At 46.2% G+C, this 60,948-nt stretch overlaps 1 protein-coding gene across 1 annotated transcript; it reads left to right on the forward strand.

Annotated features, from left to right (window-relative positions):
• Positions 1-18,733: 18,733 nt before the first annotated feature.
• On the forward strand, positions 18,734-56,926 carry LOC142292233 (C-X-C motif chemokine 10-like). Its single transcript, XM_075337442.1, has 4 exons — positions 18,734-18,840; positions 41,643-41,769; positions 50,914-51,000; positions 56,098-56,926. The coding sequence occupies exons 1-4, from the start codon at positions 18,780-18,782 to the stop codon at positions 56,120-56,122; spliced, it is 300 nt and encodes a 99-aa protein (XP_075193557.1). The 5' UTR covers positions 18,734-18,779; the 3' UTR covers positions 56,123-56,926.
• The last annotated feature ends 4,022 nt before the right edge of the window (positions 56,927-60,948 follow it).

Raw genomic sequence — 60,948 nt, forward strand, 5'->3', positions numbered from 1 at the left:
CATTTGCCACCAGTTTGTCCATATTTCATAGCTGCAACGTTACTGGAGTATCAAAAAGCACAAGGTGTGCCATACTCAGGGACATGGCCAAGGTAAGGAAGGCTGAAAAACGACCACCTTTGAACAAGAAACATAAGGTAAAACGTCAAGACTGTGCCAAGAAATATCTTAAGACTAATGTTTCAAAGGTTTTATGGACTGATGAAATGAGAGTGACTCTTGATGGGCCAGAGGCTGGATCAGTAATGGGCAGAGATCTCCACTCCGACTCATTTGCCAGCAAAGTGGAGGTGGGGTACTGGTATGGGCTGGTATCATCAAAGATGAACTTGTGGGACCTTTTCGGGTTAAGGATGGAGGGAAGCTCAACTCCCAGACCTACTGCCAGTTTAAGGAAGCAAACTTCTTCAAGCAGTGGTACAGGAAGAATTTGGTATCGTTCAAGAAAAACATGATTTTCATGCAGGACAATGCTCCATTACATGCATCCAACTACTCCACAGCGTGGCTGGCCAGTAAAGGTAATAAATAATGACATGGTCCCCTTGTTCACCTGATCTGAACCCCATAGAGAACCTATGGTCCCTCATATAATGTGAGATCTACAGGGAGGGAAAACAGTACACCTCTTGGAACAGTGTCTGGGAGGCTGTGGGGTGGCTGCTGCACTCAATGTTGATCGTAAAGAGATCCAGCAACTGACAGAATCTATGGATGGTAGGCTGTTGAGTGTCATCATAAAGAAAGGTGGCTATATTGGTCACTCATTTTTTTGGGTTTTGTTTTTGCATGTCAGAAATGTTAATTTCTAAATTTTGTGCAGTTATATTGGTTTACCTGGTGAAAAAAACCAAGTGAGATGGGAATATTTGGTTTTTATTAAGTTGCCTAATAATTCTGCACAGTAATAGTTACCTGCAAAAACAGATATCCTCCTAAGATAGCCAAATCTAAAAAAAAAAACACCCCAGCTTCCAAAGATATTAAGCTTTGATATTTATGAGTCTTTTGGGTTGATTGAGTACATAGTTGTTGACCAATAAAAAAAAAAAAATCCTCTAAAATACAACTTGCCTAATAATTCTTCACACGGCATTTTATATATATAATATATATATATATATATATATATATATATAATATCTCAAGTTAGTGAAAGGCAATGATCAGTGATGATCGAACTCTGAATGGTAAAGTTCTGGTTTAGTAGCGGTCACTGGGTTTCTGGTGCTTGAAGTTTGGATGCTGTTCATATGCTAATCAAGTTTGTTGAAAGGCTGCAGCAAATCAACAAGCTTTATTACATCGGTAAGAAGCCTGTTAGCTGCTGTGAACAAAGTGTAAAACAAAAAAAAAAAATTAAGTGGGGTCCTGCCTACTTTTGATAACCAGCGTAGGTAAAGCAGACAACTACGGGATGCAGCCCTCAGCTATGAAATTTGCCTTGACTGGTTATAAAAAATAAAAGGGATCCCAGTCTGTTTTTTAAAGTATTTATTTTAATAATTTAAAAAAACAACTATTTTTGATAACCAGCCACGGTAAAGCATATAGCTTGGGGCTTTTATTATCAGGCTGGGAAGACCCATGGTTATTTGGCCTTTCCAACCCTAAAAATAGCAGCCCCCACCACCCCAGAACTGGTGCATCCATTAGATGTTCCAATTCTGGAGCTTTGTCTGACTCTTCCCGAATACCCTGGTGCAGTGCCAATTGGAATATATTTTTTGGGGTAAATGTCAACCATGAATTGATAGCTGACACCAAGCCCAGGGGTTAGTAAGGAATAGGTATCTATCAGCGTACAGTTAAAAAAAACACACACATTGGAAAAAATAGTTCATTTGAACAAAGACTCCCCCACACTCCTTCATTCATCAATTTAGTAATTACATTTGACATCCTCAAAGTCCTGAAATAATCCAATAGTGTAATGTCCCACAACGCCCATCAATTCCTATAGAGCTTTGGTCTGAAAACGTTCTTAGAATGAGGCTCCATAGGTCAATCCCGGTCAGCGGCAGGTATGGAATTTCTCATGCTTGTAGGATTAAAGACTAGAGAGATGTAAAACGCGTAAGGTCTTTGTACGTTACATTTTAAACACGTTCCTGTTTTAATTTTTTCAAATAAATGGAGTTTTAAACTGTTTAGAAATTGGAGCCAGTGCTGGATCTTTTTCTTTTTCTTATCTTTGTTACGTGTATCCTGGGTGTGCCACCTTGGAAATTCCGTGCACCGATGTGGACTCAATAAAGGGTAGGCTGAATATACTTTTAATTTTTTTGCTTGGTAATCAGACACCTTTTTATGAGCCATCAGTTGAACCACCTGAAATTTTTCACAAAATGGCAGGATTGCTTTCTAATTACTGATAGAATTCAGCTAAGGTCATGACCTTACATGTATTTTACGCTTATTTCTTCTTATTTCTATCAAATTATTATAGTATTTTTTTCTATTACTTATACACAACATAAAATATTTTTATAGCAGTGGGATGAACATAAAGACCAGTTCTGGCACTGTGTTTTTATTATGGCTTTCCCATTGCCAGTTAAATAATAGAGAATATGTGCACAATAAAACATTTTTATTGTTTGGAAATTTTCTTTTCATTTCATTTTTTTTTTGTATCTTCTGCATTACCATAAATTATGCATGGAAACAGCCATCAGGTGCATAGTCCACTATTCTGTCTCTGTAGACGTACAGTATGTGGTTTGGGCTGTGCAGGCATCATACAGTGGGTGGGGTGGGCAGTGGCATCATATTGAATGGAGAGCTGTTGTGGTATCGTACTTAGTGAGGAAACTGGGGAGGTAGTGTGGCGCCCCTAAACCTTCAGTTGCCACAGAGGTACTGCACCTCAGCCAGAGGTGTGGTATCCCATCCCTGGGTAAGGAAGAGGACATCAATCTGTGCACACACAAACACACAACACCCTTAATTAGCAGCTCCCCACAGGGCTAGGGTTAGGGCTTAGTTCCATTAAAGCTATGTATAGCCACCACTGGTGATGGTTCCCCCCCTAATCTGACCTGACTTGGAGGAGGAGACTAATTAGTGAGAGGACACTGTAGTAAGTCAGAGAGAGTTGAGAAGGAGCAGTGGAGGACCTGTGGTCTGGAGCTGGAGCAGCGCGACCCAGGCGCAAGACAGAAAGGGTCCAAGAGCCCACGGGAAGTGTGTCAGACTCCCTAGGTCTCGTTTCACATACGACAAATCGGAGTGGAGGGATGTGGCCGCAGACAGGGATCTGGTCTCTAGACTAAAGGAAAAGAACCAATGAGCTCATCTAGTAAAACCGGAGGCCTAGGTCACTTCAAGGGCCGAAGCCAAACCCGCACACGAATCCGCTGGAAGGTGTCCACATAGGGCCAAGGGATAGTGCTTCAAGCCACCCGACAGGGTCCGCGGGCACCGACTCAGGGCACTATGTGCGTAGGCGCGGGACAGGAGAGTGAGAAGTCAGTGCAGGAAGACAACCAGGGAAAGGAATACACAAAGGGTGCACGAGTATTGACCTCCGAACTACCCGGGATCGTCTGGAAGCACATCACAGTGGAACCCAGCACTCCAAAGGCGGTTACTGACTAGTCGTGTTACCTTGGAACCTGCTACAGTGAGTAAAAAACCTTGAGACTGCATCCCTGTGTCGCTCCGTTATTTGCCTGCACCTCCACCATCATAGACTATTACTCCCATCATCCCTGGGGCCCAGCTCTACCTGTGGAGAGCTATACCAACCAAGCTGCTTCATCATCTGCCCCAAAGGTCCCATCCCACAGTGTCGGCTATCTCTGGCCAAGTACCACAGGTTGCATCACGACAAACTATAACTACTACCTCATCATCCCACATCTTTATTAACGACCACTATCGGGGTCACGGAGCGGGGCCCTGCCGCCGTGACAGCCCCAAGAAGCCATGGCCCGGAAAACAGTAACCACCACGGCCCCGTTGGGCGCGTCAGTAGCATACCACAAGGGTGGGTCTGTTGGGGGCATCATACTATGGGGGTTCTGTGGGGTCATCAGTAGAGATGAGCGGTGTTCGAATCGAACTGTTCGCCAATCTCAAATTCTACCTGTTTTAGACGATGTTCAAGTCGTTCGACGAACGCGAACAATTAGTTTCAAATTCGACAGTTCGAGGTTATGTTCCATAATGGTTCGATCACCAAAAGCGTAACTGGCTTTTCACATACAGGTTTTGCTGCATGTTTTCTTCAGCAAAAATAATTGCATGTCAATTCTTTTCCGCAGGTCCCTGCGGTATTACACTCCTTTGACTGTAATGTAATCCTGAAATACCGCAGGGAATCACGCAGGTAGCAAATTCTGTGCATTTCATTGCATTTTCCTGCATTATCCCCTGCGTTATTTCGCATGAGTTAAGTGATGTCATGAGACTGGGGCATGTGCGTAACAGTGTTCTTCACTTGGGTGAATGTTGTGAAGGAGTTTTCCTTCACCCTGGAAAGGATTCTGCGATCATCCACTCCTGTTGTCTTCTGTGGACATCCAGGCCTTTTTGAGTCCCCAAGCTTGAAAGTAAAACCTTCTATTTGCAGAAAGTTGGTTTAACAGCTCATAACATTTCTGCTATCTTTCTGATGGGTTTTCTTCTTTTTTTCAGCCTACTGATGGTCTGTTTCTCTTCCACTGAGAGCTCCTTTGATGTTGTGGGTAAGCAACACCTTCCAAATGCAAATGCCACACCTGAAATCAGCTCCAGACCTTTTACCTGTTTAATTGATGACGGAATAGCCCATGTAGCCCATTAAAGAGCATTTGAGATAATTGTCCTTTGTGCCCTTGAAAAAGAGGAAATTACATATTAAAAAGCTGTAATTGCTAAAACTAAACTTCAATTAGGATGTGAATACCCTGAAATGTCTAAATATTTCTGGACCTAACTGTAATGTGGGATGATAGGGGACCAGACTCGATGCACGCTAACAAGCGCAATGTGTCGGTTGCACTTGTCATTAGCCATTGCACTGCCGCACACTCTTAAGGGCCGGGGATATCCTTCAACTGCCTGCCGGTCCTGGAAAAGGGGGACTTTACCAGAGCCCTTCCCAGGCAGCAAACAGTGCGGCGGCTAGTGACAGGTGGGACAATCACACCAAGAAAATAACTAAATGGAAAAGGAAAGAAAACATAAGTCTGATACTACAGCAGAAACTAAAAGGGAGCTGAACCCAGCTAACAGAAACCTAAGGCTGATACACAGGAAAGAAGCTGAACCCAGCTATAATCAAAGGTTAATCAGGTCCTTACAACAGGAGAAGTATGTTGAAAACCTTAAAACACTTGCAAAGCAAACCAAGCAAACTACTCCACACAACTGAATTAATCAGCAACTAAGCGAGGCAGATTGCAGGTTTAAATCTGCCTCCAGAGCTCATGTGACTCTGAGGCAATGCTCATTCCCCATCCTCTATCCACAGAACATTAGGAGAGGAGGAGAGTGGAATGGAGGGAACCGCCCACCATCCGACTGTGTCAGAGGATACAGCGTCCCATATCCAGTGGCAACAGCTCACACCAGGGGACCCAGCATCTCAGGGCCCCTGAGTGACACCATTGCTGGGAGCAGCGGTGACTCCCAGGGTACAACGTGCTTGGTCAGAGCAGGCACTCGTGCAAATTCCGCTCCCGACAGCAACACCTCACACCTCGTGGCCAGCAAAGGGTGACGGATGACCCGTCAAAGAGCCAGAGCACACGATGGAGTGCAACGGACCCGCTCAGGTGCATAGCCACCACACCTGACAATACCCCTCCTCTTGAGGAGGGACCTCCGTCAGCACCCGGTTTGCCAGGAAACGTTTTATAGAGAAAAACAGGAGGGCGCTCCTGTGTGGAACCTTAATTGCACAATAGATAGATGTGTGTACTAAACACTCACCTGATGTTGTTGTACGGCAGATACAACGCTGTTAAAAATACTGAAGGGGAGTTATGGGGTTCACTGATCCTCACCAGCGGGGATCCCGTCCTGATGAACCCACAGGAGTCCTTGCTTAGGCGGCCGCTCACACGATCGGTATCCAAGAACACGTGTAGCACAAAGCCGTTAGACCAATGTCAGGCAGCAGCTCCTCCTCCGGGTCAGATGGTCCTGTGATCACGGTAACTGTGATTATCCAATCCCTTAGTATGGCATCAATTGAAACAGCAGAGCTCTATTCCTATTCCAAAGGGAGAGCCAAGTAATAGGATTAAAAGAAAACTCACTGTAAGGGCCACACTGCTTAGAATAAAGATGGTAGATTATAATGAAGGATTTATTGAATAAGATTAATATGTCACAACGCGTTTCGAGGACACATCCTCCCCCTTCCTCAGGTAGCAGTTATGCAGGATAATCAACCTTATATACATAAAACAAGTTTTACAACAATCGGATTAAATTCCCCATCAAAGAGGAATAATTAAATTAATCAATCAATTAAAAAGAATCAATTAAAAAACAATTAAAAAACACCCCCTACGTAGTTAATAATAGCCCAAGAGCATAAAGACAACTGCATCAAAAAATTCATGATAAAAAAAAGTTATTTGAGGTGTACAACGAGTCTAGTAAGATAAATGTACGATGATACAGCTATTAAGAAAAAATGGTATTGTCATGTAAAATAGCTGATAAAAAACCCCCCAGAAATTTATAAAAAAAAAAACCCTGTTATATTTATATTATTAACATATTTTTAACTAACTTCTGTTTGATAACAGAAGTTCTAAAGAAACTGTGGGACTTTGATGATTTTAATCTTTAGTGATCATCTTGATTTTTATTTCTATACATGTGTGCCGCCCCCGTGGAAGCAGCCGGGCTGCTCGGATTCGGATCCGGATCCGCGGTGGTTCGAGGGGTCTCTGGACCCGGGGGTCATGCGGTCACTTGAATTAAAGGGAGGTTATTTACAGGGGACAGTGTCTATAGTTCATGACGCAACCTGTGGTATGTGGTAAGGTGGAGTACCACCGCTGCGGTTGGGAAGTACCCGGTGGCGATGGAGTGGGCAACCAGGTGTTTAACCCCTCCACGGGTAGGGGGGATGCACCGGGACTTGGTGATGGTGATGGGGGTGTGCCGTTGGGGAGGCAAGGGTCACTTGCGTACTCACTCAGTCCAATAACGTTGACACCGACAACTTAGTAAACCAAAGTTCTAGATACCGCTGCCACTGAGGGGAGCACGTTTTCGGTCTCGTTTCTGCTGGTGTTGCCTGTTGATCTGTGACCTTTCCCTTGGCACTGTGTCTTTCTCTTGATAGACCCCTTTAGCTTGAAACTTATCAAGTCCCGCTCCCCAGTATGGCTAACTGAGGGAGCTTGCTCTCAGGGTTCACGCTTGGGATTTCCTGGACCGTTTTAGTGGAAAGTCCTATCCCCCTCGTTGCGCTCGTACCCCGATTTTGTATTTTGGAGCGGATGGAGAGCAGATCTTGAAGGATCCATCCTCTTCGGGTGAATTGAAAGATTGCTTGAAGCTACTCCCTGCCCTAGGGTCCACATACCCCGTCGTGCCCTGGCCCCTCCCCAGTGGTGGTATAAGGCAGCCGAATGTCCTCTTCGACAGTTCTGTGCCCCTTGTCACGATCCCCTGCGACCGGGGATCCTGCTCCTACCAGGCCCAGACCAACGTCTGCCACCTAGTAGTTCAAAGGAGCCCAACTGCTCCTGACCTCTCCTCTCGAGAGTCTCTCCACAACTGACTTGAACTTGACACTCCTAACCCTCCCAAACCAACCCCCAAATGGGCGGCCCTATTCCCTTCAGGCTACCCATTGGTGTGTCTGGTGGGTGTGGTGCAAAGTGTTCCTAGGGTTTTGCTCAGCCTGTGCAGAAGGGCAGATTGCACGATACCCTGTGACGACCTGATAGGCCAGACCTCCTCTCTCACTGGGAGCTACTTCTGATCTGCTCCTGACACTCCTGACCTCCCCTTATCCAACCCCCCAAGTGGGCGACCCTATTCCACTCAGACCATCCACTGGTGTGTCTGGTGGGTGTGGTGCAGAGTGTTTCTAGGACTTTGATTAGCTGGTTTTGGCAACACCATTTGTTAGGGACCCGTAACCAAGAGGAGATGGAAATTGCACAAAAGGGCAGATTGCACAATACCCTGTGATGTCCTGATAGGCCAGGGCGTCATATCCCCCCTTGGTTAAACGTAGCTCATCCCCGAGCTACAGGACATCAGGGGTTTATTTATTTTTTTTCACCCTGTGACGTAGGCCAGGGTAAGTGGTATGCCCTGGAGGTAACTAAGCACGTGATGTTTGAGGAAGGGTATGTGTCGGCGTCGGTAGCATGCAGTCGCAAGGAAGCGTGGCTGCAGGACCCGACAGTCTATTACTAAAAAAAAAATGTTACATGACCAGTAGTTGCGATGCCATACAATTGTTAGGTATCCGTGCTTTCGTTTGTTATTTTTCATAGTTTGTTATTTTCCATATAGAAAATGTTAGTAAATAAGTGCCTAATCCACCAGTTTTAATGAAACGAGTGAAAGTTACCAGATTTGCAAGTAAATTGTTGAAAAGTGTACAACCGGTACATGGACTTCGTTTAAGTTTCTATACATAAGTAAATATGACCACGGTCACAGGACTGGTGTTACCAACACAAACTTGTGTTTTTGTATAATAGTTGTGTCGTGGGCGGAGGAGGGGACGCCGCGCTCGCCCACTGCTGCGGCCTGCTGCTGCTCGGTGGCTCGAGCGATGAGCCGGATCCCGGGGACTCTAGCGGCGCTCCTCGCCCGTGAGTGAAAGGGGGGTTGTTGGGTGTGGGGATTGTTTATTGTCCGTGACGCCACCCATGGTTGTGGTGATTTGTAGCACCACCGCTGCTCAATATGGGGATCCCGGGAGTGGTGATGCGGAGCAGCCAGTTGTTGCGTTGCCCCTCCGTGGGTAGGGGTTGGTGATCCCGGGGTCCAGTGATGGGGTGGAAGGTGCAGGGCCTGGTGGGCGCAGGGACGCGGGGGCAGTGCTGTGCCTTGCGGCACTGTGGTACTCTCTCAGCCTGAGACCTTGACACAGTTTTACGGTAAACCACACGGCTGGAAAGACGGTTCCCACGGACGGCTGCACTTGCTCTCCCAGCAGGTAACGGTGATGTCCCTCTGACCTGCACCTAGTGTTTCTATGTTGGTAGCGATGGGTTCCCACCGGTAACCCGCTCCCCGGCTTGGATATGGGCCGGAGGAGCCCTGCTTTGCCCGCAGACGCTGGCCCCGAGGAACTGGTGCCCTGGCGGTGGCGGTGTTCCTCCTTAATGGTTGGACTTTTGCCTTCAGTCGGGACTTGGTTGTTGGGGGATCGACGTCCCCTTCACTGACGGATTCGGCAAATTATGGCGACTCCTAGCCTTGCCGGGGTCCGAGAGGCCCCTGCCCTGGTGCTGACTGTCCTTCGTATACTGCTCCAGACCACCGGGCCACTACCCGTCCGCGGTCCTTCCAGCAACCTCCGAGCAGTCCCCCTCCAGACAATCACCGCTGTTGCTGACCTTGCTGACACTGTCCTGCACTTAGCCGGACCAACTTCAGGTCTTTCTACGCTCACTTTTACTCCTTTCTTCTTTGCTCTACTACCACTTCACTTTCACTTAGCTCCTCTACCACTTCCTTCTACTTCACTCCCCTAACTGAACTGAACTCAACTCTTGGTTCTTCCCGCCTCCAGGGCTGTGTACTCCTCGGTGGGCGGAGCCAACCGCCTGGCCCACCCCCTGGTGTGAACATCAGCCCCTGGAGGAAGGCAACAAGGATTTTAGTAGCTTGGTGTTCCTAACTGGGATGTAGGGTGTGGTGGTGTGATGACCTGTGACCCCTGGCTTGCCCAGGGCGTCACAGTTGCACCTCCTGTGCAAACCAGAGTCATATAAAAAAACAACACCCGGGACCTTAACCCGGTCACGGACCCACTATAGGTTTCCAGGGGGAACAGGTTGTTTGGGTGGTGGGTTGTTGGGAACCGGGACGTTGGGACTGGACTGTCGCAGGAAGGGGCTGCAACGGAGTAGGTTTAGCCTCCGTTACAATAGAAACCAGTAGCGTCCCACGGTTGGTCGCCAAACTCTTAATAATTTTAGTAACGTTTAAGTAAAGTGCCTCTCCTGTGAGGGATGGAACCCGTTAATAAAAATGCATAATGTTAAAATGTTCCTTTTACAGTTAAAAGCAAAAATAAACCTCTGGCGTCCTGTAGCTTGGGGATGAGCTACGTTTAACCAAGGGGGAATGAGACAACCTGGCCTATTAGGTCGTCATAGGGTATTGTGCAATCTGCCCTTCTGCGCAGTATCCACTCCTCCTTGGTTACGGTTCCCGGTCCTTTGGTGTTGCTAACAGCTTAGCCAGTCAAAATCCTAGGAACACTTTACACCGAACCCACCAGACACACCATTGGGGGGCCTGAAGGGAATTGGGCCGCCCATAATGGGGGTTGGTTGGGAAAAGTAAGAAAGTGACAGAGAAGTGAAACAGGAGTGAAAGGAGTAGGAGGTGGAAAGTGACTCTCTGAGAGGGAGAGGTCACTGGTCTGGAGCAGGGCTCCTGGAGTTTACTAGGTGGCAGACGTTGGTCTGGGCCTGGTAGGAGCTGGAACCCCGATCACAGGGGATCGTCTCAAGGGGCACGGTCTGCCGAGGAGGGCAGCCGGCGGCCTTGAGCTATCACTGGGCAGGGGACGACGGGGTACGTGGACCCTAGGCCGGGAAGTAGCTTCACGCGTCCCGGTAATTTACCCGACAGAGGTGAAGACTTCAAGATTCATCCCCAACCCACTCCAAAATCGAGGTACTAGCGCACCGATGGGATAGGACTTTCCCAAATACAGTCCAAAGAAATCCTACACGTGAACCCTAAGAGCAAGCTCACTCCAGGTGAGCAGGACCCGAAAAGTTTCAAGCTTGAGGGTCCAACTAGTGAGAAGGTGCCACAGAAAAGACCACAGGCTAACAGCAACACCAAAGGCACGGATCCTAGCATGCTCCCTCTAGGCTGCAGTGGTGCTCAGAATTCTGGTTTACAAGCTGTCGGTGTCATTATTCCTGGACTGAGTGAGTACGCTGAAGAGCCCCTTTTCCTCTACCCAACGGCACCCCAAACACCAACACCCAACGGGCCCCGGGGGACACAAACCCCCTACCCACAGAGGGGTTAAACATCCTGCTGCTACACCATCACCACCAGGCTCCCCCAACAGCAGTGGTGGTCTCCTACATTACCACGCACCGTGGGTAGCATCACGAACTTCCTAATCCCCTTGTACATAAACCCCTCTTCTTTAAATTCGAGTGTCCGCGCGAACCTCCGGGTCCGGAGACCCCTCGAGCCACCGCGGCTCAGGATCCGAGCGGCTCGGCCACTGGCAAGGGGGCAGTACAGATACATATTTTTTAAAATATATGTAATCAAATATGATTATTTGCCACAATAATACAGAGGTGCAGGTTTTACTTTCAGAGTACGTCAGCTTAAAATTTGGTCAAATTCTCTCTGTAAGGTGCCGACTGTGGGGAAAAGGAAGAGGGGGAGGTTCGATACATCACCTGAAATTCAAAGTGGAGCTACAGCTCAAATCTGGTAGGAACTTAGATAACTGGACCAAAAAACATGTTTTTTAGAAGCTGTTTTCAGACAGAAAAATCAATGTTATAGAACTTTATGTGAATATACCCTAGGTCTCTCCCTACATTTCCTTGCTGCCTAATCATTGTAGTCCCAGAATCATCATTCATCACAATGTTCCTTTCCTGCTTTGGTAGCCGGTGTGGAGGCAGTAGAGTCATTTTAAAGCGGTTGTCCATTACTTGGACAGCCTCTTCTCCATTCCTGTTTCACCCCAACAATATAACAAACCCTATACTTACCTCCGTTGTCGGCGCCACTCCAGTTGTGGAGACAATGCTTCTCCTGGGAATCATGAGAATCGTGTGACGTTGTCATGTCACTCGATCCCTGAGGCGAATACGGGATGGCTTTGCTCTTCCAAATGAAGACATCTGCAGAAAGTGAGAAAGCAGCTCTCAATTCACTTCTTCTGTATGTCTTGATTTGTCCAAAAGAAGGGAGTGAGAAGCCCATGCTCAGGAATTGAGTGACATAACATCGTCACATGATTCTGGGAAGAGGCAGAGGCTGGAACAGATCTGACATTGGGAGTGAGTATATGGCCTCCCTCCCACTTGCGTTTAATATGGACTAGTGCAATTTGATAAAATATTCGATTGCACTCACACCATTGTTAAACAATTAGGCAGTGTATAGCTGCAATTTTGTTTTTCTATTGCCAAATCAGCATCAGATAAAAATTGCAGCATGCTGCGTTTGGCAGCATATGCTGGATCACACGAACCCATACAAGTCTATGGATGAGTGGGAAACATCGGACTGCCCTTGCATGAGAATGATAGGTCTAAGGCAGGGGTCTCAAACACGCGGCCCGCGGGCCGCATGCGGCCCTTCAGGTGGCTTCTTGCGGCCCGCAGGCCCGTGGACCTGGTAAAGATGGCGACCGGTGCAGGGGCCGCAGCTGTCAGTTATTTATTTCAGCCTGAGCCTACAGTTTTGTGTTTGCCGCGCACAGTGAAGTTCTCGCTGCAGAACGCAATAACAGCCGCCTGCCAATCAGAGGCAAGCACCTGCTGCATATGACCTCAGATGCTTGCCTGTGATTGGCCAGTGGCTGTTGTGCAGTGAGAACTGCTCTGCACGCGCCGGCCGAACGTTCAGCGATGACAGCAGCTGTGATCATTACCGGGTCCACGTGCCTGCGTGCCGCTGACAGCAGGTGAGAAGAATGTTTTCGTGTTGCTGGCTGAGGCTGCAGTGTGTGTGTGTGTGTGTGTGTGTGTGTGTGTGTGTGTGTGTGTGTCTCATGCCGTGTGTGTGGTTCTGTGCCGCTGACAGCAGGTGAGAAGAATGTTTTCGTGTGTGTTAGCTGAGGCTGCACAGGGTGGGGGGATGTGTATTTGCTGAGGCTGCACAGGGTGAGGGGGATGTGTATTAGCTGAGGCTGCACAGGGTGGGGGGATGTGTATTAGCTGAGGCTGCACAGGGTGGGGGGGATGTGTATTAGCTGAGGCTGCACAGGGTGGGGGGGATGTGTATTAGCTGAGGCTGCACAGGGTGGGGGGGATGTGTATTAGCTGAGGCTGCACAGGGTGGGGGGGGTGTGTATTAGCTGAGGCTGCACAGGGTGGGGGGGATGTGTATTAGCTGAGGCTGCACAGGGTGGGGGGGATGTGTATTAGCTGAGGCTGCACAGGGTGGGGGGGGTGTGTATTAGCTGAGGCTGCACAGGGTGGGGGGGATGTGTATTAGCTGAGGCTGCACAGGGTGGGGGGGATGTGTATTAGCTGAGGCTGCACAGGGTGGGGGGGATGTGTATTAGCTGAGGCTGCACAGGGTGGGGGGGATGTGTGTTTGTGTGTTAGCTGAGGCACATTGCTACAAGGGGACAAGGATGCACACATTTTTACAGAATGGGAAACAAGATGGGGCACATTACTACAAGATGTTGGCCAAAATTACTATGCGGTGGTTATTGTAAAACTGTATTACTTACAAAAAGGGGAAAAAATGTAAAAAAAAGTGTGTATGTATTTTTGTATATATATACATACATATACACACACTACACATTTGTTATAATGGACAAATGAAAAATGTTCAAAAACAGTGATTCAAGGGTGTATAGAAAGAAAAAATGGTACCACTACCAATGTCACTTTGTCCTGAAAGGAATGCGGCCCCTCAAATTATTTTTTTCCTGTGTGCGGCCCATACACCCAGCCGAGTTTGAGACCCCTGGTCTAAGGCCTGTTTCACACGTCAGTGAAAAACACAAACGTTTTTTTCACTGAAGTGATAAAAACGCCTGTCCCTACATGTACCGTGATTCATGGCACACGTGGGTTGCCCATGTGCAATCTGTGATACGTGATCCGTACTCTGTGATTGCGCATGGTGATAAACTCACGTGTCCTTTTCCTGCTGTCTGTGGTGCTGAAGTCTCTGGCTCTGCAGCCTATGGCCGCTGCTGTCTCTCACCTCTGCAGCTACTTCCAGGTCGGCTCTGGCTGCATACATAAATATGCATACCATTATGAGCCGGCCAGGAAGAATCTGAGAGCAGCTGCCGAACACAGCATCACTGCAGAAGGTGAGTTGAAAATGCTTTTTATTTTCAATTCAAGTTTTTTTCTGGTACGTGTTTCACGGATCACACCATAGTGTTGTCTGCGGGACATCAGTGATGCCAGAAAAAAACGGACATGTCTCCGTGTGGCATTCACGGATACGCATGTATGCCGCATGGAGACACGGTCAGTTTAAAATCACTGTTGTGTGCGCAGACCCACTGATTATAATGGGTCTGCATATGTCAGTGATTCTGGTAAATATAAAAACAAGCACATACGTACCAGAATCACTGATGTCTGAAACAGGCCTTAGAGAGCTGAAATCCAGTCAAAAGCCATCTGAAGTGTCGTATTGAACGATATGCAAATTAAAGGCAGATTGGTCAAATCATTTGGCTGTAAATTAACATTTGCTTTCATGTTCTATTTTTTGGTGAATATGTCAAGAACGCTTTTGTATTATGTTTTTGGCCGATTATGTCCTAGAGAGCTGAAATTTGGTGTAAAATCTTCAAAAGTTCTTAATTTACCTATGTGACAAAATTGGAGCAGATTACTGCAGTCTTTTGACTGCTAATTAATATTTGTTAATTATTTATGTTCCATTTTTTGGGGTGAATATCTCAATAAGATAAGAAAAGCGATACATGATTAATATTTCACTGCAAAACAAACATGTTCTATTTAGGCCTTGTACGCACGCTGTAGTTTTTGATGCATTTTGCCCTGTTTTTTTATGGAGTTTGTTGCCCAAATGCATGTGTGACGCCCTGGCAAAACCAGGTAGTCACACAAGAGGCCCCCGCATAACACCATCCCTCACAGGGTTACATTTAGCCGACCTGAAACCCTAGCCACCTCCCTCAGGGCAAGACAGGCACACCAGTGGGCGGGACTAGGCGGTTAGGAAACGCCCACCTAGGGGTCTAGAAAGCCCGGGGCGAGAAAGCAGCGGAGAATTGAGTCAGATTAAGTCTAGAGTTCAAGTTGAGAGGAGTGGAGGCTGGGGCTAGGTGCAGCTCCATTGAAGGTGAAGCTCTAGTGGACTGGCGTCAGGGTCGGAGCCCTGGTACCTTGGCTAGGTGGCAGATGGTGGTCTCCGTCAGCAGGCGACGGGAAGACGGCAGCCGGAGATCCGAGGTGGATTGGGACAGGGTTGGAGCCCGCCGGTACCGACACCGGAGAACCGACCCAGAAACCGTGCACAGAGTGGGTACTTGGACCCTGAAGCCAGGACCGGAACCAACGGCCTAGCTAATTAACCAATTGAGGGCAGGATTTTAGGTCCTGTCCCAACCAAAGTCCCAAAAGCAGACAACCACCCACAGAGAGGGATAGGGCAACCGCCAGGGCTCATAGATCCCACGGGTCAGCGTCAGCGGGCACGGCTCCTCAGGTACACAACAAGCCGGGAGCGGACTCCCGTGTTCCATACCGGGAAGTCCAACACAAGCAAAAACAGTGCAGAGGGAAAAGACGGCGACCACCAGCCCGGGTGGGGAACCAGAGTACAACCTTCCACGGCGGCCGGCCACCAGAACCTTGGTTTACCAAAAGACTCGTGTCATTTATTCAACTGTGAGTAACCAAACATCCCCTGGTACGTCCGGGCACGCAGGCCCCTGCCATCGCCATCCCCTGTACAGAGCCACTGGGCCCCAGGGCAACCATCCCTACCCACGGAGGGGTTAACATCCAGCTGCCATTACATCTCCCCCGGGGTGTCCCACAACAGCAGCGGTGGTGCGACCTTTCACCACACACCGTGGGTAGCGTCACGAAGTGAATACGGCCAAGCCCGTACAACTATGTCCCTCTTTTCATTTGGCATGTCCGCGTGACCCCCGGGTCCGGAGGATCTCTCGAGCCACACAGCGGGTCTGGATCCGAGCAGCTCGGCTGCTACAGGGGTGGGGGCGGCACACATGTCTATCCTTATGCCAGCAAAGTCAATGAGAATTCTGAAGTGCTGTGCGCACATTGCTTATTTTTTCCTTGCAGTTTTGGGAGCAGAAAAAAGAAGCAGCATGTCAATTGTTGGTGCATTTTTTCCAGGCTTTTGTATCCTTTCCAGCCATTGATTTCACTGATAAATCGCATGGCTCAAAAACGCACCAAAACGTACCTAAAATAGCATGCGTTTTTTGGTGCGTTTTTCTGCCACAAGGTGCAGATTATGGTGCAGAAAATGTCCGCAATCAAAAACTCAGAGTGCTCACATACCCTTATTCAGAAGTACAGTCTACAATGTATCTAGAGGGCATTTCTAAAACGAAACTAGCAGTAAATATGAGAATGTGAGTTGCCTCTCCTTTCTGTTTCTTAGTAGTCTTTGTATGTTGGGAAACATGAGTGACTCATATATGGTCAGTTTAGCTTTCCTGGAGTTCATTTTTTAAGTTTATTTAGGATCCTCATAAGTCGTCTGAACTCCTTGAAATGCTAATGTTGGCATCTGAATCAGAGACTGTGGACAAAATGGATTTATTTTTATGTGCTTCTTCACTTTATCTCATTATGGACAATTGCATAAAAAATATTTATAAAAATGTTCATATTCTTTAACTCTAGAACGCATACCTGGGGCCTCGCAGGCCTGCTAGGTTACTTGTTTTCTATGGTAGATTTCTATGGTTGCGTGTTCTAGGGTTAAATAGGATCAGTTGTGGAAATGAAAGGGTTAACACTGCTGCCATGCGGGAACAAAAGCTTCAATGGTTCATTGAAGATCAAAAGTGATTCTTTATTCCACGCGTTACGGACCAGGAAAGCTCCTTCTTCAGGAGTAGATCACAGATTCTCCAAGCTTCCTGAAGCAGGAGCTTTCCTGCTCAGAAACGCGTAGAATAAAAAATCACTTTTGATCTTCAGTGAACCTTTTGCACAGCAGCACACTGTTAATCCTTCCATTTCCACAACTGATCCCAATTATCTTCTATGGGGACTGCGACAGCCGGATACTCTATATTCATGCGTCTATAGTAGTTGTGACTTTCACAACTACCTCAGGTGAGCAACACTCACCCCAACTACATATTACCCCTACCTGCGCCTTTTTGTCTTTTTAGCTCCTACAATCCATATTCTTTAACCCCTTTACAACCAAGGACGCACTGGTACGTCTTTGATTCCCTCCCTCTGGTAACCGCGGGCTCTGGCACGAGTCCGCAGTAATTCCCGCACATCTCTGCTGATTTGATTAGCAGAGATGTCTGACTTACAGGCGCACTCGCACCTGTTAACTCTTTAGATCATGCTGTTACGTACTGATAGCGCAATTTAAATGGCAACGGCAGAGATCGCGCCGTTCCCCGCGACCCAGTGACGCGATCATGGGAAGCCAATGGTTGCCATGGTAGGGACGGGTCATGTGACGACCCCTGTCGCTATCACAATGTATTTCTTGTCCATACCGACAGGAAAGAAGCATTTCTGTTGATCAGAGCTGTGCAGCTCCGATCAACAGAAATGCACAGGCAATCAGACATTGCAGTGATAAAGTCCCCTAGGGGGACCAGTAAAATAAATAAAAAAAAACAAACGTTTTTAAAAATATGACAAAAATAAAAAAACCTAACAGTCCTAATCATCCCCCATTCGCCCTACTGAAAATAAAAGTTAAAAAAATAAAAAATATTCACATATTTGGTATCACTGCATTCAGAAATGTCCGATCTATCAAAATATGAAATCAATTAATCTGATTGGTACACGTTGTAGCGAAAAAAAATTCCAAACGCCAAAATTACGTTATTTGGTCGATGCAAAAAATGTTTAAAATGCAATAACAGGTGATCAAAAAGTAGCATCTGCATAAAAATGTATCATTAAAAATGACAGATCAAGACACAAAAAATAAGCTGTCACTGAGCCACGGATCCCGAAAAATGAGAATGCTACGGGTCTCAGAAAAAGGAACAAAAAGTGCTATTTTTTTTTGGACAAACTTCTCAATTTTTTTAACCCCTTAGATAAAAGTAAAAGTAGACATGTTGGGTATCTACGAACTCATACCGATGTGAGGCATCATGTGAATGCATCAGCTTTACCATATAGTGAACACGGAGAATAAAATATCCCCAAAACAATCGTGCAATTGCACATTTTTTGCAATTTCACCGCACTTGGAATTTTTTTTCCCATTTTCCAGTACACTATATGGTAAAATTAATGATTTATTTCAAAAGTAAAACTCGTCTCGCAAAAAAAAAGCCCTCATATGGCAAAACTGACGGAAAACTAAAATAAAGTTAGAGGAGTCAAAAGCGAAAATGAAAAATGGAAAATCGCCCAGGAGTGAAGGGGTTAAATGGCAAATATTGTTTGCTTTGTATCAGATGGTACGTAATACTGTACTATAGGGCGTATTATCTGTAGGATTCTCCTTTCCTGATCACAATAGTCTTTTCTAGAAAATGAGAACTTAGCAATATCAGAAAGCCCCAATCAGTCAGATCAGTCTTTGGGATTTTCCCATGGTGAGTTCTGAATTCAGTGGGAGGGGATGTAGGATATTTATATAGGATCCATTCACTGGACTGTTAGTTAGTTACACATCCCTTTCTGCTTCAGGGGAATCCTCTTCCCCTACATTCATCCATTGCAATGTACAGACCAGTCATTGCTGTCCTCTGTTGGCTGTTCCTGCTTCAGTCATGTGTGCAAGGTGAGTAATTCTGACTACAATAGGCTAAATGTATTTTTTATAAATGTAACTAAAATATCACTCAAATAAAAAATGATGTATCTTTTATTAATAATAATAATAATAATAATGCATTATACTATTTAATTTGCGGTCTTTGCACAATGGAATTCAGTACTGATTATTCCACAGCTGTTTTGTAATATATAAATCAATAAGTTGCCATTTTTAGGGGGCATGTTTTGAATTTGTTGGAACCATCTATATTCATGTGGGTTCATAGTAACAGAAAAATAAATTCATTATTACTAGAGGATCATTCAATATTGTTATATGTATGTGACACTGAAATATCCTAGGTTCAAGGCAAAATAAGAAAAGCCATACCTGGAACCATGCAACAATGTGCTCACCTTAAATTTTCTATATTATCTATTCTTTTTACCTTTAGATATTGTCTAATGGTAAAAACTTCAACACAACTTCAACAGTAAAAGCCCTACCATGTCATGAAAGCTGACACAGTCATTCCTGGCTCAAAGTTTCATTGCTGCTTTTGAAAATAATAGGTGGATCCCAATTGTGAAACCAGTGACCTGAATACCTGCGTTGTGCAGATGGGCGAGTCATTCTCTCTCCGAGTGCCCAAGGCAATGGCTTCAAAATGCGCCCACTACACAAATCTTATGATATTCAACATGATAACCTTTACTTATGCCATAATTTTGCCAGGATGTTCCTGGGTGTGTAATAGCGTTGTATAATCTACACACTCCTATTGTCATGTAAAACAAAATCATACATATATGAATCATTTCAGAACTTTTTCCACCTTTTATGTCAGCCATTATCTGTACAGTTCAATTAAAAAAATAAATGAAATCCTTTCAGGTGGAAACTGAAAGAAAAAAAAATAGTGCAGTTGCGTAAATATACATAACCATAAACTAATACTTTCTTAAATTACACTTTGAATCAATGACACAGTTCCATTAGTGTTGAGCGAGTAGTTGACTATTCATACTCGCTATGCTGTTAGCGAGTACTGTCCACTACTCGCATATTCGTTACGAGTAGCGGGTACAATGTAAGTCAATGGGAAGTACTCGCTAAGTAGCGAGTAACCCAAAAGTCGTACTATTTGCTACTCGCACAAAAAGTATGGCTTTCAGGTTACTCACTACTTAGCGAGTATTTCCTATTGACTTACACTGTGCCCGCTGCTCATAACGAATATGCGAGTAGCGGACAGTACTCGCTAACAGCATAGCGAGTACAAATAGGCAACTACTCGCTCAACACTAAGTTTTATCTTTTTGAATACGTGTTTATTAGCATAGTTCATTTAAAATTGGCAATGTTTGCCCACCCCTTCTTGTGAGGGCATCTCCTGGGTTCAAACCCTCTTAAAGTCAATGCATAGATTTTCAATTGGATTTAGGCCTGGACTCTTTCTGGACCATTCCAAAACCTTAATTTTCTGGCGAATCCATTCTTTTGTTCATTTTGGAGTTTGATTAGGGTGTTTCTCGGGCTGAAAGGTGAAATCCCTCTTCATCTATAGCTTTTTTTGCAAAGTCCTAAAGTTTTTGGATAAAAATGTGAATGATATTTTGATCTGTTTATCATTATCTCCATCTTGACTAAAACCTCAGTTCTAGCTGCTGAAAAACAACCCAAAACCAATAGGCTGCTTCCACTATGCATCACTATTGGTATGGTGCTCTATTGGTGATTCTCAGTGTTGCATTTGTGCCAAACATATTTAAAGTGAACCTGTCAGGTCCGATATGCCCCCAGAACCATGAGCAGTTCTGGGTGCATATTGCTAATCCCTGCCTAACCGTCCAAGTATACACTAGCATAAATTTAGAGATCTTTAGAAAAGTTTTTCTAAAGATCTTTTATCATATGCTAATGACCGAGGAGACTAGTCCACTGGGCGTTAGTTCCCCTGGCTAGTCAGCTCCATTAGCATGTTAGTACACCTCTGTGGGTGTGCTAACATGCTAATGAATGCGCAGCGTCAGAGGATGATCTCACTCACCTCTCCACTGTCATCGCAGCCCAACACTGGATTTCGGCTCAGTGCGCAGTGAGTTTGGGTCATGCGCACTATGAAGCCGGGTGTACGCGTCCTTGCTTCAAACTGAAGTAGTGTGCATGACCAAAACTCTGTGGTCATGCGCACTGAGCCGAAATCCAGCATCAGACGCGATGGCAGTGGAGAGGTGAGTGAGATCATCGTGTGACACTGCGTATTCATTAGCATGTTAGCACGCCCAGAGGGACTTGGTAACATGATAATGGGGCCGATTAGTCAGGGGAACTAACGCCCAGGGGGCTAATTTCCTTGCTCATTAGCATACTTTTCTAAAGATCTCTTTATCTATGCTAGTGTATACAGGGATGGTTAGGCAGGGATTACCAATATTGGACCTGGCAGGTTCCCTTTAAGGATAAAACGTTCAACCTTGCTCTTATGAGACCATAACACCAATTGTCACATGATTTTGGTAGACTTCATGTAGATTTTGGCAAAACAGAACTGGGTTTGAAAGTTGTTCTTTGAGGAAAAAAAGGTTTCTGTCTTGCCACCCTACCCCAGGGTAGATATATGAAGAAAAAGGGAGATTGTAGCCACATGCAGTACACAACCTGTACTTGGAAGACATTTCTTCAAATTCTTTAATGTTGCCGGAGGCATCTTGACATACTCCCTGACCAATTTCTTCTTGTCTTGTCATCTATTTTTGAGGGATGTCCACTTCTAGGTAATGTCACAGTTTTGCCAATTTTAAGTCACTTCTTGATGCCTATCATCATAGTGTTTGATAGTATATCTAATGACATTCTTGAACCTCTCTCCTGAATGATACCTTAGTGGGTTGGAAGCTGTTTACAGAACATTGCTTTAAATGTAAAATGCAACTAAGAAAATGTCAGGGAAATGTCAACTAAACTTTATATGGGGTTGATCAGAATCACCGTAAATGAAGCCAGCTATGTACTGACTACTGTTAACATGAGAATAAACGTGATGGGCTATTTCTGAACACATTCACATCCACAATTATAAGGCCCTTTTCACCAAAACGTTTTTTCATGCATTTCGGCAGCTTTTTGAACTGCAGCGTTTTAATGCCAAAATGCATGCGTTTTGATTTTCAAGCCAAGTCTATGGGAAATTGGGATTTCTTGTGCGCACAATGCTGTTAAAAACGCAGCGTTTCAGTTGCAGAAATTTTGGCAAAAACTCAGCGTTTAAAGAAGCAGCATGTCAATTGTTTTTGCCATTTTGGCAGTGTTTTGCTAATGTGGCGCCCCTGACCTGGTCAGGCACCACAGAGTATTGCACCCATGCGGGAGCAATGCTTCCAGGTAATCTCCAAAGGCCAGGATGAGGTGCACACACAAACATATAGTGACCAGGCCTCCCACATTACCAGAGGGGACCCTTGGGTAGCCGGAAGGGGTTAACTTTCAATTCCCAGCTGGGGGGTGTGTTCAGGGGCTGGTTGCTAGGAAGCAGGGCAGAGAGAGAGAGGAAGAAGGAGTCTGGAGTTTGAAGTGTGTGGAAGGGAGCAGAGGAGCTCTCGTGTCAGACAGGTCCTGAGGAGTGCAGTAGCTGAAAGCGGGGGAGAAAGGAGTACCGTGGGTCGGCCTGAAAATCATCCAGAGAGAAGGGTGGCTGAGTACGGAGATCCCGGTATCCGAGCACACAAGGGGAACTAGGTCCCCAGTACAGGCAGCAGATCATCCAGAGCTGCTTAACCTACAGGTGGGGGGGGGTACTTCATGCCCTCACCACGACTACACAGAGCTTGAGCCAAGCAGCAATCACCAGGCCCATAAGGGGACAGGGCCAGAAGCCATCCCACCAAGGCCACGCTGCCGGCAGACGAGCCAGAGAGAGGGGAGCAGGGTGGTAACAGCTTCCCTGGAGGGGTCCTACCACGCTTCAAGCAAAGGATCCTCCTAAAACAGAAAGAGTGCAAGGACGGCGAGTGGACAGCTACCCTCAGAACGGCCTCCTGGAATTCCTGGTTCAACCTGGTTATCACAGTGTCGCCCGGGCATCTCACCGTGACCTCCAAACAGTGAGTAAACACGTTGAAAGACTTCTTGGACTGTGTTTGAGTCATTCTGCGACCTGTGGTCCCACACACATACACAGGGCCCTGGGGCTTGCCTCACTCTCAGGGGGCTAATATACTGACTGCACCCACCATCAGCCCCAGGCATCCCTTAATCTGCAGTGGCGGTCCCCGCTGACCGCAATACTGAGAGTGGCGTCACGACAATCCTAAAAGAAGGTCCCCTACCTGTGACCAGACTGTTCCATCCACGTGGAGTCCCTGAAGGTACTGCACCGACACATACTAGCGGGGCTTCACAACTTCTGGCGTCACGAACAGGATAAGGACTAGACCTGTTCAGACAGGTGACCGTGTGCCTCAGAGGTCCGACCGCAAAAATTGAACCGCCGCCATATTGCCATCTTCAAAAGCGCGCGCTGCAGCCCGCGCGAGGGAGAAGAGCACCGCCCACGAAGAGGTGTGGCCGCCCCAGAATCCCCACAATTCGGAGAGCGTACTGACCCCGGAAGTGGAAAGGGAGCGCGCAGATTTTTGAAGAAAAATGGACGCTGCAGGAGGTAATGCCCCTGGTCAGGGCGACGCAGCCCAAGCGATGCCAGCCCCCGTCGCGCTGGACGCAGCAGCGCCTGGTGCCGGTGCCGCGGTCGCAGCCGCGCCGGCTGAAATCTCCCCCATAATGCCAGTTTCCTTGCTGTATGTCCCAGGAGCGCAATGGCTGCCCCAATACGCCGGTAAAATAGACACGCTGACCGGGTTTAAGAAGAAGATCAGCACCCTGCTAGACATGCACGCGATGACTGGTAAGCAGAGGGCCGCTGTGGTGCTGGGACAATTGACTGAAGCAGCAGAATTGGAGGCTGAGTCCTGGACCAGTGATGACCGGGGCTCTGTTGAGACCATCTTTGCCAAACTAGCAGCTGCTTTTGAACACCGCACAGAGGGAGAGCTGAGGACGGACTTCTATAACTGCCGTCAGAAGCCCCAAGATAGTATAAGAGACTATGCCCTCAGGCTGCAGGCTGCACTACGGGCTCTCAAGCTGGTGGACCCTGTCAGTGATCAGGAAGGAAACCGGATGATGAAGGAACAATTCTTGCGGGGCCTGCGCTCTCCTGAGGATGGGAAGCAGATGAAGCTGTGGTCCCTGGAACACCCTGACGTGGACTTTGCCATTCTGAAAGACAGGGCAGTGAAAGCACTCCAACCTCCTGTGGACACAGACCCCGTCGCACCAGCATGGCCTGCCAGTTCCACGGCTGCAGGAGCGGAATCCTCCTCGCAGGCCCTGGTAACTGCAAAAGGACTCAACACGCCAGCAGAGACCATAAATACACTATCCTCCCAGGTGCAACAGCTCACTAAGGACGTCGCACAAATCCTGAAAGCAATGCAGTTGCCCTCAGAGACCAAAGTCCCTCATCGGATCCTGCTAGCTGACAACCCAGAGGACGTCCCTTGGATGCGGAGGAGAAGAGGTCCCCCAACCCGAGGCAGGAGCAGTGATCGCTATGACTCATCTGGACAACCCATCTGTCGTCGTTGCCAGGAGGCAGGACACTATGCAAGGGCCTGTCCTTTAAACGAGCCAAACCTGGGGCCGGGGGCCAGTCCTCAGGATTAAGAAGATCAGGCCCAAGTCGCTGCTGTGATCAGTACGTGGGTGGACGTCCTGTCCTGTCCATCGTCCTGGACGGGATCCCTACCCCGGCGTTATTGGACACCGGCTCTCAGGTCACCACGATCCCGTATGTCCTTTATCGGAGGTTTTGGTCGGACGACGATCTCCGACCACCGGACCCCTCCCTCACCATCTATGCTGCCAACGGACAACCTATAGACCAGATCGGGGTCAAAGAGGTAACCATAAAGGTGGGAAGGCAGGAAATGAAGGGACAAGGACTGATTGTTGTGGACACTGATATTAGAGAAAGGAACCCGCAAATGATTTTAGGCACTAATGTCATAGAAAATTGCCTAGGGGAAGTGTTGTTGTTGCTTCACCAGATTGTTGAAGGTGCTGAGGGCAGGTCGCAAAGAGCCTTGCAAAAGGAGATCCGAATCATTCTGAGGAAGCAACAGGTAAAACAGGCTGGCGGTGAGATTGGTAGTGTACGGGTGATGGATGCTAACCCCATTGTGATACCCCCACGGAGTGAAATGATGATGTGGTGTAGAGCAGCGGTAGGTCTCAGAGGACAAGATTACCAGGCTGTACTAGAGCCCACTCATTCAGACCACTGGCCCACGATTCTGACAGCCAGGGGGGTAGTTGATGTACACAAGGGACGAGTGCCTGTACGAGTGTTGAACTGTGGGGAGGAGGAAGCCAGACTACCAAGGTACGCTACCATAGCCAAACTGTTTACATGCTCAGATGACGCCATAACACCTGTAGGTCCCCTGACACAAGCTGACTCAAAAGAGGGCGAGACCTCCCAAAAGCAGTTAGAGGATTGGTGCCAGAAACTACACGTGGGGACTGACTCTACACCCGACTACCAGAAACATGGGGTTTACAGGGTCGTGCAGGAATACGAGCAGGTCTTTAGTAAGAACCCACTAGACTTTGGTAGGATCAAAGGGGTGCAACATCACATACCCACAGGCAGTCATCCTCCCATTAAGGAAAGACATAGGCCTATTCCACCAGCCCATTACCAGCGCACAAAGGACATGCTGAAGGACATGAAGGAGGCAGGCGTCATAAGGGACAGTTGTAGCCCCTGGGCGGCTCCCCTGGTCCTGGTAAGAAAGAAGGATGGCACGATGAGGATGTGTGTGGATTACAGACGGATAAATCAGATAACACACAAGGATGCCTACCCTTTGCCAAGGATAGAGGAATCCCTCGCTGCCTTGAAAGCCTCTAACTACTTTTCTACCCTAGATCTTACTAGTGGCTACTGGCAAGTATCTGTAGCAGAAGAAGATCGGGAGAAGACGGCCTTCACCACCCCAATGGGCCTCTGTGAGTTCAACAGCATGCCATTTGGACTCTGCAATGCCCCCGGGACCTTCCAGAGGCTTATGGAATGCTGCCTAGGGCACCTCAACTTTGAAACCGTCCTGCTCTACCTGGATGATGTCATCGTGTACTCCAAGACCTACGAGGACCACCTGAAACACCTGGCTGAAGTCTTTGAAGCACTATCCCGATATGGAATGAAGCTGAAACCATCCAAGTGCCATTTACTGAAGCCAAAGGTCCAGTACCTAGGTCACGTGGTCAGTGCAGAAGGAGTAGCACCGGACCCAGAGAAGGTCACAGTCATCCAGGAATGGCCCACACCTACTACCGTCCGGGAGGTACGTCAGTTCCTTGGCTTGGTAGGCTACTACAGGAGGTTCATCAAGGGCTACACGAATATGGCAGCGCCTTTGCAAGAGCTCCTGGTAGGCCACCCAAAGAAGAAAGGAAAGATCTCCGGCCCGCCATTTCACTGGGGAGAAGCAGAAGAACACTCCTTCAGACAAATGAAAGGGGCCTTGACGGGTGAAGAGATCCTAGCCTACCCTGACTACGGTCTGCCATTCGTACTGTACACAGATGCCAGTAATGTGGGACTGGGAGCAGTGCTTTCACAGGTGCAGGGAGGCAAAGAGCGTGTGATTGCTTACGCCAGCAGGAAGCTCAGGCCTACTGAAAGAAACCCGGAGAATTATAGCTCATTCAAGCTAGAGTTCCTGGCCATGGTATGGGCTATCACAGAGCGGTTCAAGCACTACCTGGCAGCCACCAAATTCACTGTCTTCACGGACAACAACCCCCTGACCCACTTGGATACTGCTAAATTGGGTGCCATGGAGCAGCGTTGGGTAGCCCGACTGGCGAATTATGACTTTACTGTCAAGTATCGAGCTGGCCGCAAGAACGGCAACGCAGATGCTCTGTCCAGGATGCCTCACCTAGCAGACGAGGGTGGAGATGTAGATGATCTTGAAGAGATTGAGCTGCCAGCGTTCCATCGCCATGGAGCAAAACAGTGTCGGCAGTCGCGTGCCAACCGCCAAGAGGTGACCCTGAACCCACTACCTCACTACAACTGGAAGGAGACCCAGGAAAATGATCCAGCGGTAGGCTTGGTAAAGAAACTGATCAGCCAGCCGGGCGCCAGCCTTGACAAAGGAGCCCCACCTGAGGCACAGTACCTATGGAAGGAGAGGGGTCGATTATTCATCTATCAAGACAAACTTTACAGGAGCATCATTGACCCGAGGACGCATGAGAAGGTGTGGCAAGTGATTGTACCACAGAAGGATACGAGGATGGTGCTAGAAGCCTATCACAATGGTGCAGGCCACTTTGGTTGGAAGAAACTGGAGGCCCTACTTAAAGTAAGATTCTACTGGGTGGGCATGAGATCTGCCCTAGAGAAGTGGTGTCGAAACTGCGGGCCCTGCAATCTTAGAAGAAAAGACCAGCACAGCCAGAGAGCACCACTCCAGCCAATCCAAACTAAACGGCCCCTGGAGATCGTGGCCCTGGACCATGTAAAGTTGGCACCCAGCAGACAAGGCTACAACTACGCTCTCACTATGGTTGACCACTACTCCAGATTCCTGGTGGTAGTACCAGTCAAGGACTTGACAGGTCAAACTGCAGCCAAAGCTTTCCAGACACACTTCTGTCGACCACATGGCTATCCAGATCAAGTGCTCACTGACCAAGGACCAGCCTTTGAAGCTGAAGTGTTTAAGGAGTTTTGTAACCTATACGGCTGCCAGAAGATCCGTACTACGCCTTACCATCCTCAGACCAATGGCATGTGTGAGAAGATGAACCACATCATTCTCGACCTTCTGAAGACTCTCCCACTAGAAGAACGAAGTCAGTGGCCGGAAAAACTGCCCGATCTAGTGGACATGTATAACAACATCCCTGTGAGTTCCACGAACTGCACACCGGCATACCTGATGAGGGCCAGACCAGGGAGATTGCCAGTAGATCTGGAAATGGGAGTTGAGACCCCTGAAGACCATCTACAAGGTGCTGATTGGGATTCCAACCGCCAAGCCCAATACAAGAAAGTACAAGAGTGTGTGGAGCGAAGCCTGACTCAGCAGCGTGAGAAACAAGAAAAGGCCTACAATCGAAAAGCACCTGCTGTTCCTTTGATGCCAGGAGATATAGTTCTCAAAAGAAAGAGAAGACGTCATAAACTTGACAATCACTGGGAAGAAGAACCCTATACTGTGTTACCATCGACGCTTAGCAATGAAAAGACATGCCTTATCAGCAAAGATGGAGGAAAAACAACAGCTGTCGTTTCTAGAGATCGCCTAAAGAAATGTCCTGAACAACTAAGAATCCCTGAAGAAAGTCCCAACCCTTTGCCAGTTCAAGAACCAAAAGAAAAGATGATCCATACTGTACTTGGAGATTTTCCAGCAAGTTGGCCTCAATACAATGGAGCAGTAGTTATTCCAGTCATTACATTCCCTCAATCTAGAGAAGTAAGAGAACCAGAAGAACCTGTTCAGAACCTGGAAGAGCCAAATGTAGCTGAAGCAGAAGACCATGCACTGGTATCAATACCCAGTACACCCATTATTCACATTGAGACACATACATCGGGTGGGAGGACACAACCTCAGACAGATGACAGTATAGTACTGCGTAGATCAACCCGCAGCAACTTTGGTCAGCTCCCATTACGCTATAGAGAAAGTACAGTTTAGTTCAAAGTGACTGTATGAAATGTAATGTTTAACCTGTTTACAGTTAAGTAACGTTTAAGCGAAATGTGCCCACAAGGACTATTGTGAGACCTCCTTAAAATGTTAGACCACTGGTTATGAACTGGATTTAACCACAAACTTTTGCATTGTAAAAAGTTACCTCCTTGGTATCAACCACAGAGTCTGCCTGTTGAGGGGCATGGCTCTGCACCAACAAGGGGGCACGCCTGTTTATGGGGCCTGCCCTCCAACACTCGGAAGCGGGTACGCCTGTTTATGGGGCCTACCTTACACCACTCTCCTCAGGAGAGGAAGATTGGAGGAAAGGTCTGGGGAATGTGATGGCCCAGACCTGGTCACCAAAAGGACCGGCGACCTACCTCCTGGAGGTTTTTGGGTGGGGTTCGGACATGTGGGTGGTTGGTGGTGGAATGGTACCTGGTATGTTTAAATGTAAATAATTGCCCCTGTGTGGGAAAAGTTTGTATTTACCTTTTCTATTGTCTTTGCAGCCCGAGGACGTGCTGATGATAACTAAGGGGGAATGTGGCGCCCCTGACCTGGTCAGGCACCACAGAGTATTGCACCCATGCGGGAGCAATGCTTCCAGGTAATCTCCAAAGGCCAGGATGAGGTGCACACACAAACATATAGTGACCAGGCCTCCCACATTACCAGAGGGGACCCTTGGGTAGCCGGAAGGGGTTAACTTTCAATTCCCAGCTGGGGGGTGTGTTCAGGGGCTGGTTGCTAGGAAGCAGGGCAGAGAGAGAGAGGAAGAAGGAGTCTGGAGTTTGAAGTGTGTGGAAGGGAGCAGAGGAGCTCTCGTGTCAGACAGGTCCTGAGGAGTGCAGTAGCTGAAAGCGGGGGAGAAAGGAGTACCGTGGGTCGGCCTGAAAATCATCCAGAGAGAAGGGTGGCTGAGTACGGAGATCCCGGTATCCGAGCACACAAGGGGAACTAGGTCCCCAGTACAGGCAGCAGATCATCCAGAGCTGCTTAACCTACAGGTGGGGGGGGGTACTTCATGCCCTCACCACGACTACACAGAGCTTGAGCCAAGCAGCAATCACCAGGCCCATAAGGGGACAGGGCCAGAAGCCATCCCACCAAGGCCACGCTGCCGGCAGACGAGCCAGAGAGAGGGGAGCAGGGTGGTAACAGCTTCCCTGGAGGGGTCCTACCACGCTTCAAGCAAAGGATCCTCCTAAAACAGAAAGAGTGCAAGGACGGCGAGTGGACAGCTACCCTCAGAACGGCCTCCTGGAATTCCTGGTTCAACCTGGTTATCACAGTGTCGCCCGGGCATCTCACCGTGACCTCCAAACAGTGAGTAAACACGTTGAAAGACTTCTTGGACTGTGTTTGAGTCATTCTGCGACCTGTGGTCCCACACACATACACAGGGCCCTGGGGCTTGCCTCACTCTCAGGGGGCTAATATACTGACTGCACCCACCATCAGCCCCAGGCATCCCTTAATCTGCAGTGGCGGTCCCCGCTGACCGCAATACTGAGAGTGGCGTCACGACAATCCTAAAAGAAGGTCCCCTACCTGTGACCAGACTGTTCCATCCACGTGGAGTCCCTGAAGGTACTGCACCGACACATACTAGCGGGGCTTCACACTAACATTAGAGTCAATGAGATCTTTCAAAACGAATCCTAAATCAAACTACAAGCGTTTAACATGCTTTGTTGATGCAGAAAACTTGCTTTTTGGACTAAATAAACGCATGCGTTTTTTACTTTATAATAAGGGCATAATATGTCCCTTTACACACACACATAGTCCGACAATCAAATACAGTGGTACCTCGCTTAACGAGTAACTCTCTTAACGAGAATTTCACTTAACAACAAAGCTTTCTGTAAATTTGTAACCCGCTTTACGAGAAAGCTTTGCTGTACGAGCGAAATTCTCACCGCACACACTTCCGGTTTCATCCATCCACTGCGCTCTGACCCGCACTTGCACTGTCCACACAAACACACATGTACGCACAAACACACACACGCACACACACACACACACACACAGTACTGTATTATGCTCACCTTACCTTCCGTTCCACCGCCGGCCTCATGGTTCTTGTAGTTCCCGGGTACATTGCGGCGAACTACAAGTACCATGAGGCCGGCAGTGGAACGGAAGGTAAGGTGAGCATATAATATCTGTACCTTCCGTTTCATCGCCGGCCTCATCGCGGCGATGAAACGGAAGGTACAGATATTATATGCTCACCTTACCTTCCGTTCCACTGCCGGCCTCATGGTACTTGTAGTTCGCCGCGATGTACCCGGGAACTACAAGAACCATGAGGCCGGCGGTGGAACGGAAGGTAAGGTGAGCATATAATATGTGCGTGTGCATGTGTGTTTGTGTGTGTTTGTGTGAGTTTGTACATGTTTGTGTGCGTTTGTACATGTGTGGAATGATAGAATAGGGGACCAGGATGGGACATTTAACACATTGTGGAACGGATCGACAGCATTGCAATGATTTCCTAAGGGAAACCTTGCTCTGCTGAACGAGTACCTTGATTAACAAGCACAGTCCCAGAACGGATTGTTCTCGTTAAGCAAGGTTCCACTGTATATAAAGCTGAATGTGTGTGTGTATGTATGTTTGTATGTCCGGGATTGTCATCTGCATCGTCGCAGCTACAGCCACAAACTTTTGCACACTCACACGTCTGGACCCCGAGAGCCTCATAGGCTATGTTGTGAGGCGAAATTTTAACCCCACACATTCCAATTTACCAATCAATTTTGCCCCTATCTACATAATGGGGAAAAAGTGAAACGAAAAGTGTATCCGCACCGTCGCATTTACAATCACGAAATATTGCACAGACACCTCATGTGACCCAGGAAACATCGTAGACTATGTTTTGACAGGAAAATGTAACCCCGCGCTTTACAGTTACTCTCCAAAAAACATGCCTGCATTAAAGTAAATGGAGCCTTGAACTACAGGTTATTAGTAAGAGCTGTGATTGGTTGCTATAGGAATAAAAGACATTCATAGTATAAGAAGCTTATATGTGAAGTAATAAGATGTCGGTGGGGAGACGGATAGAGAGAGACAGACAGAGACAGACAGAGAGACAGAGAGACAGACAGAGACAGACAGACAGGGAAAGAGACAGAGAAATAGAGACAGACAGTGAAAGAGACAGACAGGGAAAGAGACAGACAGAGACAAATGGTGAAAGAGACAGACAGAGACAAACGGTGAAAGAGACAGACAGAGACAAATGGTGAAAGAGACAGACAGAGACATATAGTGAAAGAGACAGATGGGGAAAGAGACAGACAGAGAACGACCTGGAAAGAGACAGACCTGGAAAGAGACAGACAGAGACAGACCTGGAAAGAGACAGACCTGGAAAGAGACAGATGGGGAAAGAGACAGATGGGGAAAGAGACAGATGAGGAAAGAGACAGGCAGACATGCAGACAGGGACAGAGACAGGCAGACAGGGAAGGAGGAGACAGCCAGAGAGACAGACAAAGATAGATGGGGAAAGACACATACCTTGATAGAGACTGACGGGGAAAGAGACAGAGAAATAGAGAGAGACAAGGAAAGAGACAGACAGAGACAGGCAGACAGGGAAAGAGACAGACAGGAAAAGACACAGACAAAGAGACGGGGAGACAGATGGGGAAAGAGACAGACCTCGGAAAGAGACAGACCTAGAAAGAGACAGATGGGGAAAGAAACAGAGAGATAGAGACAGATATATATAGATATATATATATATACATGCACACAAACAAACTATACATATATGATACTGTTAAGCTATGTGGCACGTTGCGTCCAGTTACTTGCAGTTGTAAACGCATCTTCTGGCAGAAATTGTCTTTGTCAAATTTGGTTTGGACCACAAAAACGCTAAAAATACGCATGTGTTTTATCCGCATTTTTACCGCGTTTTACATGCTTTTTCATTGCTTAAAGTTAGATGCGTTTTCATTACAAATACACAACTAAATAAAGTTTTAACATTCAAACACTATGAAAAAAATGTAAAGTAATGGAAAAAAATATCATGATTAAAATCTTAACCCAATGAGCTAATTTTATTAAAATAATAACTGTGATATAATATTTATGGCTAAAATAACGTCAAAATATTGTTTTTTATTAATTTAAATGTCGGACTATATGTGTGTGTAAAGGGACACATCATTACTTCAATTTAATGCCAAAAACGCATGCGTTTATTTGGTCAAAAAAGCATGCATTCTGCACCAAAAAAGCATGTAAAACGCTAGGATTTTTATTGTGTGTGCGTTTTGAAAGATCTCATTGACTCCAATGTTAGCAAAACGCTGCCAAAATGGCAAAAACAATTGACAAGGTGCTTCTTTAAACGCAGAGATTTTGACAAATTTTCTGCAAATGAAATGCTGCGTTTTTAACAGCATTGTGCGCACAAGAAAGCCCGATTTCACAAAGACTTTGCTTGAAAATCAAAACGCATGCATTTTTGCATTAAAACGCTGCAGTCCAAAGGGCTGCGGCAACGCATGAAAAAACGCAAAGTGCGCACACAGCCTGTTCCCTTAACAAAAAAATGCCTTTATTCACCCTCCTTGGGTCCAAGAACCTACCTATGTCTGTTATTAAACCCACAGAGCTCACAAATTGGCTGCAGCACTGATGATGTAATGTCAGTTCTGCAGACAATGAAAGATACTAGAAAGAGAAATGGAGACTCCGCACGGGACCTGGAGTGGGTGAGTAAAACAAACTATGCCTTGAGACAGGGGTTTTCAGAAAAACCCTTTAATATATTATATTAATATATAACATTATTGGCACAATATAGTTATGATATTGTTATTACATTGTTACTAGTGGATGACGTCAATGTATGCGGAGCTTGTTACTGTTTTTATATCTTACTAATTATTTGCCTATCTACACACATCCACAAACACATCAACACATGGGTGTAAAGGCCCTGTCACACACAAAGATAAATCTGCGGCAGATCTGTGGTTGCAGTGAAATTGTGGACAATCAGTGCCAGGTTTGTGGCTGTGTGCAAATGGAACAATATGTCCATGATTTCACTGCAACCACAGATCTGCCAAAGATTTATCTCTGTGTGTGACGGGGCCTTAACAATTGTGACCGCAGCTGGTACTGTGGTGCCCCTGAGGCTTCCGTCGCCACAGGAACATTGCACCCCAGCCAGCGGTGTGATGTCCCATCTTGGGTAAGGAAAGGAGTAAACGCCGGTCCACAAGTAAATCTGCACTACACCCATTGTTAGGCACACACAGCGACCAGGGACAGTGGCAGAAACTCCCCCAGGCTGCATGCTGGGGGGCCGTAAGACCCATACCTGCTCCCATAGGGTGGGAGCTTAGCAACTGGGTGGGTGGGAGGAGCAAACAGAGTGTAGAGTAGAAGCAGGGATCAGTTAGTTTCAGTTTACCTCAGGGAGTGAGAGAAAAGGAGAAGGAGGTAGCTACCTCAGGAAATGTCTGAAGAGAGCTGAGTTCCTGGTGAAGACCCTGGGGCCCGGCTAGGCCCAGGTGACACCACAGCAGAACAACAGAAGGGATTCCAGGGCCACTGCAAAGCTTCCAAGCTGGTGGCCTGTTCCACAAAGTCATTCGGTGGAGGGATCAAGCTGCATACGGGGACGGTCCCTAGAAACTGGAGGAAGAGAAGTCATTTCCAACAGTAAAAAACCGAGGTCCAGGGTGGCTTCAAGTGCCCAGGGCCACAGCCCACTGCAGAACCTCTGGAAAGGGGGTAGAATACCCACTAAGCAAGCCCCGGGCCGGAGGCTGTAGTGGAGGCCAAGCCAGGTTCATCCAGCAAAGGCAAGGCTTAGAAGTCAGCTGAAGAAAGGAACACAATAGAGGCGTGCACCGGCTTTTATTCCCAGATCTACCCGGGATCGGCGGAGGTCCCTGACAGTGGGTTCCAGCAGTCTAAAGGCACCAGTGTGCTACTACCCAGGAACTGTGAGTAAACAACTTGAAACTGCACCCCCTGGTGTTGCCTCTGTTATTTCGCCTGCACTATATCACCACTGCATAGACTTCCATCATTGCATAGACTTCCATCACCACATCGACACTTACAAGCACCAACCGTTGCCCCGGGGCACCGCTCCAGGACCATCCAAGCTGCCATTCCACCAGCCCCGGAGGCCTCATACAGCAGCGGCGGCTTAATAACCGCAAAACACAGGTGGCGTCACGAATATAAATTTTAATCACCGCCAACACTGAAGGCATATTAATTGACCCCACCAGGGCCACGGAGTCGGGCCTGCCACCACTGACTACCCCCGGACTAGTCCGGCCCGGCACCGGGTGTCCCATAGCCCTGGGGTGGGCGAGTCAGTACGACCACAACTAGTTTAGTGGAGGAAGGGGACCCACTGGTGCCAGCACGTATTTCAGCTGGATTTATGTCCTCGAACACATATTCAGTTGAAATGTATTGCGGAGCAGAAAATCACCGGCTCCCTGCACTGCAATAACTAGTCAAGCCACCAGCCTATCCGAGGTCAGGAGTTTTGAGATAAAACCTATATATATATATATATGCCCCTTAATGCTTAGAGGAATTATTAGTCCTGAAGGAGGTACCCAGGACCTAATTTATTGTAAATTGGGGCACTATATGTTTTGACTGAACCACTGAGGGGACATTAATAGTGTATTATTGGTATTACTTTTTAAGGGTCCTGTGGCAATATAATTTTTAGGGTCATTCCTACTTTAAGAACACAATCAGGTGTCATAATTGTTTGAAGAGGGCACTTAGGGCATTATAAACTTCAAAGGAGTACACGAGGTATTATTGGTGTCCGAGGGGCAGAAAGTGGGTCTTATTACATTCTAGGTATCATAGTGGAAGCATTAATACTTCCTATGACACACTATTATATTTGGAGCCACTCTCTATCTGAAACACTGCCATTGTAGAATTTTTGGGGGAGAGGGGGTAAAAGTAATAATGACACAATTTCTGGATTATTGTGGCCATTGTTCCATTGCACAGGCCCAGGCAGGATGGGGAGTTTTTATAGATTGGGAAAAGGTGGGAAAGGTGCCTAAAATGTGAGAAGTCAAATGTGTCTTCTTATAAACTCTGCAGACTAGCTCTGGTTGGAAGAAGTCATCATGGAGGTCTGTGCCAGATGAAAAAAGTGAACCATAAAAATCAGAAAGAACATAAACTGTAAGTCACTTTACTGTATATAACTCATTGTAATCATTGATATGGTTAACATGACTCATATCTAGCACTATATGGCCACAGTATGGGTGTAATATCAGTCTTTTTAATAGTATGGTGTTTTTTTGTTTGTCCCTTATTTATTCAGTAATAGTTTGGTGTAATTTAGTCATTATGTATGGGTAAGTGTACAGTTGTATTATTTCTAATATTAGTATTTGTACAATGTGTGTTGTTCTGTTGGGGTATAACGGTATAACAATATTATTTATGACTATGTAGTGTTCATTGTGTAGCAGTATTTTTTGAGCCTTGCATAGTGGTAATTTTGGTAATATTGGTCTTTGTATGTGTTTAAGGCGGGCTTTGCACGTTGCGACATCGCAAGCCGATGCTGCGATGTCGCACGCGATAGTCCCCGCCCCCGGCGCAGCTGCGATATGTGGTGATAGCTGGCGTAGCGAAAATTATCGCTACGCCAGCTTCACATGCACTCACCTTGCCCTGCGACGTCGCTCTGGCCGGTGACCTGCCTCCTTATTAAGGGGGCGGGCCATGCGGCGTCATAGCGACGTCACACGGCAGGCAGCCAATAGAAGCTGAGGGGCGGAGATGAGCGGGACGTAAACATCCCGCCCACCTCCTTCCTTCCGCATAGCCAACAGGAGCCGCGGTGAAGAAGGTAGGAGATGTTCCTCGCTCCTGCGACTTCACACACAGCAATGTGTGCTGCCGCAGGAGCGAGGAACAACATCGTACCGTCGCGTCAGCGTAATTATGGATTACGCCGACGCTGCACCGATGATACGATTACGACGATTTTGCGCTCGTTAATCGTATCATCTAGGCTTTACACACTACGATGTCGCATGTGATGCCAGATGTGCGTCACTTTCAATTTGACCCCACCGACATCGCACCTCAAAATGACGGCTGAACAGGCTAGTGAAAATCAGTAAACCTACAAAAAATCATATACAACCATGGTGGGTAATAGACAAAAATATAATTTATTAATGCAAGTACGAAAATATTAAAATATATTAAAAGTGTATTAATAAGAGGGAGACGCAAGAGAGTGACAAAATCCAGCAGGAAACTGAGTGGTATAAATAAATACAGATAGTAAAATGGGCTCAGAGAATAGTACAAAAATGATAGCAATAGTAATCCACTGTAGCAGAAGAAATTAGAGTGAAATTGCAAATGCAAACCAGTAACAGTGGTTACAAACCGTAGTATATATTCTTACTCATGTAAGAGCTCCTGGTGGATTGGCACCAAGCTCTGACATGCATTTCGGCATGAGCCTTCATCAGGGGGTGACGTCAATCCAGTGGGAGATGCATAAAAGTCACCCTGAGCCAATGACAGTAAGGGTGCAATAAACATCCAGCACTGAGAGCAGCGCAGACAGTGGGAGCCATCCAGAGCTGACCATGCCCACCGACGCATCACTGGGAGGGGGCAGGTCAAATAAGGGGAAACCCGGCCCAAAGGAGGATATGGGCAGGGAACCAGAAAGAGACGTTTCCACCCTGAGTAGAGATGCTTCACTGAGAGTGACACCCAGACAGGGACCAACCCATGAGCACAAGCGCGGACCACATATGTTTGTTAAAATGGGCTCAAAGGAAAATACAATGAATAAAGGAGGAGCCAAGACGTGGATGGAAGAGGTAAAAAGAGCGCAAGGAAAAAGGGAATAAGGGGAAGACTAGATAAATAAATAAATAAATAGGCTAGCAAGGATATCAAATTATGTGAATGCACATGTTGAACAGTGTAAGAGACCGCTATTGAAGAGCTGGATGATGCTGTTTCTCTTCTTAGGAAATCTTCTTCATAGTTGAATCAATGACTTTTTGCTTGGGAATCAACCTAATAACACACTGAGCTATTAGGAATTGTGAGAACAGGTTATAATTTGTAGTATACAGGAAGAAAAAGATTTTTCAAACCACCAGGAGCAAAACAGTAACAATGCAGAAACATGACAAGAATCTGTATAACTAATCGTATGCTAAATAGTTGCAAGTCAAATTTATGTATGAGATAGACAAGATGATTGTCTACAAAATTAAGGTAGTCTCATTCTCAAAGATGTAGTGGATGGTGAGATATGGAGCCTGAAAGTCAATTGTTCTGAACATTGTTACTTTTTTGCTTGTCACTGTATCCACTGTTACTTGTTCGCATTTGCAATTTCACTCCAACTTCTTTTGCCACAGCGGATTACTATTGGTGTCATGTTTGTGTGACGCCCTGGACTAGCGAGGAGTCACAGATAGACCCCCGCACTACACCTGTCCCCCAAAATGGTGTCATCAGCCAACCATTAAAACCTAGTCACCTCCCTCAGTGCTTGATGAACACACCAGGGGGCGGAGCCAGGCAGTTGGCCACGCCCACCGAGGAGTTCAGAGGGCCTGAGGCAAGCAGTTGTAGTCAGATGAGTTGAGAGTGAAGTGGAGTGAAGGAGTCTGACAGGTGTCGGGGTTGGAGCCCGGGCACCTTTGGCTAGGAGGCAAACGGTGGCCTTAGCCTGTAGGAGCCAGGAAGACGGGTCGGTGGAACCGTGGTGGACCGGGACATTGTAGTGACCTGCCGGTACCGACCCGGGGAACCGACTCGGAAACCGGAGCACACAGTGGGGTACTCAGACCAAAAAACGAGGTCCAGAATCCACTGGACTGAGTTAATTAACTGATTGCGGTCTGTACTATAGGTCCTTTCCCACCCAAGTCCCGACTGAAGACAACAGCCCACCAAGGGGGATAAAAAGCCACCGCACAGGCAGAGAGATCCCACGGGCCAGCGTCTGCGGGCAAGAGGGCTCTCCCGACATCCACAAAGCCGGGAGCGGACTCCCGTCGCTGAAGCGCAGGCAGCCCAAATACACAACGCAGTGCAGGACAAAGGCCAAGACCACCGAACCGGGTGGGGGACCAGACGTAGCCAGCTGCGGGCACCGACCACCATCAACTTGGTTTACCAGAGACTTGTGTGTGTCAATAATCGTGAATACAACAGTGCCACCCGGCCGCGCACCGCCCAGCTACCCCCGACGGGCCCCGGGGCCACCATCCCTGCCCACAGAGGGGTTAACATCTTGCTGCACTACCATCTCCCCCGGGTGCCCCGTAACTGCAGCGGTGGTGTCTACCTTCACCACATCCCGTGGGTTGCATCACGAACTCAAGCGTGGCTCCGGCCGTGCACCTACCTAACCCCCACCAAAAGCGCCAGCATCACCTTTCAGAGTGAAGGGACCCCGGGTCTGGAGGCGCTCGAGCCACCCACTAACGAGCTCGGATCCGAGCGGCTCGGCTGTAGCTGAGCGCGGGGCGGTACATTTGTACTATTCTCTTAGGCTAGTTTCACATATCCGGCATTTCGCCAGATTGCCGGATCCGGCACACTCCAGTACAGTGTAATACAGTACAATGGCATCACGGCACCTCCGGTCACATGCTCCGGTCACATGACAGCATGTGACCGGAGCTTGCTGCGATGCCATTGTACAGTATTAACACTGGATGTGTGAAACTAGCCCATTTTACCATCTGTATTTATTTATACCACTCAGTCTCCTGCTGGATTTTGTCGCCCTCGTGTCTCCCTCTTGTTAATACAATTTTTAACACATTTTAATATTTTGCTACTTGCATTAATAAATTATATTTTTGTCTATTACCCACCTTGGTTGTATATGATTTTTTTGTAGGTTTATTAATTTTCTCTACCCTGTTCAGCCCTCGTTTTGATCACATGTGCTCTACCATGGTACTTGTTATTTAAACCACTTTGTTCTGCTACTTAATTTGCACTTAATTGTATATGATTTTTATATAGGTTTAATATTTAGTCTTGGTATAGTAGGAATAGCAGTATACAATAAATATATATGTATAGATTTTGTTTTAAGTGGTGGGATGTGTAGTGTGGGAAGATATATAGTTTGCGGCTTGGGCCCCAGATCCATAATACTTTAAGGCCCATTTCACACGTCAGTGAAAAATACAGACATTCTTTACTGACGTGTAAAACACGCACATGTCCCTCCGTGTTCCGTGATTCACGGCACACGTGGGTTGTCCATGTGCAATCCGTGATCCGTGATTGCATATGGACATTACTCACCTGCCTTCGTTCCTGCTGTCCATGGTGCTGAAGTCTCCAGCTCTGCAGCGTCCACCCACCGCTCTCAGCACCTGCTTCCTTGTCGGGTTTTCCTGCTCTCATGAATATTCATGAGCCAGGCAGAAACTGCAAAAATCTGCAGCGATTTGGCAGTGCATGTGCGCTTGAAATCGCTGCAGAAACACTGCGCAATGGATGCAGTGTGTCTGCAGAATAGATGTCGATTTCATGCGCTCTGGATGCTGGCTCTCCCATAGACAGAGTGGGAGCTGCATCCAAAGCGCACAAAATAAGTAACATGTTGCTTTTTTGAGCGCAGCGATTTGGATCACAATTTCAGCATTGAAATCGCTGTGCTCTCAAACGCAACGTGTACATGGATTATTCACAATCTTCATAGATTTTGCTGGGGACGCAGGATGCACAAGTTTACGTTGCAGTACAATATGCAGCGTAAATGCATGAAATTACGCAATGTGCGCACATAGCCTAAGGGGTACTTTACACGTTGCGACATCGCTACCGAAATATCGTCGGGGTCACAGTTGTTGTGACGCACATCCGGCGCCGGTAGCGACATCGCAATGTGTAAATCATAGGAGCGACGATGAACGAGCGCAAAACAGTCAAAAATCGCTGATCTGTGTCACGTCGTTCATTTTCATAATGTCGCTCCAGCTTCAGATACGATGTTGTTTGTCGCTCCAGCGGCGTCACACATCGCTGCCGCAGCCGCAGGAACGACAAACATCTCCTTACCTGCGTCCACCGTCAATGTGGTAGGAAGAAGGTGGGCAGGATATTACGTCCTGCTCATCTCCGCCCCTCCGCTTCCATTGGCCGGCCACTTAGTGACGTCGCGGTGACGTCGCGGTGACGCTGAACGCACCTCCCCCTTGAAGGAGGGATTTTTCAGCGGTCACAGCGACGTCGCTGACCAGGTATGTGCGTGTGACGCTGCCGTAGCGATAATGTTCGCTTCGGCAGCAATCCCAAAATATCGCATGTGCGACAGGGGCGGCTGCTATCGCGCTGGACATCGCTAGCCGATGCTAGCAATGTCGCAACATGTAAAGTACCCCTTAGAGTGTTCCCATTAAGCTGCAAACTGTGTGCCCCATAAACATTAGTGCCAATTAAGTATTCCACATAAATACTGCCAGCAAAGAGCTATCCATGAACTACATACTTCAGGTAACATTGTTTGTTGAGAGAACACTGCTCTCACTGCCCGACAAACACACTTGTTTAATCCTAGATTGTCCAGTATTCTAACATTACGAACAGAACCTAAAGATTCTTTTAATGCAGTATTATAATAAATTTCAAAGTTTTGCCTGTGAGTAAACAAAATTGTTTCAAAGGTTTGTGTTTAAAAATTCATTCAGTGTTGATAACAAGTGGATAATTTTCTCCTTCACTGTAAAAAAGGATAACAGTGAGAGCAGTGTTTTTACTACAGATTGGTCTTTGAGCCCCTCAAGGTATTGGTAGACCCCGTGGTAATACCGTAGTTGCACTGACGCTGAGGATCACACACAAACACATTTAATTACATACTGGATTTCCTTTTTATTTGAAAGTGTTTGAGGGAGGTTTTTCATATAAAGTTATGTACAATGAATAAATGGTTGTCTTCCAGGTCTTTCTAAAGAGTCATATAATTTCTTTCATTAATAGGCATGTCACTATTGGGAAAGAGACGTTGTTTGTGCAAGGGAATTGGTGCCAATCACGTGGACCTTAAACAAGTGAAGAAATTGGAATTTTTTCCACCAAGTTCCAAGTGTGAGAAAATGGAAGTCATGTACGTTAGATTGTATTATATTAACTCTAACTGCTTGTCATGAGATAAAAGAGTAAGAATTTGTTCAGACAAGTCAACCAAATTCTAATGAATTACATGCAGGGATGCCATCAGGGTATTACAACCATGACTGGTGTAGGGGACCCAGTGAAGAAGGGGGGGGGGGCAGCCGAGCCTGGGGTAATTACTTAGTTTTATCAAGCCCTGGGCAGGCCAGACCCCCGTCTTCACTGGGCCCAAGTAACAACCGCAGCAGAGGGGCCTGGCAGTGTTGCTTTGGATACTATTGATGGATAATTTGCATCTGAAGGGGAGAAGCATGCAAATTATGCATGTGCTGGACTAGAGACCAGGTCAATTGAGAAGAAGGGGGCGGGGGGGCTTGAGGAGGGATGATGCGCATCAGAGGGCGGTGAGCAGAAGCACACCGGGGGGCCTGGACACGCTGGCAGTCCAGGCCCCTCCTCTTTCATTCTTCTACTCACCGGGCCCTAGGGTCTGAGACCAGAGCTGTATGTAGTGGAGGCAGGCAGGCGCAGCTGGCAGGGGGGCGCCTGTGTCATGAACAGCCGGGGGAGTGACTCAGAAATCCCACTGCCTGCCACCAGTATGTCACGATCGGGGGGTAACAAGCGGGAGTCACACCCCTCCTTTATACCTCCCGACAGACAGAGCACGTGACGCGCTCTCTAGCACCCCTCTTATAGTCAGGCCAATTATAGAATTCCCGACAATAAGCAAGGAGGCCGCTATTCTACTGTGGCGATGCTTGAAGGGCTCCCGGTGAGAGTAGGGTATATATTCCCCCGACCTCCGCGGACGGAATATATAAAAACCTCCCCGAATCTCACTGGCCACCAGACAATGATCCTTGGCACAAACACGCTGCCACCAACCGATTTACGGTAACTATTAACCAAACACACCAACGTGGGATTCAAGATCGAGATAACAGAACAGCCCAAGATTAATTATATCATTTAATCAGCCTAAGCCACACTAGAAACTACAATATATACAATAGGGAATCTACAGAATATACAGTTAGGTCAGAGTACATTTACAGGCAAGGTATGGGTTACAAACAGGCATACAATTCAAGCAATTACCTTGTGCGTCTGATCACAGGGGGTGCTGTTTGACCAGGTTTCCAGGAACTTCCTCACATGTATTCTCAGACACAAGACCCCCGAGCAAGAACAAGCTAAAATGTCCGAACTGTGGTTATCAACCTGGCCGAATCCCTGTCCCCTCCTACCTTCGTGACCGCAGAGGGAAGCACTGCCACTCCCCCTGTCTTAAGTCAGAGTAATATCCCAGAAGGGACTATTACCCGCAACTCCAGACTGGGAGGTCCGATCGGGACAGTTCTGGTGTTATCAGATCCGCCCGGGTCCCCTCTGCATTTTGAGTCCAAGCATGACTCATTTACCGGACTCCTACTAGCAATTCTCTACATCTCGCCGTCTCAGGGCGCCACATAGACTTCGAGGATATGCAGAGATTCGGCTCGAAGTCCCGATTGTAAAGATGTAGGGGGTGTATGGCTGAGACGCACGGTAATATAAGAACTGTGTATGATATTACGGAGCCAGCAGTATGCTCTCCTGCTGTGACTAGCTTCCTTTTGGTTTTGCCCTGTCCACTCTCTTTGAAGAATGGACACAACCCCCCAGGGAGTCTTCCGCTCCCTTTGTTGTAAAGGCCTGCCAAGACACCTAATCTACATATCATAGGAGATTGCCTTTGGATGTGTACTGGGTTTGACACCTTTCCAGATGTTGGCATCTGAGAAGGATCTCTGTGAGAGAAGGGAGAGGGGGGTGACATCAGGAGGGCTGACTGACATGACTGAATATCATAATTTATCGTCATATCTACGGATTCCCCTCACAGCCTGATCACGGGGTCCAGGGTGTCTACCCAGTATGACTACAAAGATGCAGCATGTCAATTCTTTCTGTGTTTTTGCCAGCATTTTTGAGCCTTTCTAGTCAAGATTTGACTTTAAAAAAAACGCTCTGGGCCAAAATGCTGTAATAAAAACGCAGTAAAACGCGGCAAAAAATGCATGCTGAGGTAGCGTTTTTTTGGAACAAAAATGTGCATCTTTGTGGTCACCACAAAGATATAGCGTGCGCACATAGCTATAAGGTACCTGGATGTAAATTATTATTTGTGATACTGACTAATTCTTATCAGTACTGTGGTTCCTGTATGGTCTGATAATGACTGATAACTACAACTGCCAGTATATTCTTACCATTGTTAAGGACATACTGAAAGTACTAGATTCATGCGATAAATATATATACAGGGCTGACATGACATTACAATTGATGAACCTTGTACCGATTCTTGTGATGTATTCCTGTACTGATGAGGGTTTTGATGCTGTTTTTGTATTGATAGTGGTTATATGGATGTATTTCTGTAGTGTTGGTGGTTCTGATGATGAAGTTCTCTACTGATGAGCATTTTGATGCTTTGTTTCTGCACCTATGGTGGTTCTGGTGATGTATTTCTGTACTGATGAGGGTTTTGATGCTGTGTTTCTGTACAGATGGGGGCTCTAGGGATGTATTTCTGTACCTCTGCTGGCTCTCAGTTGATGTATTCCTGTGCTGTTTTAAGTCCTGATCCTGTACAAATGTAACAGTTCAGAACTTGTAAGATTACATTATACAGGACTAAAGGCCACTTTACACACAGCGACATCACTAGCGATGTTGCTGGTGAAAGCACCCGCCCCCGTCGGTTGTACGTCACGGGCAAATCGCTGCCCGTGGCGCACAACATCGTTAGTTCCCATCACACATATTTACCTGCCTAGCGACGTCGCTGTGGCCGGCGAACCGCCTCCTTTCTAAGGGAGCGGTTCGTTCGGCATCACAGCTGCGTCACTAAGCGGCCACCCAATAGAAGTGGAGGGGCGGAGATGAGCAGCCGGAACATCCCGCCCACCTCCTTCTTTCCTCATTGCCGGCGGCCGCAGGTACGATGTTGTTCCTCGTTCCTGGGGTGTCACACATAGCGATGTGTGCTGCCGCAGGAACAATGAACAACCTGCATCCGGCAACAGCAACGATATTTGAGATTATAACGACGTGTCAACGATCAACGATATGGTAAGTAATTTTGATCGTTAGCGGTTATTCGTGTGTTTCACACACAACGACGTTGCTAACGAGGCCGGAGGTGCGTCACGAAGTTCGTGACTCCAACGACATCTCGTTAGCGATGTCGTTGCATGTAAAGCCCCCTTATGTTAATAAAGTTTTGTGCCATTTGCCAATTTAATTAATACCTATAAATAGAAAAATCAGAAAAACTGAAAATTTGGAAGTGGTCTCTTTATTTTTGACAGAGCTGTATATATATATATATATATATATATATATACACACGTGTAGATATATATATATATATATTATTTTTAGCTTGGAAATTCAGAGACATGTCAGTAATGTATAGAATAAAAGAACAATTTACATTTTAATTAATTAATTTCAGTGTGTGTGTGTGTGTGTGTGTATACATGCATGTGCGCTATGTGTGTATGCGCTCGGCGTATCCATGTGTGTGCGCTATGTGTGTGTGTGTCTGTCTGTCTGCTATGTGTGTGTGCTCATTGTGTGTGTGTGTGCTCAGTGTGTATATGTGCTCAGTGTCTGTGTGTGTGTGTACATGCATGTGCGCTATGTGTGTATGTGCTCGGTGTATCCATGTGTGTCTGCTATGTGTGTATATGTGCTCAGTGTGTGTGCGTGTGTGTGTGTATACATGCATGTGCGCTATGTGTGTATGCACTCGGTGTATCCATGTGTGTCTGCTATGTGTGTGTGTCTGCTATGTGTGTGTGCTCAGTGTGTGTGTGTGTGTGTATGTGTGCTCAGTGTGTGTGTGTGTGTACATGCATGTGCGCTATGTGTGTATGTGCTCGGTGTATCCATGTGTGTCTGCTATGTGTGTATATGTGCTCAGTGTGTGTGTGCGTGTGTGTGTGTATACATGCATGTGCGCTATGTGTTTATGCACTCGGTGTATCCATGTGTGTCTGCTATGTGTGTATGTCTGCTATGTGTGTGTGCTCAGTGTGTGTGTGTGTGTATGTGTGCTCAGTGTGTGTGTGTGTGTGTGTGCGTGCATGCATGTGCGCTATGTGTGTATGCGCTCGGTGTATCCATGTGTGTCTGCTATGTGTGTATAAGTGCTCAGTGTGTGGGTGTGTGTGTGTGTGTATACATCCATGTGCGCTATGTGTGTATGCGCTCGGTGTATCCATGTGTGTCTGCTATGTGTGTGTGTGTGTGTGTGTCTGTCTGTCTGCTATGTGTGTGTGCTCAGTGTGTGTGTGCTCAGTGTGTGTCTGTGTGTACATGCATGTGCGCTATGTGTATATACATGCATGTGCGCTATGTGTGTATGTGCTCGGTGTATCCATGTGTATCTGCTATGTGTGTAAATGTGCTCAGTGTGTGTGTGTGTGTGTGTGTGTGTTGATAGGCGGTCAGGAGCGGGAGGCAGCAGAGCCAGATAAAGCAGGTAAATATGAAAATTATTTTTATTTCATAGACCCATGTTTTCTCGTCTTTTTGTATCACGCATGCAAATACGGATGTCACACGTATGACCATAACCATGCGTGTGACTGGTACCTGATTAAACACGGACGTCGGAAAGCAGCCATACACTGTGTACAGTACAGTGGCCGCGCCGCAACTTCCTGGTCACATGCTCCAGTCACATGACAACACGTGATCGGAGCTTGTCGCGCGGCTACTGTAGTGTACACAGTGCACGGGAGCACGCCGGATCCGACAAAGTGGAGAAAAGGTAAGTAACTATTCAAAGCGACAGTGCTGACGTGTGCCAGAAGCCGGGGTAAGCTAGTAACCATGTTACACATCGGGTAACTAAGGAAAGCGGTTTCTATAGTTACCCGATGTGTACCATGATTACCAGCCTACTCCGGCTCCGGCACACGTGTGTCTGGAGCCGGGGTAAGCTAGTGGTTTCACACATACGGCTTTTCTCCACTTTGTCTTGCCGGTGTGGGCTTCCGGGGGTGCAGCAGTCACCTGGGAGTCGGGGCTCCGTGTGGGTTTGGGGAATGCGTGAGGGGGCGGGGCCTAGCCGAGCCAATGTGTGCAGGGGCCGGGGCGAGCGGCCAATCCGTGTGGGGGGGCGGAGCCTGGCCGAGCGGCCAATCCGTGCCGGGGGCAGAGCCGAGGCGAGGCGAGCGGCCAATGCGACGGTTATCACTGTAACGACATCATTTTGGAGCAAGACAGACAGAATAAGTCAATTATATATATATATATATATATATTAAAAAAAACAAAAAACACTTTTGATAGTAAAAAAAAGTTCCTGCTTTATTTTTATACTTTTTTTTCACATTTTATCCCTTACTTGTAAGTAATATAGTTTTACAATTAGCACCATATAGAAATTTTAGCCAACATCTTTTAGTATTGTTCCTTATCCTTGGCCCCATTTCTTTTATTAATGTGCCCATGCAGATCCTCTTCTTGTAGCAGTGTCCCATCTTGGTCCACTATTGTGCCATTCTACACACACACCAAAACATTCTTCTCACCTGTCCTCTGTTCCCTCGGCATCCTCTTCTCTGCTTCTTGCGGCAAGCAGGCACGAGCCTCCCTTGATGATTGCGGCCACTAGCAGTGCTTCATGTAAAATTCAGATGAACATTTTGCCGCCGCCACGCAGAGTCAAGCTATCTCTGCACTATTCCATTGGCAGCTGCTGGCCAATCAGATGCAAGGAGGTAATGTCATACATATCAGCTGCTTGCCTCTGATTGGCCAGCAGCTGCCATTGGAATTGTGCAGAGAGAGCTTGATTCTGCATAGCACTGGTAAAACGTTCATCTAAAATAAAGCAGTGAGCAGTGACGGCTGTGGCCCCTGCACTGGCTGCGATCGTAAAAGTGGATATGTGCCTGCGGGCCACAAGAAGCAGCCAAAGGGGTCACATGTGGTCCGCGGACCACATATTTGAGACCTCTACCTATCCTCCCCCACAATTCATTCCTGCTAGTGTGACGCCCTGGACTAGCCAGGTAGTCACAGTTAGTGCCCCGCATAACACCGGTCCCCTAAAAAGGAGTCATCAGCCAACCACAAAAACCCTAGTCACCTCCCTCAGTGCTTGATGAACACACCAGGAGGGCGGAGCCAGGCGGTTGGCATGCCCACCAAGGAGTTCAGAGGGTCTGAGGCAGGAAACACAGTCAGATGAGTTTTAGAGTTGAGGAGTGGAGGAGGTGAGGCCTGTGAGACAGGCCGGTGACAGTCTGACAGGTGTGAGGGTCGTAGCCCGAACACCTTGGCTAGGAGGCAAGCGGTGGCCTCAGCCTGCAGGAGCTGGGAAGACGGCTCAGTGGAACCGTGGTGGACCGGGACAGGGTAGTGGCCCGCCGGTACCGACCCGGGGAACCGACTCGGAAACCGGAGCACACGGGGGGTACTCAGACCCTGAAACGAGGTCCAGAATCCACTGGACTGAGTTAATTAACTGATTGCGGTCTGGACTATAGGTCCTTTCCCACCCAAGTCCCGACTGAAGAAAACAGCCCACCGAGGGGGATAGAAAGCCACCGCACAGGCAGAGAGATCCCACGGGCCAGTGTCTGCGGACAAACGGGCTCTCCCGACATACACACAGCCGGGCAGCAGACTCCCGTCGCTGAAGCGCAGGCAGTCTACATCTACACAACACGGTGCAGGAGAAAGGCAGAGACCACCATCCGGGTGGGGGACCCGACCACAGCCTGCTGTGGCCACCGACCACCATCAACTTGGTTCACCAGAGACGTACGGTGTCAATAACAGTGACTACAACAGTGCCCTCCTGCCGCGCACATCGCCCTGCACCGCCCAGCTACCCCCAACGGGTCCCGGGGGCCATCATCCCTGCCCACAAAGGCGTTAACATCTGGCTGCACTACCATCTCCCCCGGGTGCCCCGTAACTGCAGCGGTGGTGTCTACCTTCACCACATCCCATGTGTGGCGTCACGAACTCAAGTGCGGCTCTGGCCGTGCACCTACCTAACCCCCCCCACCGAAAGTGCCAGCATCCCCTTTCAGAGCAAAGTGACCCCGGGTCTGGAGGCACTCGAGCCACCCACCAACAAGCCCGTATCCGAGCAACTCGGCTGCGGCCGAGCGCGGGGCGGTACACTAGCTTCATAATGAATTTGGGGGCAGGCAGGAGAAGATGCTATAAAAGAGTCTAATAATGAATTGTGGGGTGGGGAGGACATTGAGGACCATTTTCCAGTGACATATTCACAGGAGCAACTCCATTCAAGCTACCAAGAATCGATTACTGAGGCTCCGCTACCTGCACTGCGCAGCGCAGCAGCAGGATTGCTCCCTGCCAGTGCACAGCTTGTGATGAGGGCAATGTGGTCAATGGCCATGGGCCCTGGGAGCCTTGGGCTCAGAACAGCAGGCAGATTACCCTCATTGACCACCCTGCATGGGCCCCACTTAACCTCTTGTCTGGGCTGCACCAGCGGTATGTCCACCAGTGTTTGTTTTTACTTAAGTGATGAAAAAAAAAATCTTCCTTGTGACACGAATTTCTGACAGCCGTAACATTTTAAATTTTTGGGATATGGAGCTTTGTGAGGGCTTGTTTTTTGCATGTTTGCATGTTTTTTTATGTTTTTATTCATATCTTATTAGGGAACAGTATGTCACAAAAGTGAGTACACCCCTCACATTTTTGTAAATATTTTATTATATCTTTTCATGGGACAACACTGAAGATATGATACTTTGACACAATGTAAAGTTGTCAGTGTACAGCTGGTATAACAGTGTAAATTTGTTGTGCCCTATAAATAACTCAACACATAGCCATTAATATCTAAACCATTGGCAACAAACAGGAGTACACCTCTAAATGAAAATGGCCAAATTGTGCCCAATTACCATTTTGCCTCCCTGATGGCATGTGACTCAGTGTTACAAGGTCTCAGGTGTGAATGGGGAGCAGGTGTGTTACATTTGGTGTTATCACTCACATACTCTCAACTGATCACTGGAAGTTAGATAGATAGGACTTTTATTAATACAGCGATACCATATATGTGTATTTTTTAATTTTTAATTTTTTTTTAATTTTAACTTTTTTATTTTTAAAACTTTTTTTTCTACTTTTTACTGTATTTAATAGTTCCATTAGGGGACTTCAACCTGTCTGATCACCTGTTCTACATACAGCAGTGCCACAGCATTGCTATGTGTAGAAGAAATTACAGTCTCCTATGAACGCCAGTCATGGGTTGGTTTTCACAGTGCTGGGCTGACAAGCAAAGGGGTCTTCAGCAGACCCTTGCCTGTCATGACAACACATTGGTGTCCAGCAAACGTGTCATGGGCACACCGATGAGGGGTTAGAAGAGTGCACCACCCTGTCGGAGCGTATTAAGTGTTGCTGTCAGAGATTGACAGCAACATTTAACAGGCTGCAACCACAGCTGTTTAAGGCAGATGAAGGCTGAATAATTCAGCCTTCATCTGTAGGGTAAGATGTGGGCTTGGTGTGCGAGCCCACATCAAAGGCAAGGAGATGACTTACGACGTGTTTAGCACATCATAAGTAGTTAAGGGGTTAACTATACAAAACACATATTTTGCTTAGGATACACTTCAATCAGGTGAAAAAAATCTGACTTCCAAACCCAGCCCTCCCAAACATTGCATGAACGACCCTTTATTTGAATGGACACCTGTACAATTCCCATTCCCATGACATACGGTATATTTATAATGCTTGGCAGTAATATAACACTAGGTAGTATAAATGTGTAATATATTTATCATTACGTGTGCCGTTCTGATGTGCCAAATTCCTTTTATTATTTACTATACACAGCTCAGAAATGTTACCATGGCTTCTGCGTATTTTTGGTAATTTCCAGTATGGAGACATATAAATTTTATCTTTTTATATGTATGAATAGTAATCAAATTTCATAAAAGATCAGCTGCAGGAAAAATCGTTTGTACAAATATATTTCCATAACAGTTTTATTATGTTTTTAAAGGATAACAATGATCACCACATTTATGTTTTCATTTTTTGCTTTATAAATAAATCTTTCTAGTGCTAAATTCAAGCATGACAAAGGAGGACTATGTCTCAATCCTGATTCCAAATTGGTGAAGTCATTTGTTCAATTGGCAAAGAAAAAGTAAGGCATACCGCAGCATATTTTTCCTTGTTATGATTATATAGAACATACAGAAAAACATGCAATAAACTATAATGCCTGGTCCATTTACTTCCAGACCTCTAGCCGGTTATCGAATCTAGTCTCCGTGCTTGGGTGCTTGGTACTCATAACGAGTAGTTGGATGCTCGGATGGACACAACTCAAGTACCAAGTATAGTGGAAATCTATGGAAAAACTCAAGCATTTTTCAGGAAGATTTACTGGAAAAATGGTGGAGTTCCTCATTGACATCCATTATACTCAATACATGAGTTAATGCTGTCTAAGTGTGCCGCCCTGGCGCAGACCGGAATGCTTGGATCCGGGATGGTCGTGGCTCGAGGGGTCCGGACCCGGGCTCCGCAGACACTCAGATCCTTGTAAAGGGGATTATTTACAGGTGAGAAGGTTGTGACATCACCTGTGGGTTGCGGTAATAGGAGTACCGCCGCTGCTGGAAGGAGCACCGGGGCAGATGGTGGGGAGCATCAAGGTGTCAGTCCCTCCGCAGGTAGGGAAGGCCCCGGCCTCTGGGGTTATTGGTGAGATGTTTGGGAGCACAGGGTGCAGGGTAGCCAGGTTACTCACTACGGGTAGTATTGGTGCAGGATGAGGATTATAAAGCAGACACTCAAACTGAAGATAAACCAAAGACTGTGCATTGCAGTCTCTACAGGGGGGAGCCCGTCCAGGTGTCCGCTCCCACCGGTGTCACTGGGTAATCTGGAGCCGCCTCCGTACACAAGTTAGTTCTCTGTGTGTCCCCTCGGCTTGAAGCTGTTGGAGCCCCGCTCACTATGTTTTTAGTGTAGTTGTGCTCTTGATTGCTGGCACTTGGGATTTTAGTGGGCCGCGTTACTGGAAAGCCCTATTCCCCGCGGTGTGCTGTCGCCTTCAATCTCTGAGTTCTTAGGGAAGTTCATAAAGAGTCTCTCCCTCCCAGATTAATTATCAGGATGATGAACTGGCTCCTGATCTAGGGTCCTGTACCCCGTCGTGCTCGGTACCGGTCAGTTCTTTTGGATGTCTGATGCCGACAGTCCTCCAAGACTATGTCTGTTGCACACTTCCAATGTCGCTGCCACCAGTCTCCGACTCCTCTGGTCCCGGACTACCGTCTGCGACCCAACCTCGGTCTAGCTCCCCGGGAGCTACTACTCTCCAGCTCCTTACTCTTTGAGGGCTCTCACTCAACTCCAACTGAAACTGACTTCCTTCCCTCCCACCAGTCTGCCTGACCCCTATGTGGGTGGCCTTATTCTGTTTATCCAACCCACTGGTGTGTCTGACAGGACAGGATGTGAGGTGTGATGGGGATTTGTGCTGATGTTAGTGACACCAGTTTGTTAAGAACCTGGAACCATGGGGGGTAGGCCCAGGACCCTAGAGATGCAGTTTCCTGTGGCACCCTGATATACTCAAGGATGCCACATAAGCGTCCAACTGCCCGTTATGTGTACCAAGCACCCGAGCATGGTAGTGCTCACTCATCACTAATGAGGACCTGTCACTTGCCATAAATATGTACTTTTTTTACCTGGTGTAGAATGCCACTTTTCTTTTCAATTTGGTGCTTTTTTTGTACGGACACCTCACCACTATGTAAATCTAGTCTTTTTAGACAAGTGGGCATGGTTAACAAATCTATTGGAGTCTTCTTGAGGACCACACCCAATTGAATAAAAAAAGATTAGATGCAAGTAAAGGCTCATTCAGTTTTTCGCAAACGAGTTCTCTCCATGTTTTTCATGGATAGAATTCATACCTATGAGCCTGTTCACATGTCTGAGTCCTTTGGCAGACCAACTGCTTCACACCAAATCACATGGCCAATTTTGATCCTAGTCACTGTTCAATCCCACCAATGCAAGTCTCTATGTTTTTGAAAAAAAATCAGATGACACATGGATGCCATCCATTTGCTGTCGGTTTTTAAAGGACTGATTGATTGGAGAAGCTTAATAAACTTTTATCACTTTTTTTCTTACGAAAAGGACTGGTGAAACGCTGAAGGCAAAAACCTACATGACCAAGCATTGAAAGGGGTTTCCATTTCTTGAACAACTTTTTCTCCTTCCCCATGATTGCCCCATTAAAAAAAAGTTTATACTCACCTCTGCTGCCAGCACCATTTCAGCTGGCCTGGAACTTGCTCTCCCAGGCTCACGCAAGACTGTTACATCATGCAGGTCCCACGCCAGCTTGATTGTCTCCGTCTTCAGACATATAAGTAATCAATAGGAAGTGAGTGGCAAGCTGCAGCTCTCACTTTCTCTTGATTACTTATACATCAACAGGTGGGGACAGTGAAGCCGGTGCTTATTTAGGCTATGTGCGCACGTTGCATAATTTCATGTGTTTACGCTGCGTATTGCACTGCAACGTAAACACATGCGTCCTGCGTCCCCAGCAAAATCTATGAAGATTGTGCATAATCCATCCGCACGTTGCGTTTGAGAGTGCAGCGATTTGCATGCTGAAATTTTGATCCAAAAGCAACATGTGACTTATTTTGTGTGCTTTGGATGCAGCTCCAATTCTGTCTATGGGAGAGGCAGCATTCAGAGCGCATGAAATCAGCATCTATTCTGCAGACACACTGCATCCATTACGCAGTGTTTCTGCAGCGATTTGAAGCGCACATGCACTGCCAAATCGCTGCAGAATTTTCAGCATGGACACTACGCAATGTGCGCACATAGCCTTATCGTGGGGCTCGAGTGACATAACTACCTTATGTGAGTCCCTGGAGAGTGAGTTTCGGCACTTTTGAAACGCCGTCGGCAGCGAAGGTAACTACAGTCATATGAAAATGTTTGGGCACCCCTATTAATGTTAACCTTTTTTCTTCATAACAATTTGGGTTTTTGCAACAGCTATTTCAGTTTCATATATCTAATAACTGATGGACGCCGTAATATTTCTGGATTGAAATGAGGTTTATTGTACTAACAGAAAATGTGCAATCCGCATTTAAATAAAATTTGACCGGTGCAAAAGTATGGGCACCTCAACATAAAAGTGACATTAATATTTTGTAGATCCTCCTTTTGCAAAAATAACAGCCTCTAGTCGCTTCCTGTAGCTTTTAATGAGTTCCTGGATCCTGGATGAAGGTATATTTGACCATTCCTGTTTACAAAACAGTAGCTCAGTTAAGTTTGATGATCGCCGAGCATGAACAGCATGCTTCAAATCATCCCACAGATGTTCAATGATATTCAGGTCTGGGGACTGGGCTGGCCATTCCAGAACATTGTAATTGTTCCTCTGCATGAATGCCTGAGTAGATTTGGAGCGGTGTTTTGGATCATTGTCTTGCTGAAATATCCATCCCCTGCGTAACTTCAACTTCGTTGCTGATTCTTGCACATTATTGTCAAGAATCTGCTGATACTGAGTTGAATCCATGCGACCCTCAAATTTAACAAGATTCCCAGTGCCGGCATTGGCCACACAGCCCCAAAGCATGATGGAACCTCCACCAAATTTTACTGTAGGTAGCAAGTGCTTTTCTTGGAATGCCGTGTTTTTTTTGCCTCCATGCATAACGCCTTTATGTATGACCAAACAACTCAATCTTTGTTTCATCAGTCCACATGACCTTCTTCCAAAATATAACTGGCTTGTCCAAATGCGCTTTTGCATAAATCAGGCAACTCTGTGGCGTGCTTGCAGAAACGGCTTCTTTTGCATCACTCTCCCATACAGCTTCTCCTTGTGCAAAGTGCACTGTATTGTTGACTGATGCACATTGACACCATCTGCAGCAAGATGATGCTGCAGGTCTTTGGAGGTGGTCTGTGGATTGTCCTTGACTGTTCTCACCATTCTTCTTCTCTGCCTTTCTGATATTTTTTTTGGCCTGCCACTTCTGGGCGTAACAAGAACTGTACCTGTATTCTTCCATTTCCTTGCTATGTTCCTCACAGTGGAAACTGACAGTTTAACTCTCTGAGACAACTTTTTGTACCTTCCCGTGAACAACTATGTTGAATAATCTTTGTTTTCAGATCATTTGAGAGTTGTTTTGAGGAGCCCATGATGCCACACTTCATAGGAGATTCAAATAGGAGAACAACTTGCAAGTGGCCACCTTAAATACCTTTTCTCATGATTGGATACACCTGCCGATGAAGTTCAAAGCCCAATGAGGTTACACAACCAATTTAGTGCTTTAGTAAGTCAGTAAAAAGTAGTTAGGAGTGTTCAAATCAAGAAATTGATAAGGGTGCCCATACTTTTGCACCGGTCAAATTTTGTTTAAATGCGGATTGCACATTTTCTGTTAGTATAATAAACCTCATTTCAATCCAGAAATATTACTCAGTCCATCAGTTATTAGATATATGAAACTGAAATAGCTGTTGCAAAAACCCAAATTATTATAAAGAAAAAAGGTTAACATTAATAGGGGTGCCCAACCTTTTTCATATGACTGTATATACTCATCTATATGCAATCCGTATGGCATTTGTTATTCTACTTCGGTAGTGCATAAAATTTCCAAAATCAGAATACAGTCATGTGAATGTAGCCTAAATGCCATATCTCACCAATGGAAAAGCAAAAGAGCGAAAACTAAAAATGCCAGATTTAGAAGAGTGGAGGTATATATACCAAGTAAAAAATTACATATTTATGGCACGTGACAGGTATTTTTTTTCAAGAAATCAACCGTTCTAAGTTACCTTTTTTTAGTCCTGTGATATATTCCCTTAAAGAAACTACTTGGGGCAAAAACCCCTTTTCATGATTATTTCTAAACTAGTTTGCTATTACTGTATCCAAAGAAGAACCAGGCTTCAATTGAGCGGAGTTGACTTCTACTCCATTCGAGGTGACTTCAACTCCATTCATTGTCTATTATACTGCTGGAAAAAGTTGAACACACCATTCTATCCAAGGCAGGGCTCTGAGGAATCCTTGGGATTGCTAGAGGTTCAAGCAGTTGTACTATCCTTTGGATTGGTGATAATTTACCGTACTACTTTGGGAATAACCCTTTTATCACACTGACTATATCCTATCCTATGTGACATATCCAGTTCACTAAATATTCTTTTTTTCTTACAGGTCACCTAATATTGAAGCGAAATAAGATGACAACAATGCAAACCCTTCTCAATATAATCCAATAAAAATATTATCTTGATCTTAGGATGATATCGCTTTCCCCTCTCCTGGTTGAACTTGATAAATATGTCTTTTTCAACTATGCTTACTATGTAACCATTAATTCTGGCAATGCTTAAGGGTTGAGAAGGGAAAAAGATCATTGATACATCTGACATTTACCACTTTTTTCTTATATCGAAGTAGTAATTCAATAAATGAACAAGCATAATAAAAGGCAGCATGGTATCTACTGGCATTTTTGAAAAAGAAAATAGATGAATTTTTAATGAATAGCAACAACAGATATTTATAGAATCATTCAAGGGGTTTCCGGAAAAGAATTCAGATGTCTTCTAACTGGTGGGAATTAGATACCTGCAAACACTGGGGGATATAGGCAGAAGAGGGCTCATGTTCATGTACAGTATATGGGTCCTTTACTTTCCAAGAGCTCATCAATGCACAATTCTACCTACTTTTTATGTGGATATGGGCCCCTTTACCTCTTGGGCCCCTGTGCAGCTGCACAGGCTGCACCAATTATATGTCCGCCCCTGCCAGAAAGCAAAATGAATTAGGTTAAGTTGCAGAACCAAGCAAAGCCATAGCTCATATACAGTGCTGTGCCTGGAGAAACCGAGAAGGGGCCATGGCGTTCACTGACGTACTGCAATCATCTACTCCTGTAGTTCCCCATAGATCACACATACAAAGCACAATTTGTAGATTACTATTTATATGGATATTATTTTGTGAGCAATAAACAGACTTTATTCTCTACATTGACTTTAAGACACTTTTCCAATTATCTAAAATGCATTTTATGTCTTAGAGGCTAAATCAACCTGCGTAAGGCTAGTTTCACACTTGCGTTCAGCGCATTCCGTTACTATGGAGAATAGTGCAGTCCGTTAACGCACTGCGCTATTCTCCATAGACTTGTATGGACGACGCACTGTAATGCAAGTGTCTGCGTTGCATCCACTGAACGACGCGATGTCGTTATTTTGACGCTGCGTCGGGCGGATGGAACGCAGCATGTAACGTTTTTCTGCGCTTGGCGGAGTGTCAAAATAACGCAACCTGCAGGAATCCGTTAGGCGTCCGTTGTTTTTATAATGGACGCCTATGGTGGCGGATTCCGTTAGAATGCGTCATTTGACGGATTCCGTTAACGCAGCTGTCTTTACACAACTGCGCATGCTCAGATGTGTAAAGACAAGGAAAAATAACTACAATGGATTGCGTTATTTTGTACGATCTGTAGCATTCGTTGTGCCACTATATGCAACGCATCTGTTGCATGCGTCACACAACGCAATGCTACGGATCCCGTCCAACGCAAGTGTGAAACTAGCCTAAGCCCTCTCCCTGCCTTGATGATGTCTTCATTGACTGCCATTATGCCTAAAAGATATTTTGTTCACAGCGGAGCAATGAATGCCAATAAATCTAAATGTAGAATTTTTCAATATATGCTAGCAATGCATACACTTATTATTTATATTTTTTTAACCTATATTTTGGGGATTTTTTTCTACCATAAAAAATGAGAATTTTCAGCATACTATCTGTTTGATGACTAAATGTAAATGTAGAAAGCATGCAGGCTAAGCATAGTAGCTGCAGATACACATACTAGCAGGTTTCAAAGTTAGGCCACATGCACACATTGAGTATTTGGTGAGTTTTTTACCTCACTATTTGTAAGGCCACGTACACACATTTTGTATTCAGTGAGTTTTTTTCCTCAGTATCTGTAAGCCAAAACCGGGAGTGGAACAACCAGAGGAAAAGTATAATAGAAACACGAGCACCACTTCTGTATTTCTTACCCACTCCTGGCTTTACTCATGGCTTTTTGATGTCCTCCTTCTTGTTTCATGTGAATGACCCATCCTACGTTATCCACACAGAGGCCTCCATTGTGCTTCTGCGTACGCACACTTCTCGCTGCCCAACTGAGGGTAGATCAAAGTATTGTAGAGCACATGCAAAAGTGTTCTTTGACCTTTTCCCGCACCTCCGCATTAGAGTACTTTGCTCTGTCCAAATCAGGGCAGAGCGAAGTGCACCTGCGCAGGAGCGCAATGGAGGACACTGTGAGGATAATGTAGGATGTGTCATCCACATGAAGCAAGGAGGACGGTAATCGCAAGAAGAGAGGAGGTGCTGGATCAAGACCAGCGATGCAGATCAGACTGGACTGCCCCAAAAGTGAGTAGGTGACAGGTTCCCATTACAAGCTTCTGAGAATCAATCAGCACCGGTGAGAACAAAGAAATACACAAGCATGTGATTTCAAAAAAAAACCCCAAAAAATAGCAAATTTGACAAACCCTTTTTCTAACGATAAGTAATGAGATGATATTTTGCTATCCACCTGAAAAAGCGCTGTAAATATAATAGCAAGAATTAACTTATGCACAGCATAGCACGTTAAAAGAAATGGCTCTGCATATATTCAGCAATTTTGCACTTCATTCAACCACTTCAGGCCTCAAAAACCATGAATTATATATAATATTTACAGTTAAAAAAAAAAAGAAGTTGGTGGCACAGGCATTGCAAAAATGTCCAAAAAGACACAAAAGAGAACCCTTCAGGAAAAAGTCCTCTAGTGTTTTCGTGAAACTATGCTTCAAAACTCAGAGGAATCTAAAAGACATCATGTGTATGGTGGCCATAATACGTAGAGTTTTAGTTTGACCAAAAAAATGTGAGCAGTCATATGGAGAATGATTGTTTTGCAGACAGCCATACACATTTTAGACCATATTGAGTGTTACAATTATTCAAACTGTCCATTCATAGTCATTGCTATCGGGCAATAAAACATAAGTTCTTTTTTGAAAAGTGTAATTTCTTTAATTTATAACATTCTGCACCTCAGGGACAATTTTGTATAATCCTGTAAAACCCCATTAAGAACTGCATGTGTGAGTCATGCCTTACCCAACAGGCCCTGTTGGATGCCCTATGAATGAAGCCAACATATATATATATATATATATATATATATATATCTATATATATATATATAGATATATATATATATATATATATACACACACAAATACAATATATATATATATATACATACACATGCATCTCAATAAATTAGAATATCATCATTGTGGCTTGCAGCCAATGAAAACCCAAAAGTCATTATCTCAGAAAATTAGAATATTATATAAAACCAACTGGAAAAAATTATTTTAAACTCAGAAATGTTGGCGCCTACTGAAAAGTATGTAAAGTAAATGTACTCAATACTTGGTCGGGGCTCCTTTTGCATGAATTACTGCATCAATGCGGTGTGGCATGGATGCAATCAGCCTGTGGCACTGCTGAGGTGTTATGGAAGCCCAGGTTGCTTTGATAGCAGCCTTAAGCTTGTCTGCATTGTTGGGTCTGGTGTCTCTCCTCTTCCTCTTGACAATACCCCATAAATTCTCTATGGGGTTTAGGTCAGGTAAGTTTGCTGGCCAATCAAGCACAGTGATACTGTGGTTATTACACCAGGTATTGGTACTTTTGACAGTGTGGAAAGGTGTCAAGTCCTACATGAAATGCTCTAAAATTTCCTGATAGACAGTTGCGCTGACTTTGATCTTGATAAATCACAGTGGACCTGCACCAGCAGATGACATGGCTCCCCAAATCATCACTAATTGTGGAAACTTCACACTATACCTCAAACAGCTTTGATTGTGGCATCTCCAATATTCCTCCAGACTCTGGGACCTTGATTTCTAAACAAAATGAAAAATTTACTTTCATCTGAAAACAACACCTTGGACCACTGAGCAACAGTCCAGTTCTTTTTCTTTTTAGTCCAGATTAGACGCTTCTGGCACTGTCTATTGGTCATGATTGGCTTGACACTAGGAATGCAACAGTTGTAGCCCATGTCTTGGATACAACTGTGTGTGGTGGCTCTTGAAGCATGGACTCTAGCAGCAGTCCACTCCTTGTGAATCTCCCCCAAATTTTTGAATGGCCTTTTCTTAACAATCCTATCAAGGCTGCTGATAGCCCAGTTGCTTGTGTACCTTTTTCTACCACACTATTTCCTTCCACTCAACTTTCCATTAATATGCTTGGATACAGCACTCTGTGAACAGCCAGCTTCTTTAGCAGTGCCCTGTTGTGGCTTTCCCTCCTTGTGGAGTGTGTCAATGACTGCCTTATGGACATCTGTCAAGTCAGCAGTCTTCTCCATGATTGTGTAGCCTCCTGAACCAGACTAAGGGTCCATTTTAAATGTTTATTTAGCCTTCGCAGGTCTTTTGTGGTAATGATTCTAATTTTCTGAGATAATGACTTTTGGGTTTTCATTGGGTGTAAGCCATAATCATCAACATTAACAGAAATAAACACTTGAAATAGATCGCTGTTTGTAATGACTCTATATAATATATGCGTTTCCCTTTTTGTATTGTATTAGTGAAATAAATTAACTTATTAATGATATTCTAATTTATTGAGATGCGCTTGTATGTGTGTACGTGTTTAGTTCTGTACAACTCAGAGATCCAGCGGAGCCCTCTTCAGTGACATGAACAGCCAAATCTTTAAGATGTCACAGACGATTATTAGACCTATACACCCATTTACTGTAAAGCATGTAAACTTATTGGGAATGTAAAAAGTATTTGTGTGAATATATTCGAATATAAAAACAGGAAATAAAGTTAATCTATATTTTGTTTAAAACTGTGACGTTAATGTTAAAACTTTTCTATTTTGAGAAAACCGAGGTACCATATAATAGAATTAGGAACATTTCCTATAAGCATGACACAA

The sequence above is a fragment of the Anomaloglossus baeobatrachus genome, chromosome 1 (assembly GCF_048569485.1).
Source record: "Anomaloglossus baeobatrachus isolate aAnoBae1 chromosome 1, aAnoBae1.hap1, whole genome shotgun sequence".
NCBI lineage: Eukaryota > Metazoa > Chordata > Amphibia > Anura > Aromobatidae > Anomaloglossus > Anomaloglossus baeobatrachus.

What these genes read in the sequence shown, in the direction of transcription:
- LOC142292233 (XM_075337442.1), top strand. Translation starts at nt 18,780, where the DNA reads ATGTACAGACCAGTCATTGCTGTCCTCTGTTGGCTGTTCCTGCTTCAG. An exon ending in GCTTCAGTCATGTGTGCAAG is followed by an intron (nt 18,841 to 41,642) that starts GTGAGTAATTCT and finishes TTTCATTAATAG; the next exon opens with GCATGTCACTATTGGGAAAG. An exon ending in TGTGAGAAAATGGAAGTCAT is followed by an intron (nt 41,770 to 50,913) that starts GTACGTTAGATT and finishes AAATCTTTCTAG; the next exon opens with TGCTAAATTCAAGCATGACA.